This window comes from Budorcas taxicolor, chromosome X (assembly GCF_023091745.1).
Source record: "Budorcas taxicolor isolate Tak-1 chromosome X, Takin1.1, whole genome shotgun sequence".
Taxonomy (NCBI): Eukaryota; Metazoa; Chordata; class Mammalia; order Artiodactyla; family Bovidae; genus Budorcas; species Budorcas taxicolor.
In genome coordinates this window covers 10,164,971-10,225,918 of record NC_068935.1, presented here as the reverse complement: position 1 = coordinate 10,225,918, position 60,948 = coordinate 10,164,971, and the positions used below count along the sequence as shown (strand labels likewise).

The following is a 60,948-nucleotide window of genomic DNA, read 5'->3' as shown; positions in this document are numbered from 1 at the left end:
CAAGATGGCAATGTTTGTATTAGGCCTATGGCTCAAGTGAAACCTCTAGCCACACTGATCAGGCGGAAATGATTCCTCTCCAGTGTTAAACTTGAGCTAAACTAATATGGCCAAGTAAGCACCTGGAATAAAAGGAAATGGCAGGAGTATTTTCTTCTCTTAGGACTCCTCCTACAATGAAGACACTTACACCAAAGTTTCATACACTATGTAAACTTATGTATACTTTACTTATTGGTTACATTTCCGGATGCTATCTCTGATATCTATATTCTATGTAGTTTATGTCAATGTAGCTTATTCTATGTTAGTTTTATGTAAGAAAGAAAGCAGGGCAGGCCAGGACTAATGCTTGTTGAAGTCCTATTGTGTACCAGAGATTTAAAAATAGATCTCACTATTATAGTCTCCTGACAGATAAAGCCAGGAGGAAAAGAAAGCACATTTTTTAAAGACTATATTTTTTTTAAAAGGAAATAGTATAAGGATTTTCTATTATTTTCCCAGCTCCAGGAGGTAATTTGTCTTACAACACAGAAGTGTCAACAGATACCATTTGCAAAGGATTTCCCTTTTATTCCTCACACCTCTGTGGTAAAGTGGGGGATTTTGTCATATCCACTGAGAAGACTGAGGTTCAGAGAGGTGATAACATATACAATTTAGCAGTCATTTCTAGATTTAGAGCAGTGGTTCTCAAACTACCTTGTGTCATCTGTAGGTTGTATAAACACTCATTACTGGGCTTCAACTCTGGTTGAGGGCCAAGATTATTCTAACAAGTTCCTAGGTGATGCTGACGCTGCTGGTCTGGGGATCACAGCTGGAGAACTACTGATGAGAATAATAATAAACAAACAAAAGTGACATTTACCTTTTATGAGTGCCTGGAAAATCCCCATGAGCTGAGAGGACTGTGGAGATACATGGCCCTGAGTCACAGCAAAGGAGACACAGTGTGCAGTGTGCCCAGGCCCATGATTTAGGCCACAGACTCAGAGAGTGGCTGACACTATTTCACTCTCCTAAAGTGTGAGGTGACTAGTCACTGGTCTACAGAACAGGTCGTATAGCATTGTGATTTCACCATTGTGGGGAGCCCTATAGGTGAAGCATTAAGCCCCAAGCTCCCAAGATTTCCATTGATCTTAAGAGCTCTTTTTCAAGCTACTTCTTGTTAAACCCTTAATTCAGACCAAACTATGGGAAATTAGGAGAGGTTAAGTAAATCAAGGAAACTGTCTTATAAATACCTGCTCAGTAAACCAGTAATTCCAGAAACCTAGAATTACTCTCAAGTTTTCTCACTGTGTCCCGATGCTACAAGCTCTGAATACTCTAGTCTTGCTGGGCAACCAATGGTGGCCAGGATAATGCTTTCTATTATTTTTTATAGTGAGTGGTATTACTTTAAAAATTATTTATTTCTTTAATTTAAAAATAATTGCATTTGTTTATTTTGGTTGCAGTGGATCTTCACTGCCCCTTGCAGGGTTTCTCTAGCTGTAGAAAGAGGGGGCTACTTTAGTTGTGGTGCATGGGCTCCTTACTGCGGCGGCTTCTCTTCTCACTGTGGAGCCTCCTCCCGCAGTCTCTAGGGCACTCCAGCTTCCATAGCTGTGGTTCCTGGGCTCCAGAGAACAGGCCCTGTAGTTGTGGTGCATGGGTTTAAGTTGCTCAGAGGCATGTGAGATCTTCCTGGAACTAGAGAGGGAACCCATAACTCCTGCATTGGCAGGTGGATTGTTTACCACTGAGCCACCAGGGAAGCCCAGCTGTATTACTTTTAAAGGATTCTATTACTGAAAAATTTAAAGCAGTCTATGGCAAACAACAACATCCCAGCAAAGTTTGTCTGAAATGGTTAAATACTTGCAAATTATTTAGGGCTAATTCTCATGATATATGAAAGCATTGTCAGGAACCAAAATATAGAGAGATGAGCAAATGATGTTGTGGTAGGCAGCCTGTAAGACGGCTCCAGTGAACCTGAGCCTCCCTTCCTGAGTGGCGCCGGGAAGCTGGGGGACCCCTTCCTGGAGCCCAGAGCCTGTGACCGGAGCACCCTGGGCTTCCTTTGCACATAGCCTGCCTTTGTACTGAGAGGTCCTGGTGGAGGCACTAAGCGGTTCAAGGAAGCCAGACCCTGCCCCACTCCCAGGAAGAGAAAATTTCCACTCCTGCAGCTGGCTTGTGACTCACACTGCCACCCCAACCAGTCAGAGGAGTCTTGAGTATGTGATTTGCCTGAATGTACAGTAGTGAGTTAATCATACAAGTACATCATACACGAAAATGCTCTTGTATTTGAACAGTGAAAAGACCCTTTAAAAAGGTTTGATCTTGCTCTTTTTTTTTTTTTTTTTACCCAGTCTTTTATGGGTTCCTGGCAAGGTGGGCTGTTTCAGAATCCGAACCATGAGTTTCCAAAATACCGTGACCAGATAGTTCAGGACTTACATTTTTTTCCAAAATCAGTGACTGTGTTGGAATATTCATTCAGTTTGTCTGATCCAGACTCCTATAAAGGGTACATTGAAGACCTAAAGCCATATGACTTGGAAAAATGAAAGAATCTCAGTTTGCCCTGATGAAGTGCCTTTTGAACAGAGAAGTCCAGTTTATGTTGCATGTCATGTTTCTTACTGCCTTACTTCAAGCATGCAGTGCTGTGGATGATCCTGAGTTTGGCTATATCAGAGGAAACCCTTGTATTCATGTGAAAATGAGCAGAGTAATTGGATTAAAGCCTCAAAGAGAATCAACTATAGAATATATTTTGAAGGATGAAAACATAGCAACTTTATTAACTTATCTTCCCAATGGAATTATAGAATTAAAATATTTTCCATATTATGAGAAAAAACTGCATGTGAGGCATCTACAGTCATTAGTTGCCATCTAGATTACCTTTGACCCATGCAGTACTGTCAAAAAAGTTACAGTGAAGTGCAAGGCAGATGGATTTTACTCAATGTAAAACATCAGGGTGTTCTTGACAAGTTTTCAGGACGAATTGTGTTCAGAATCAGTGTGCATAGTGATGAGTTAGGGTGTCTCCACAGACTAAATGATGTGTTGTCTGTCTTTATTTTGTATCAGCTGGACCTGCATTCTAGAATTATGAGACCACCTTGGACAAAGGGGGTTGCTACACGACACTGTGGCAACTTCATAATGTGCTTCCAGATCATACTGTTCTATGTCTTTCAAAGTAACTGCCTGTTGCCTCTGCTGCCTGTTGAGCTATATACAGGCAGCCGATAGGGACTGTGAACACCTGATTCTGAACATGCAGAATGGGGGTCTTGTCCAATTTTTATGTGGTTTAATTGCCAAGCATCTAAAGCTTAATGTGCTGTCCTATATAAATATTTTATAGATTTAACACTGGTTAACTTTCATATTTTGATGCCAGCAAAGTTTTAGGAGAGAAAATGGTACCTGATCAACATCAAATCCCTTTATAGTTGCAAGAAATGCAGTGTGTGGAGAAATTTTGTATGTGAGGAGAAAAAAGGAGAATAAAAGTGGACTTGAAAGATTTTCTTGGGATTTTTATAAAATTATTTTTTTCATTCTAAATTAGTCTGTGGATTTTTTTTTATTAAGAGCACAACATTTTTGCTGTAAAATATGTAAAAAATGTAGTGAGGGGATTATTTGTAGTGATGGAACTAAATCTCTTATGTTATTTTAGACCATAGATGAGTCATATCATTTTTAGGTTAACTGGTAAGAATATGCACTTAATTTTTTATGAAAGTAAGTTCATAAGATTTAAATTGTATGATACTTTATGAAATATCTTATTGCTACTTTTACTTAGCAGATTGTGGACTCTAATAAAAAATATAAATTATGAAGAGCCTATTTAATAATGAGCACTGAGATGAGAGCAACTATAAAAAGATCATCATTTTGATTCTGTATTTCATCTCCTTCTATGAACTTTATATGATTATTTCTTCCAGTCTACGTTATTTTCAAAAAGCAAACCTACGTTTTCTATAAAAGTTGAGTTATAATTAATGTATAATGTTATATTAATTTCGGGTGTACCACAACACAGTGATTCAATAGTTTATACATTATGAAGTGATCACCACCATAAGTCCAGTTATCATCAGTCACCATACAAACTTATAACAATATTATTGACTATATTCCCTATGTGTACACTGTTGTTGTTTTAGTCACTCAGTCATGTCCAACTCTTTGTGACCCCACGGACTGGAGCCCAACAGGCTGCTCTGTCCCTGGGATTCTCCAGGCAAGAATACTGGAGTGGGTTGCCATTTCCTCCTCCAATGTGCACATTACATTCATGTAATTTATTTATTTTATAGATATAAGTTTGTATCTCTTAATCCCTTTCACATTGACCCATCCTCTTCCCCTCTGGCTTATGATGTCTGTAGAACTGAAGCAGCATATATCCACTGTTGTTGTTTAGTCACTAAGTCATGTCCAACTCTTTTCAGCCCCATGGACTGTAGCCCACCAAGCTCCTCTGCCCATAGAATTCTGCAGGCAAGAATACTGGAGTGGGTTGCTATTTCCTTCTCCAGGGGATCTTCCTGACCCAGGGACCAAAGCTGAATCTCCTGCATTGCAGGTGGATTCTTTACCACTGAGCCACCAGGGAAGCCCCATATATCCCCCAGTCCAGTACATAGAACCTAGGAAGAAGACATATTAAAGGGCCATGAATGTGAGAAAGAACTAATTGCTTAGGTTAACCATTTTCAAAATAAAACAAGATTTGATAGTGACTGGATAGAGGTGGGCTTCTCTGGTGGCTCAGTGGTAAAGACAATATATATACAGTGAAAAAAAAGATGGCACTCATGAGCCACGCCTCCCAGTTTTCATGCATGTGCATGAGTAATCCCTATACTTGAGTGTGGGGTGGGTTAACAGAGATAAATACTGAAGCCTGGAATCACTGTAAAGCTTTTCCTTTGTGTTTTGAAGCTGCTGGGGCTCTGAGTGCTCTACTCTCCCTAGGGGCTGGTGCTTGATATTCCCCAGTGTATTGCACAATTTCTATTACAATGGACTGTATTATTTATTTGTAAAATATACATAATATTTACCATTATAATCCTTTTAAAGTGCAGTTTAGTGGTATCTAGTACATTTAGATTATTGTACAACCATCATCAGCATCCATCTCCAGAACGCTTTTCATCTTGTTCTGTGCTCATGAAACAATACTCTTCTGTTTCCGTCAGCCTTGGCAGTCACTGTTCTGCTTTCTGTCTCTATGAATTTGAATACTCCAGGTGCCTCATGGAAGTGGACTCATACAGTATTTGGGGGATATATGTGTGTGTGTGTCTTCTTTCATTTGGCATGTATCAGATTTTCAGTTCTTTTTAAGGCTGAATAATATTCCACCATGGGGCCTCCCTGGTGGCTCAGAGGTAAAAGAATCTGCCTGCAACACAAGAGCTACAGGAGACACGAGTTTGATTCCTGGATCAGAATGATCCCCTGGAGGAGGGCATGGCAACCCACTCCAGTATTCTTGCCTGGAGAATCCCATGGACAAAGGAGCCTAGAGGACTACAGTCCATGGGGTCACAAAGAGTTGGACACATCTGAAGCAACTTAGCACACATGCATAAGATTCCACTGTAAGACAGTCATACACTGGTAGGCATTTGAGTTGTTTCTGTTTTTTGGCTACTGCTGTTAAAACCAGAGCTGTATTTAGTTAACAGTAGTTAAAGTGTTAGAACAGATTTTATTCAGAAACTATTGTAATAAGAGTAAAGAGACCTCAGATTATAACTGAGTTCGGTTCTCAGTACAACATGGGGAAATACAGGTGCATAGCCAAGGAGCAGATTGGACAGTCAGTGGATGGAAAACCAAAGCAGAAACATCAGGGATAAGGACTGGGGGCGGGGGCGGTGCGGATTCTGATTAAACCGACCTGACCAGTGTTGTTGCTGAAGGTAGGCCACAGTGATCAGATATTGAGGGTGGGGATTCTTGCTAAATTGACTTAGCAGGATTTTTGCTAAAAATTAGGCTATTCAAAGATGAACTCAAGAGTTCAAAGGTTGTGACCTAGTTGAGACAAAAGTTCAGAGGAACCTGATTAAAATTTGATGAGGAGTAAATCTTGTAGGTGTGAATAATACTGCTATGAACATTAATGCACAAATATTTGTTCAAGTCCCTGCTTTCACTTCTTTTGGGTATATACCTATAAGTGAGATTTCTAGATCATATTGTAATTCTATTTTTCATTTTTTGAGGAATTTCCAAACTGTTACAATAGCTGCACCATTTTACATTCCCACCAGCAATGCACAAAGTTCCAATTTCTTCACGTTCTCACCAACACTTGTTATTTTCTGTTTTAAGAAATGTAATAGCTATACTAATGGGTATGATTTACTATTTAGTTTTAAAATAAACTTTATTTTGAATAATTTTATATTTACATAACTGTATAATTTTAATAATATTTAAAAATGTAAAACAGAATGGTAGGGAAAAAGTAACAGTTTGAGAAAAGTAGAGAGAAAATATTTTCAAACTCTATGGAATTTACATTTCTGGTATGTTAGGTAGACTTACTAATCAACAGACAGGTGAGTCAATGATGTCAACAGAAAATTCACTAAAGAACCAATAATTGTGCCCAGGTTCCTGATGGTGGTTCAGATTGTAAAGAATCTGCCTGCAATGTGGGAGACCGGGGTTTGATCCCTGGGTCGGGAAGATCCCCTGGAGAAGGGAATGGCTACCACTCCAGCATTCTTGCCTGGAGAATTCCATAGACAAAAGAGGCTGGAGGTCTACAGTCCATGGGATCACAAAGAGTTGGACACAACTCTGTTCATTCCTGCATTGCAGGCAGATTCTTTATCATGTAAGCCAGCAGGGAGGCCCCAATAAACATTAGCAAACCATAGAAATCATATTAGTGAAATAGGCAAAATGCAGAAGAATATACATAATTTTGAAGAATATGTGCATTTTAGTATATTTTAATGTAAATATTTGATTGTATGTAATTATGCATGAATAAATTATATACAGAGAAATACACATGAAGAATAGTCATCCGTCTATTTTCAGTGAATATCTTTGGGTCAAGGACTGAGGTTCAGGCAGATGAGACTACAGGATGATTTCAATTTACACATATACATTTTTATACTGTTTGAAATTTATACTCAGGAAAATTTATTAAGATAAAAATTAATAAGGAGCCAAAATATGTAACCCACCTGACAAAAATTATGTACACATAGGTTTTATTTTGGAAATGTGTTCATAACATTCTGGTTTGTTAAGAAAATAGTAGATTAAAGCATCTGATTTGCTAGTATATCTGTGTATGTATTTGTTTCTATGGCTCAAACATCTTCACACATGCAACTTCTCTTACACTCACACAGGAGGTTGATGTCTAGTTTTAGGGCTTAGAGAACTCTAAATGTCTTGTATTCAGAGAGATTGCTGCCAGTGGGTGGTAAATTCTGGAAAGACCTAGCTGAGGCCAAGGCCAAGGCCAAGTCCCTCCATTCTTTCCTCCCCTTCCTCTCAATCTCAAAGCCCAGATATTCAGAATTGCCACTCTGATTCTGATTACTAGGTGGCATCTACCTTCATATTTTTCTGTTTTGTTTTTTAATGAAAAGGCATTTTTTAGAGTAAACAAAATGTTATTTTTAAGTGCTTATTAAGCAGTTCATATTCAAGCAGTTCTTGAAATTGGGCTTGAAAGATTTTTTATATAAAAAGACCAAAAGAATATCAATTTAGTTTCATATATGTGTTATTCATAGATCTAGCAACCTCTCTTGCCCTGCCCCACCCCTGTTTCCATCAAGGTCTGCTGACCTGGCCACACTGTAGAGAGGGTCTCCTGGGTGGAAAGCAGGCAGTTTAAGCCCCCAGTGTATCACAGCATCCACCTGCCTCTCCCCAAGCCACTTCACGTACAGCTGCCCATAGTAGTTTCCCTGAAGTGGACCCTGATATCATTAAACAAACACTCTCAGAAGCAATTTACTACCTACAAAGAGAACTTCAAACTCCCTTCCCCAGCTTACACTCTCCACCCCATGAATCCAGACTAGGTTTCCAGTTTTGTCTCCCAACTGCTCTGTGTTCTGGGAAAACTGCACTGTGGGCTACTCCCTAAAGGACTCCTGTGTTTACTGTGTATCTCTTGAACTGGGTGGGGATTGATTTGAGCAGAACTTGGCTCTAGCACAGTGACAATATACAGGCTTGACGTACTCCTTTTCCTGTTTGGAACCAGTCTGTTGTTCCATGTCCAGTTCCAACAGTTGCTTCCTGACCTGCATATAGATTTCTCAAGAGGCAGGTCAGGTGGTCTGGTATTCCCATCTCTTTCAGAATTTTCCACAGTTTATTGTGATCCACACAGTCAAAGGCTTTGGCATAGTCAATCAAGCAGAAATAGATGTTTTTCTGGAACTCTCTTGCTTTTTCCATGATCCAGCGGATGTTGGCTATTTGATCTCTGGTTCCTCTGCCTTTTCTAAAACCAGCTTGAACATCTGGAAGTTCACGGTTCACATATTGCTGAAACCTGGCTTGGAGAATTTTGAGCATTACTTTACTAGCGTGTGAGATGAGTGCAATTGTGCGGTAGCTTGAGCATTCTTTAGCATTGCCTTTCTTTGGGATTGGAATGAAAACTGACCTTTTCCAGTCTTGTGGCCACTGTTGAGTTTTCCAAATTTGCTGGCATATTGAGTGCAGCAGTTTCACAGCATCATCTTTTAGGATTTGAAATAGCTCAACTGGAATTCCATCACCTCCACTAGCTTTGTTCGTAGTGATGCTTCCTAAGGCCCACTTGACTTCACATTCCAGGATGTCTGGCTCTAGGTGAGTGATCACACCATCGTGATTATCTCAGTTGTGAAGATCTTTTTTTGTGTATTCATCTGTGTATTCTTGCCACCTCTTCTTAATATCTTCTGCTTCTGTTAGGTTCATACCATTTCTGTCCTTTATTGAGCCGATCTTTGCATGAAATCTTCCATTGGTATCTCTAAGACTGGTTCCAAATAGGAAAAGGAGTACATCAAGACTGTATATTGTCACCCTGCTTATTTAACTTCTATGCAGAGTACATCATGAGAAACGCTGGACTGGAGGAAGCACAAGCTGGAATCAAGATTGCCAGGAGAAATATCAATAACCTCACCTATGCAGATGACACCACCCTTGTGTCAGAAAGTGAAGAAGAACTAAAGAGCCTCTTGATGAAAGTGAAAGAGGAAAGTGAAAAAGTTGGCTTAAAACTCAACGTTCAGAAAACTAAGATCATGGCATCTGGTCCCATCATTTCATGGCAAGTAGATGGAGAAACAGTGGAAACAGTGTCAGACTTTATTTTCTTGGGTTCCAAAATCACTGCAGATGGTGATTGCAACCATGAAATTAAAAGATGCTTACTCGTTGGAATGAAAGTTATGACCAACCTAGACAGCGTATTAAAAAGCAGAGACATTACTTTGCCAACAAAGGTCCATCTAGTCAAGGCTATGGTTTTTCCTGTGGTCATGTATGGATGTGAGAGTTGGACTATAAAGAAAGCTGAGCAGCGAAAAATTGATGCTTTTGAAGTGTGGTGTTGGAGAAGACTCTTGAGAGTCCCTTGGACTGCAAGGAGATCCAATCAGTCCATGCTAAAGGAAATCAGTCCTGAATATTCATTGGAAGGACTGTTGTTGAAGCTGAAACTCCAATACTTTGGCCACCTGATGCAAAGAACTGACTCGCTGGAAAAGACCCTGATGCTGGGAAAGATCGAAGGCAAGAGGAGAAGGGGACAACAGAGGATGAGATGGTTGGATGGCATCACTGACTCAATGGATGTGAGTTTGAGTGAACTCCGAGAGTTGGTGATATACAGGGAGGCCTGGTGTGCTGTAGTGCGTGGGGTCTCAAAGAGTCGGACACGACTGAGCAACTGAACTGATCTGGCTCTAGCACCTACATGGCAGCATTACATACTGCGATGAACCCTTTGGGGGAGAATTGCTATCCTCATTTTAAAGATGTGGAAACTGAGTCTTGGGAGAGTGAGAACCAGTCTTGCCTTTGGGAAAGATGTTGGGTTTGGCTTCCTTGGTGGCTCAGACAGTGAAGAATCTGCCCAGAATGCAGGAGACATGGGTTCAATCCCTGGGTTGGAAGATCCCCTGGAGGAGGGCATGGCAACCCACTCCAGTATTCTTGCCTGGAGAATTCCATGGACAGAGGAACCTGGAGGGCTGCAGTCCATGGAGTCACAAAGAAATGGACACAACTGAGCAACTAAAACTTTACAGAAGTAAGATATCGACTGATAGCTTGAAAGTAGTAATGAATGGTATTATTTTGCTGTGTAACAAAGAGGATATGGTGCTCACCGCTAGTAAGTGCCTGTATGACTAAAATTAATTTTATTTCCCCTAGAATTTAAGCGATACTCTTTCAGTAGAACATTTGGATAATACATTAAAACAGAAAGAAAATAGAAATAAACACACCCCAAACCCACACCCTGAAAGGCCCATCCTTTTCTAGGATTTGCTGACATCTAGTGGTAGAGCCAAGAATATTAAGTGACCTTCAAGCTAGACTTCAGCAGTACTTGAATGGAGAACTTCCAGATGTATAAGCTGGGTTTTGAAGAGGCAGAGGAACCAGAGATCAAATTGCCAACCTTCAATGGATTATGGAGAAAGCAAGGGAGTTCCAGAAAAACGTCTACTTCTGTTTCGTTGACTATGAGAAAACCTTTGACTGTGTGGATCAAAACAAACTGGAAAATTCTTAAAGAGATGGGAGTACCAGACCACTTTACCTGTCTCCTGAGAACCTTGTATGCGGGCCAAGAAGTAACAGAACCTGACATGTGACAATGTCCCATGGTTCAAAATTAGGAAAGGAGTATGACAAGGCTATATATTGGTCACCTTGCTTATTTAACTTATATGCAGAGTACATCATACAAAATGCTGGGCTGGATGAGTCACAAGCTGGAATCAAGACTGCTGAGAGAAATATCAACAACCTTAGATATGCATATGATACCACTCTAATGGGATAAAGTGAAGAGGAACTAAAGAACCTCTTGATGAGGGTGAAAGAGGAGAGTAAAAAAGCTGGCTTGAAACTCAACATTAAAAAAACTTAGATCACGGCATCTGGTCCCATCACTTCATGACAAATAGAAGGGGGAAAAGTAGAAGCAGTAATGGTTGCTTGGGCTCCAAAATCACGGAGGACTGCAGCCATGAAATAAAAAGTGCCTGTTCCTTGAAAATAAAGCTATGATTAACCTAGACAGCATATTAAAAAGCAGAGACATCACTTTGCCAACAAAGGTCCATATAGCCAAAGCTATGGCTTTTCCAGTATCATGTACGGATGTGAGTGTTGGACCATAAAGAAGGCCGAGCACAGAAGAACAGATGTTTTCAAACTGTGGTGTTGGAGAAGACTCTTGAGAGTCCCTTGGACTGCAGAAGGTCAAACCAGTCAATCCTAAAGGAAATCAACCCTGAATATTCATTGGAAGGACTGATGCTGAAGCTCCAGTACTTTGGCTATCTGATTTGAAAAGCTGACTCATTGGAAAAGACCATGATGCTGAAAAAGACTGAAGGCAAAAGGAGAAGGAGGTGGCAAAGAATGAGGTTGTAAAATTTTTTTATCTATTTTTTAATTGAAGGATAATTGCTTTACAGAATTTTGTTGTTTTCTGTCGAACATCAACATGAATCAGCCATAGGTGTACATATGTGCCCTCCCTCTTGAACCTCCCTCCCATCTCCCTCCCCATCCCACCCATCTAGGTTGATACAGAGACCCTGTTTGAATTCCATGAGACCTACAGCAAATTCCCATTGGCTATCTATTTTACATATGATTATATAAGTTTCCATGTTACTCTCTCCATACATCTCACCCTCTCCTCCCCTCTCTCTGTGTCCGTAAGTCTGTTCTCTATGTCTGTTTCTCCCTTGCTGCCCTGCAAATAAATTCTTTGGTGCCATCTTTCTAGATCCTGTATACATGCATTAGTATATGATATTTATATTTCTTTCTGACTTTGGAGAAGGGAATGGCAACCCATTCCAGTATTCTTGCCTGGAGAATCCCATGGACAGAGGAGTCTGGCAGGCTACATACAGTCCATGGGGTTGCAAAGAGTTGGACACGACTGAGCGACTAACACACACACTGGCTGCTGGTGATCAGAAGCCCTCTTTGGCTAGCCTTCTGCATTATTCTGCCTGTTCAGGCACTTAGAGGGTTCCCTTGCCTGGGGTCCTTCTCTGTTGTTTGGTGCATCTGGCACATAAAGGGGTCCCCCTGGCTAGGGTCCTACTCTGTTGTTCTGCAAGTCAGGTGCTTGAAGGGCCAGCCTCTCTATTGTTCAGCTGCTGGTGCTGACATGCAGGGAGAGAGAGGCTATGGTGAAGGCTCCCTCCCCCTGCATATGACTCAGTAGTATCACCTTGCTTCCATGGCTGCCTGGCTTTCCTCCACAGACATTTCCCACAACAACCTCCTCCCTCATATCCCCTTGGGCCACCTCCCAGCAGTCAACAGCAGCTCTTGCCCTGGAATTGCTCCACAATCCCTACGCTACAGCTCCCACCCTCTGTGCCTTCTAGGGGACCCACATCCCTGTCTGGGGTATGTATGGCTGCGGCAAGAATTTTCTGTGTGATTCTCACTCCATTTAGGTTATCACAAATCAGCTCTTTAACTTTCAGCCTCAACTGTTTCTTCTCTGACCCAGACAATTCTTCCAAGGTGGGGATTGGACCCCTGCTTCAGTTCCCCCACCCTCCAAGGGCAGATCCAGTCTTACTAACACTCCTATTCCCCCCTCCTCTAGTTTCTCTGACCTACTGAGTCTTGTGTGGTTCTATATATTCTTGCCGGTGGTCAGGTACACCTGCCTGCTCTCAGCTGGTGTTCTGCAAGCACTTCTGTGTCTGAAGGTGTATTCCTGATGTATCCATGGGGAGAGATGTATTCCACGTCCACCTATTCCTCTGCCATCTTAGAAATCCAATGAGTTTTGTAGATAACATCACTGACTCAATGGACATGGATTTAAGCAAACTCTGGGAGATAGTGGAGGAAAGAAGAGTTTGGCGTGATGCAGTCCATGGGGTCACAAAGAGTTGGACATGACTGAGCGAGTGAATAACACTATAAATGAAGATAGGTCAAGATGGGGTAAAAACATTTCCAGGTTTCCTGAATCCAGTCTGGGCTCCTCCCCTGACTTGATATGTACAACTTGCCAATTTTACCACATTGTTCCCACTTTTAGATGATGGAATTTGAGGGATCAAGATCTGACTGTGATACAGCTGCTTGGGAGTAACACGTTCATATCAGTACCAGTTCATCAACTTCTCTTGATTGAGAGGGTAACAGGCAGGAAGGCCAAGGGTCTCCAAACGGAGGAAATAGCCTGCAAGTGTCAGACATTTTTATCTCTCTAAAGCAGCAGGAGGAAACGAACTAGTGATTATCTTTCCCTTCTCTATACAAATTTAAAAAGAAGTTTTTCTTAAGATACTGTGTTGCCATAATGACACCTGATCTCACCTGAAGTGAACTATTCTCAAACCTTGAGTTAACCAATGCATTTTTCTTAAGGAAATGTTTGTCTTAAGCTATGTTAATGTACTATGCATTTACCGCAAACTCTGTCTTCAAGTCGGTTCCCTCTAATGGCTCAGAACCTACTTGACAAACCAGTGTGTTATACTCAGATATTGTTCCCCTAATCTATGTAAATGAAACTATTTGTTTGGTAATCTGCCCTTCTACAAGGTTCAAGTTAATCATTTTATGGCCTGGGATGAATTGTCTGGTGCCAAGATTATCCCAAAATGCATCTTATGGATGAGGGGCCTGGTGCCATCCTGAGTTTTAAGACATTCCTTTCTTTCATTAACAGACTGCTAGTGACTGTATAACATCCAGCTGAAGACTAGCAGAGGGGTACTATTTGTGCCCCCTTCTGATGCCTATGTCAGAAGCTTTCTCTATCTCCTTTATACTTTAATAAAACTTTATTACACAAAAGCTCTGAGCAATCAAGCCTCGTCTCTGGCCCCGGATTGAATCCTTCTCCTCCAGAGACCAAGAATCCTGGTGTCTTTGTGTCGTTCAGCAACAACCTTTCATGATGAGATGAGGAAAGGGAAATGAAAACCCCTACATTGGGATAAGGGCTGAAATGCAGGACTGATATTGAATGGTTGTTGCTGAGCCATGGAGGATGCTGGAATTCTTGTCCTCTGGAGGAGAGGAATTCAATCCAGGGCCAGTGATGAGGCTAGATTGCTCAGAGCTTTTGTGTGATAAAGTTTTACTAAAGTATAAAAGAGATAGACAAAGCTTCTGACATAGATATCAGAAGAGGGCAGAAAAAGTGCCCCCTGCTAGTCTTTAGCCGGATGTTGTATAGCTACTCAGTTCTGTTCAGTCACTCAGTCGTGTCCGACTCTTTGTGACACTGAAGAGCCTAAACTATTCCATCTTGTAAAAAAACTCTGTTTTGTAAAGGTTCCGGGCAAACAGACTTAGACTTTGGATATTGCCTCCCCGCTGCACGAGCCAATCAGCCCTTAGGTTAAACCTCCTGACTTTAAGTTCAAGGATTTGTGATTTACCTTGGAAGTGATGATTTACCTTTGTGAAATAATGATTCACCGTGTAAGTGAAAAAATCCAATCAGAAATCCACACACAACCCTATAGAAGAGGGTAACCAGTCAGTAGTCCTTCAGCCTGAACACACCCTTTGTTACCCTTTCACCTGAATATTCCCTATATAAGCAGTGTAACCCAAAACTCGGAGCTCCCTCCCTATAGCCCCAGCTCGAGCTTGGTAATAAAAACTCTCTTGCTTTTGCATCGGATACAGGCTCCCTGGTGGTCATTGGGAGATTTCGCGACTTGGGCACAACAACACCATGGACCACAGCACCTCAAGCCTCCCTGTCCATCAACAACTCCCAGAGTTTACTCAAACTCATGTCCATTGAGTTGGTGATGCCATCCAACCATCTCATCCTCTGTGTTCCCCTTCTCCTCCTGGCTTCAATCTTTCCCAGCATCAGGGTCTTTTCAAATGAGTCAGCTCTTCACATCAGGTAGCCAAAGTGTTGGAGTTTCAGCTTTAACATCAGTCTTTCCAATGAACACTCAGGACCGAGCTCCTTTGGGATGAACTGATTGGATCTCCTTGCAGTCCAAGGGACTCTCAAGAGTCTTCTCCAACAGCACAGTTCAAAAGCATCAATTTTTTGCCGCTCAGCTTTCTTTATAGTCCAACTCTCACATCCATACATGACTGCTGGAAAAACCATAGCCTTGACTAGACAGACCTTTGTTGGCAAAGTAATGGCTCTGGTTTTTAACATGCTGTCTTGGTTGGTCATAACTTTCCTTCCAAGGAACAGGCGTCATTTCATTTCATGGCTGTAGTCACCATCTGCAGTAATTTTAGAGCTCCCCAAAATAAAGTCAGCCACTGTTTCCCCATCTATTTGCCATGAAATGATGGGATCACGTGCCATGATCTTAGTTTTCTGAATGTTGAGCTTTAAGCCAACTTTTTCACTCTCCTCTTTCACTTTCATCAAGAGGCTCTTTAGTTCTTCACTTTCTGCCATAAGGGTGGTGTCATCTGCATATCTGAGGTTACTGATATTTCTCCTGGCAATCTTGAATCTAGCTTGTACTTCATCCAGCCCAGCATTTCTCATGATGTACTCTGCATATAAGTTAGATAAACAGGGTGACAATATACAGCCTTGATGACCTCCTTATCCTATTTGGAACCAGTCTGTTGTTCCATGTCCAGTTCTAACTGTTGCTTCCTGACCTGAATTCAGATTTCTCAAGAGGCAGGTCAGATGGTCTGGTATTCCTATCTCTTTCAGAATTTTCCACAGTTTGTGGTGATCCACACAGTCAAAGGCTTTGGCATAGTCAATAACGCAGTGAGTGAGTGAAGTCGCTCAGTCGTGTCTGACTCTTGGCGACCCCATGGACTGTAGCTTACCAGGCTCCTCCATCCATGGGATTTTCCAGGCAAGAGTACTGGAGTGGGTTGCCATTGCCTTCTCCAGGAAATCTTCCAGACCCAGGGATTGAACCCAGGTCTCCTGCATTGTAGGCAGATGCTTTACCATCTGAGCCAGATGTTTTTTTGGAACCCTCCTGCTTTTTTGATGATCCAGCAAATGTTGGCAATTTGATCTCTGGTTCCTCTGCCTTTTCTAAATCCAGCTTGAACATCTGGAAGTTCACAGTTCACATATTGTTGAAGCCTGGCTTGGAGGATTTTGAGCATTACTTTACTAGCGTGTGAGATGAGTGTAATTGTGCGGTGGTTTGAGCATTCTTTGGCATTGCCTTTCTTTGGGACTGGAATGAAAACTGACCTTTTCCAGTCCTGTGGCCACTGCTGAGTCTTCCAAATTTGCTGGCATATTGAGTGCAGCACTTTCACAACATCACCTTTCAGGATTTGAAATAGCTCAACTGGAATTCCATCACCTCCACTAGCTTTGTTCGTAGTGATGCTTCCTAAAGCCCACTTGACTTCACATTCCAGGATGTCTGGCTCTAGGTGAGTGATCACACCATCGTGATTATCTGGGTCGTGAAGATCTTTCTTGTACAGTTCTTCTGTGTATTCTTGCCACCTCTTCTTAATATCTTCTGCTTCTGTTATGTCCATAATACTTCTGTCCTTTATTGTGCCCATCTTTGCATGAAATGTTCCCTTGGTATCTCTAATATTAAATCTCCATTCTTTCCCATTCTATTGTTTTCCTCTAATTCTTTGCAGTGATCACTGAGGTAGGCTTTCTTATCTCTCCTTGCTATTCTTTGGAACTCTGCATTCAGATGCTTTTGTCTTTCCTTTTCTCCTCTGGTTTTTGGTTCTCTTTTCACAGCTATTTGTAAGTCCCCCTCAGACAGCCATTTTGCTTTTTTGCATTTCTTTTTCTTGGAGATGGTCTTGATCCCTGTCTCCTGTACAATGTTACCAACCTCTGTCCATAGTTCATCAGGCACTCTGTCTATCAGATCTAGGCCCTTAAATCTATTTCTCTCTTCCACTGTATAATCATAAGGGATTTGATTTAGGTCATACCTGAATGGTCTAGTGGTTTTCCCTACTTTCTTCAATTAAGTCTGAATTTGGCAATAAGGAGTTCATGATCTGAGACACAGTCAGCTCCTGGTCTTGTTTTTGCTGACTGTATAGAGTTTCTCCATCATTGGCTGCAAAGAATGTAATCAGTCTGATTTCGGTGTTAGCCATCTGGTGATGTCCATGTGTAGAGTCTTCTCTTGTGTTGTTCGAAGAGGGTGTTTTCTATGACCAGTGTGTTCTCTTGGCAAAACTCTATTAGCCTTTGCCCTGCTTCATTCTGTACTCCAAGAGCAAATTTGCCTGTTACTCCAGGTGTTTCTTGACTTCCTACTTTTGCATTCAAGTCCCCTATAATGAAAAGGACATCTTTTTTGGGTGTAGTTCTAAAAGGTCTTGTAGGTCTTCACAGAACCATTCAACTTCAGCTTCTTCAGCATTACTGGTCGGGGCATAGGCTTGGATTACTGTGATATTGAATGGTTTGCCTTGAAAATGAACAGAGATCATTCTGTCGTTTTTGAGGTTGCATCCAAGTACTGCATTTCGGACTCTTTTGTTGACTCTGATGACTACTCCATTTCTTCTGAGGGATTCCTGCCCACAGCAGTAGATATAATAGTCATCTGAGTTAAATTCACCCATTCCAGTCCATTTTAGTTTGCTGATTCCTAGAATGTTGATGTTCACTCTTGCCATCTCCTGTTTGACCACTTCCAATTTGCCTTGATTCATGAACCTGACATTCCAGGTTCCTATGCAATATTGATTATAGCATCGGACCTTGCTTCCATCACCAGTCACATCCACAGCTGGGTATTGTTTTTACTTTGGCTCCATCCCTTCATCCTTTCTGGAGTTATTTCTCCACTGATCTCCCGTAGCGTGTTGGGCACCTACTGACCTGGGGAGTTCCTCGTTCAGTATCGTATCATTTTGCCTTTTCATACTGTTCATGGGGTTCTCAAGGCAAGAATACTGAAGTGGTTTGCCATTCCCTTCTCCAGTGGACCACATTCTGTCAGAACTCTCCACCAAGACCCGTCCATCTTGGGTGGCCCCACATGGCATGGCTTATTTTCATTGAGTTAGACAAGGCTGTGGTCCATGTGATTAGATTGGTTAGTTTTCTGTGATTGTGGTTTCAATCTGTCTGCCCTCTGATGCCCTTCAGTGCCTAGTGTCTTACTGGGTTTTCTCTTACCTTGGACGTGGGATATCTCTTCATGGCTGTTTCAGCAAAGTGCAGCCACTGCTCCTTACCTTGGACGTGGGGTATCTCCTCACAGCCGCTGCTACTGACCTTGGACGTAGTATATCTCCTCTCAGCCACTCGCTGCTCCAGAGCCGCGCAGCTACTAGCAGGCTGCTAATTCGAGAAAGGAAATATCTCAAAACTTAGAGACTGGCACCAGGCCCCTCTCCCACAACATGCATTTTGAGATAACATTGGCACAAGGTGAGTTGCTTGGGGCCATAAAATGATTGACTTGAATCTTGAAGAAAGGCAGGTTTTTAAGCAAATATATAGTTTCATTAGCATAGATTAAGAGAATAATTGTATGAGTAAAACACTGGTTTGTTGAGCCATTATAGGTTCTGAATCTCTTAAGTGGAACCGATTTGAAGAAAGACAGAGTCTAGGGTAAATGTATAGTCATTAACATAGCGTAAGAAAAACATTTCCATAAGAAAAACACATTGGTTAGCTCAAGGTTTGAGAAAAGTTAAGTCAGGTGGAATCAGGTGTCATCATGGCAACACAGATTTTTTAAAGAAACCTTTAAATTTTGTATAGAGAAAGAAAATAACCTGACACTTGCAGTTTGTTTCCTCCTGCTGCTTAAAAGAGACGAAAAATGGCTGACACTGGCAACCTATTTCCTCCATTTGGAGATCCCTAGCCTTCTTGCCTGTTACCCTCTCAATACCATTAGGCTTTCAAGGCAAGTATACACAGACAAAAAAGCACAAGCTTGCAAATCACAGATGGGAGTAGGGAATGTAAACAAGGAATCAAGTATCAAATTCAGAAGCACTTAATGTCGGACAGTGTCGTAAAATTATCTATTTTAGATTTTAATAGTGTCTAGGATGAATTTTGTAATCTCTATGGTGACCACTAAAATAACAGTAAAAATGTATCATCAACAAGGTAATAGAGAGGGAAAATAGAATTTAAAAAATATTAAGCATCTTTCTAAACGATAACCCTGTATGTGAGACAGCAAAAGAGACACAAATGTATAGAACAGTCTTTTGGACTCTGTGGGAGAGGGCGAGGGTGGGATGATTTGGGAGAATGGCATTGAAACATATATAATATCATATATGAAATGAATTGCCAGTCCAGGTTCGATGCATGATACTGGATGCTTGGGGCTGAGGGATGGTACGGGGAGGGAGGAAGGAGGGGGTTTCAGGATGGGGAACACAGGTATACCTGTGGCAGATACATGTTGATGTATGGCAAAACCAATACAATATTGTAAAGTAATTAACCTCCAATTAAAATAAATAAATTCATATAAAAAATAAAAGATTAAAAAAATAAAGTGCATTTCCTGAATACTAAAAAATATATATATATATTAAGCAATCCAAAAAAGAGCACTAGAAAAGAGAAAAAGCAATACAAAATAGACAGAAAAAACAATCAAATAATGAGATGGTGATTTAAGCCCAAATATACCACTAATTTATTGGTAAACATGCTAAATATTCCAATCAAAAGACAAAACTTGTTAGTGGATTTTTTAAAAAGTTACGATTTGCTGCTTGGAAGAGATTCACTTTCAGTATCAAGCCACAGAAGGCTGAAAGTGGAAAAAATGGAAAAACCTATAACATGCAAATATTAACAAGAGAAATCTGACATAGCAATGGTGATATCAGATAAAGTAGCTTTTAAAGCAAGGAGCATCAGTAAAGAAAAAAAGGGACATTTAACAGTTGTTAACATTTTATTTTATAAGTATATATATATATATATATATATATATATATATCCATCTAGAGTTTTCCCTGTTTATATATATGTGTGTGTGTGTTTATACACATGTATTTGAATAAAAACCCATAATATACATATCATCCCTTTACCTATTTTTACTTAAAAAATGTATATCATAAATGTATTTCCACTGAAAACTTTTGGTTCTGTTCTAGTTTGTAAAGGCAACACTGTACTCTATGATATGACAGTATCATGACTTCTTTAACCTATTCCCTATTGAATATTCAAGCTGTTTAGCATTATAAATAACACTGCAATGAGCATCTTTATGAATATATGTTTGTGCGTTTGTTTTATCATTTTGGCAGAATGCTGTTCCAGAAATTAAATTCTTGGATTCCAAGGTATACACATTTTAAAAGCGTTCTAATATACATTCAACAAACTTCACTAGTGTATGCTCCCGACAATTATGTAAGTGCTGGCAAAGGTTAAAAAAACAAAACTGAAGCAACATAAAAAGACCATGAAAAGGGAAAACTTTAAGTAAATTAGGTTAAATTTATGTAATAAGGCTGACAAAAAGATTGAGGTCTGCATATCCTGATGGGAAGATACTTAGGGCATGTCACTATTTGCTTATTTTCTGTTAAACTATGTGTTTATTTGTCACTGCATGCAAATTCCACAAGAATACATTCTAGTCCAACATTCAAACCCAGAAAAAGCATTAGTACCACTTTAATGCCACTGTCCTCATCAAAGCACAGTTACCTCCCCAGTTTATAAACTTTTTAAAATGCTTTTCTACACATTACACATACATGTCTTATTAAAATATATAAATGGGTCTCTTCAGTAAGTGGTGCTGGAAAAACTGGACAGCTACATGTAAAAGAATGAAATGAGAACATTCTCTAACAACATATACAAAGATAAACTCCAAATGATTTAAAGACCTAGAGGTCTGCATATCCTGATGGGAAGATACTTAGGGCATGTCACTATTTGCTTATTTTCTATTAAACTATGTGTTTATTTGTCACTGCATGCAAATTCCACAAGAATACATTCTAGTCCAACATTCAAACCCAGAAAAAGCATTAGTACCACTTTAATGCCACTGTCCTCATCAAAGCACAGTTACCTCCCCAGTTTATAAACTTTTTAAAATGCTTTTCTACACATTACACATACATGTCTTATTAAAATATATAAATGGGTCTCTTCAGTAAGTGGTGCTGGAAAAACTGGACAGCTACATGTAAAAGAATGAAATGAGAACATTCTCTAACAACATATACAAAGATAAACTCCAAATGATTTAAAGACCTAAATGTAAGACTGGATGCTATCAAATTCCTACAGGAAAGCATAAGCAGGGCACTCTTTGACATAAATCACAGCAATATCTTTGGGGATCTGTCTCCTGGAGTAATGGAAATAAAAACAAAAATAAACAAATGAGACCTAACTGAACTTAAAAGCTCTTGACAGTAAAGGAAACCACTGACAAAATGGAGACAGCCTACAGAATGGGAGAAAATACTTGCAAATGAAGTGACCATCAAGGGATCGATCTCCAGAGTATACAATGGTTCTTGCAGCTCAATATCAAAAAACAAACAACCCAATCACAAAATGGGAGGAAGATCTAAACAGACATTTCTCCAAAGAAGTCCTTTTGGGTGGCCAAAAGGCACATGAAAAAATGCTCAACATCACTAATTGTTCAGTTCAGTTGCTCAGTCATGTCTGACTCTTTGTGACCCCATGGACTGCAGCACACCGGGCTTCTCTATCACCAACTCCTGGACCTTACTCAAACTCATGTTCATGGAGTTGGTGATGCCATCAAACCATCTCATCCTTTGTTGTCCCCTTTTCCTCCTGCCTTCAATCGTTCTCAGCATCAGTCTTTTCCAATGAGTCAGTTCTTTGCATCAGGTGGCCGAAATATTGGTGTTTCAGCTTCAGCATCAGTCCTTCCAATGAATATTCAGGACTGATTTCCCTTAGGATTGACTAGTTGGATCTCCTTGCAGTCCGAGGACCCTCAAGAGTCTTCTCCAACACCACAGTTCAAAAGCATCAATTCTTCGGTGCTCAGCTTTCTGCATAGTCCAACTCTCACATACATACATGACTACTGGAAAAACCATAGCCTTGACTAGACAGACCTTTGTTGGCAAAGTAATGTCTCTGGTTTTTAATATGCTGTCTCGGTTGGTCATAACTTTCCTTCCAAGGAGCAAGCGTCTTTTAATTTCATGGCTGCAGTCACCATCTGCAGTGATTTTGGAGTCCAAAAAAAAAAAAAAGTCTGTCACTGTTTCCATTGTTTCCCCATCTATTTGCCATGAAGTGATGGGACTGGATGCCATGATCTTAGTTTTTTGAATGTTGAGCTTTTAGCCAACTTTTCACTTTCCTCTTTCACTTTCATTAAGAGGCTCTTTAGTTCTTCACTTTCTGCCATAAGGGTGGTGTCATCTGCATATCTGAGGTTATTGGTATTTCTCCCGGCAGTCTTGATTCCAACTTCTGCGTCATCCAGACAGAGTAATGATGTACTCTGCACAGAAGTTAAATAAGCAGGGTGACAACATACAGCCTCGATGTATTCCTTTCTTGATTTGGAACCAGTCTGTTGTTCCATGTCTAGTTCTAAATGTTGCTTCCTGACCTGCATACAGATTTCTCAGGAGGCAGTTCAGATGGTCTGGTATTCCCATCTCTTTAAGAGTTTTCCACAGTTTGTTGTGATCCACAGAGTCAAAGGCTTTGGCATAGTCACTAATGCAGTAGTAGATGTTTTTCTGGAGCTCTCTTGTTTTTTCGATTATCCAACAGATGCTGGCAAGAGAAATGCAAATCAAAGGTACAATTAGGTATCATCTCACACTGATCAGAATGGCCATCATCAAAAAAATCTATAAATAATAAAATACTGGAGAGGGTGTGGATAAAAGGGAAACCTCCCACAACTGTTGGTGGGAAAGTAAATTCATACAACCATTATGGAGAACAGTATGGAGGTTCCTTATAAACTAAAAATAGAGCTACCATGGGATCTTACAATCCCACTTCTGGGCATCTATCCAGAGAAAAATCATAATTTGAAAATTTAATGCACCCCAATATTCATTGCAGCACTATTTACAATAGTTAGGACATGGAAGCAACCTAAATGTCCATTGACAGAGGAATGGATAAGAAGATGTGGTACATATCTACAATGGACTATTAGCCATAAAATAGAATGAAATAACATCATTTGCAGAACATGGATGGACCAGAGATTATCATACCAAGTGAAGTAAGTCAGACAGAGAAAACAAATCTATGATACTGCTTATATGCAAAATCTAAAAAAATGATATTTATCAACAAAACAAAAATAGATGGACTTCCTTGACAGTCCAGCAGTTAAGATTCCATGCTTCCAATGCAGGAGGCATGAGTTTGATCCCTATTCAGGGAACTGAGATCCCACATGCCGTGTGGCATGGCCAAAAAATAAAACACAACAAAAACATATATTAAAAAAACATAGAGTAGTTACAGATGTAGGAAACAAACTTATGGTTACCAGGGGGAAAGAGGGGAGAGGGATAAATTGGCAGATTGGGGTTGATATATATACCATACTATATATAAAATAGATAACTAATAAGGATGTATTATATAGCACAGGGAACTCTTCTCAATACTCTGTAATGATGTACATGGGGAAAGAATTCCAAAGAGAGTGGATATATGTGTATGGATGACTGATTCACTTTGCTGTACAGGAGAAACTAACACAACCTTGTAAATCAACTATATTTCAATAATTTTTTCAAAGTCTACAAATAATAAATGTTGGAGACAGTGTAGAGAAAAAGGAACCCTCCTACAATATTGGTTGGAATGTAAGTTAGTGCAGCCACTATGGACGTTGATGCTACGGGGAGGGAGGAGGGAGGGGGGTTCAGGATGGGGAAGACGTGTATACCTGTGGCGGATTCATGTTGATGTATGGCAAAACCAATACAATATTGTAAAGTAATTAACCTCCAATTAAAATAAAGAAATTTATATGGGGAGGGAGGTGGGAGGGGGGTTCATGTTTGGGAATGCATGTACACCCGTGGTGGATTTATGTCAATGTATGGCAAAACCAATACAGTATTGTAAAGTAAAATAAAGCAAAAATAAAAATTAAAAAAAATTTTTTTAATTTAAAAAACTAGAAATAGAATCAACATATGATCGAGCAGTTCCACTCCTGGGCATATACCTGGAAAAAATCTATAATTCAAAAAGATATATGCACCCTAATATTCAGATCAGCACTATTTACAACAGCCAAGGCATGGCAGCAACAGAAGTGTCCATCGACAGATGAATGGACAAGAAGATGTGGTACACAATGCAAAAGTAAAAAAAAAGAGAGAAATACTGCCATTTGCAGCAATATGGATGGACCCAGAGATTATCCTACTAAGTGAAGTAAATCAGATAAAGACAAATATCATATGATATCACTTATATGTGGAATCTTTAAAAAATGGTATGAATGAACTCATTTACAAAACAGACTCACAGATATAGAAAACAAACTTATGGTTACCAAAGGGATATAAAGGGATAAATTAGGAGTTTGGGATTAAAACATGCATACTACTACTTATAAAATGGCTTCCCATGTGGCTCAGTGGTAAAGAATCTGCCTGCCAAGCAGGAAATGAGCGTTTGATCCCTAGGTTGGGAAGATCCCCTGAAGACAGAAATAGCAACCCACTCCAGTGTTCTTGCCTAGAGAATCCCATGGACAGAGAAGCCTGGTGGGCTACAGTCCATGGGGTCACAAAAGAGTCAGACATGACTTAGTGATTAAGCAGCTACAACAATATATGAAATAGATAACAATCATACCTTCTGTATAGCACAGGGAACTATACTCAATATCTTATAATAACCAACAATGGGAAAGAATCTAAAAAAGAACATATATATCTCAATTTGCTATACACCTGAAACTAACACAACGTTGTAAATCAACTGTATTTCAATTAAAAAATATTTATATATTTGGGATCATATTTAAAATGCTGTTTCACAATTCCCTTTTTTTGTGTGCATGTGCCATGAGGCTTGGATCCTAGTTTCCTGACCAGGAATTGAACCCACACCATAACAGTGAATGCACAGATTTCTAATCACTGGACTGCCAAGGAATTCCCCGATTTCTTTTTTTTCCACTTAAAATTATATCTCAGAGAGCTTATACATATAATGTATATGAACCAGTACATATAATGTTGCTTTATTCTTTTTAACTGCTGCATACTCTTCCATAGCTTGTTTACATTGTTGCTTATTTACTTTCACCTTCATCCCTACATTGATGTACATGAAATTGTTCTGAGTCTGGAGCTAATAAAAATAAGGTAACAATGAACAACCTGGTATGTACAGCTTTGCCCACAGGTGGTCTTGCTTTAGGATCAGTTCAGTTCAGTCGCTCAGTCGTGTCCGACTCTTTGTGACCCCATGAATCGCAGCACGCCAGGCCTCCCTGTCCATCACCATCTCCCAGAGTTCACTCAGACTCACGTCCATCAAGTCCGTGATGCCATCCAGCCATCTCATCCTCGGTCGTCCCCTTCTCCTCCTGCCTCCAATCCCTCCCAGCATCAGAGTCTTTTCCAATGAGTCAACTCTTCGCATGAGGTGGCCAAAGTACTGGAGCTTCAGCTTTAGCATCATTCCTTCCAAAGAAATCCCAGGGTTGATCTCCTTCAGAATGGACTGGTTGGATCTCCTTGCAGTCCAAGGGACTCTCAAGATCCTTCTCCAATATTCTACTACAAAAAAAAAAAAAAAAAAGTTCAACTCCAGAAAGACTAGGCCGTTTACACTCCCCTCAATCACATGACAGAACCACTTTCTCCATGTTCTCGTGCACACTGTAAATTAGTAATTAGTGGCAATATAGGATGTTTAAAAAAGTAAGAGATGATTCTTGTAACTCACATTTTATATGTAGTAGTATGCATGTTTTAGTCCCAAACTCCTAATTTATCCCTCTACACCCCTTTGATAACCATGTTTGTTTTCTATATCTGTGAGTCTATTTTGTAAATGAGTTCATTTGTACCATTTTTTTTGTTCCACACTTAAGCAATATCATAGATTGTTTTTCTCTGTGTTACTTACTTCACTCAGTATGATAACCTCTAGGTCCATCCATGTTACTGCAAATGACATTATTTCATCCTATTATGTGGCTGAGTAATATTCCATTGTAGATATGTACCACATCTTCTTTGTCTATTCATTTGCCTATGGACATTTAGGATGCTTTCATCCTGAATGAATAGTCCTGGCTATTGTAAACAGCACTGCAATGAACATTGGGGTGCATTTTTCTTTCAGTACATGCTTGGGACTAGAATTTCTGGGTCATATTTAGAATCCCCATGGACAGAGGAGCCTGGAGGGCTTACTCCATGGGGTCGTGAAGAGTCAGATATGACTGAGCGACTAAGCACACACACACTGGCTCTGTTTTTTAGTTTTCTTTAAGAAATCCATGCCCACCCTCTCCACCATTTATTGTTTGTAGATGTTTTTGATGGTGGCCATTCTGACCACTGTGAGATGATACCTCATTGTAGCTTTGATTTGCATTTCTCTAACAATTAGTGACGTTGAGCATCTTTTCATGTGCCTTTTGGCCATCCAAAAGGACTTCTTTGGAGAAATGTCTATTTAGATCTTCTTGTGATTGGGTTTTTTTTTTTTTTTTTTTGACATGGAGCTACAAGTATGATTTGTATACTTTGGAGATTAATCCTTTGTTGGTCACTTCATTTGCAAGTATTTTCTCCCATTCTGTAGGCTGTCTCCATTTTGTCAGTGGTTTCCTTTACTGTCAAGAGCTTTTAAGTTCAGTTAGGTCTCATTTGTTTATTTTTGTTTTTGTTTCCATTACTCCAGGAGACAGATCCCCAAAAGACATTGCTGTGATTTATGTCAAAGAGTGCCCTGCTTACGCTTTCCTGCAGGAGTTTTATAGCATCCGGTCTTACATTTACGTCTTTAAATCATTTTGAGTTTATTTTTGTGCATGTTGTTAGAGAATGTTCTCATTTCATTCTTTTACATGTAGCTATCCAGTTTTTCCAGCACCACTCACTGAATAAATCCATTTACATATTTTAATAAGACATGTATGTGTAATATGTAGAAAAGCATTTTATCATTTTATTTATTTTTTACTTTACAATATTGTATTGCTTTTGCCATACATCAACATGAATCCGCCACGGGTGTACACTTAAAAAGTTTATAAACTGGGGAGGTAACTGTGCTTTGATGAGGACAGTAGCATTAAATCAGTACTAATGCTTTTTCTGGGTTTGAATGTTGGACTAGAATGTATTCTTGTGGAATTTGCATGCAGTGACAAATAAACACATAGTTTAACAGAAAATAAGCAAATAGTGACATGCCCTAAGTATCTTCCCATCAGGATATGCAGACCTCAATCTTTTTGTCAGCCTTATTACATAAATTTAACCTAATTTACTTAAAGTTTTCCCTTTTCATGGTCTTTTTATGTTGCTTCAGTTTTGTTTTTTTTTTTAACCTTTGCCAGCACTTACATAATTGTCGGGAGCATACACTAGTGAAGTTTGTTGAATGTATATTAGAACGCTTTTAAAATGTGTATACCTTGGAATCCAAGAATTTAATTTCTGGAACAGCATTCTGCCAAAATGATAAAACAAATGCACAAACATATATTCATAAAAATGCTCATTGCAGTGTTATTTATAATGCTAAACAGCTTGAATATTCAATAGAGAATAGGTTAAAGAAGTCATGATACTGTCATAGAGTACAGTGTTGCCTTCACAAACTAGAACAGAACCAAAAGTTTTCAGTGGAAATACATTTATGATATATATTTTTTAAGTAAAAATAGGTAAAGGGAAGATATGTATGAATTTTTTATTCAAATACATGTATATAAATGAACAGGGAAAACTCTAGATGGATATATATACTTATAAAATAAAATGTTAACAGCTGTGAAATGTCTCTTTTTGTCTTTACTGATGCTCCTTGCTTTAAAATATACTTTATTTGATGTTGCCATTGCAAGATTTTTCTTGTTAATATTTTTGTGGTATATCTTTTTCCATTTTTTCACTTTCAGCCTCTGTGGCTTGATATTGAAGATGAATCTTTTCTAAACAGCATATAGTTATTTTTAAAAAATCCAGTCTGACAAGTTTTGTCTTTTGATTGGAATGTTTAGGCTGTTTACCAGTAAATTAGAGGTATATTTCCACTTAAATCTATAATCTTATTATTTGATTATTTGTTCTGCCTATTTTGTATTGCTCTTCCTCTTTTCTCTTGCTTAGTAATTTTTAAATTCTGTTTTCCCTCTCTTATTACCTTGTTAATTATACTTTTTTCACTGTAATTTTAGTGGTCACTCTAGAGATTACAAAATTCATTAAAGTCTAAATATAGATAACTTTACCACACTGTCCGACATAAAGCAGTTCTAAATTTAATACTTGATTCCTTTCTTGTGTTCCCTACTCCCATTGTGATTTTGAAGCTTGTGCTTTTTTGTCTGTGTATACTTGCCTAGAAAGCCTAATGATATCAGTTCTACATTTCAGCCCTTTTTAATAACATAGGGGTTTTTATTGATGAACTTTTTATGTTTCATTTTTTAACCTGCAAGAGATACCCTATTGTATGTATCTTTTCTGAAACTGTGTTAGTATCAGGCTGGCTAAACTCCTAAGAATTGCTTAAAGAATCTATGGGATATCAGATTTTGCCAAATTGCTCTCCATAAAAAGGCTGCGTCACAGAATCTGTATCCAACAGAGTGTGGAAGTGTCCATTTTCCCATAAACCAGTCAACAAAATTATCAAATGTCTAAATTTTGATACTCTTAGCTGAAATAGGGCAACACATAGTGGTTTGGATTTGCATTTCTTTGAAGTTGAGTCTTTTTTTTTCCTATGTTTATCGGTTACTGGTATTTCTTTTCTGCAAACAAATCCATTCGAGTCTTTGGCACACTTTTTATTGGGTTGTCATGTTATTAATGATCAGTAAGAGTTTTTAGATTATTGCAAATGAACTGTTTGACATTATGCTCCTGGGTTTTTTGTTTCTCTGTTTTTTAAAATTTTTCATAAGTTTTAAATGTCTTTATAATGAATTTCTAAATGTTTTCCTCTGATGGAGAGCATAAATTGGTCACAGTCGAATGAGTTCTGAAAACCCATTAGTGGGTCTAAGGCACTCTGGGCATCCTAGTTCACCTCCTGAAAAGGCCTCCCCTACACAGGGGCCCCTCACCCAGGGAGCTTCCTTCTGGGGTGTCAGATTTCAATGTTCTAAGAGACAGGTTGCCTGAAGAGTTTATATTTAGTGTAGCACTCCCCAGCCCAGACAGCTGGATGTCTGGGGAGTAAATTCTGCAGACTTTGTCCCTACCTTATGGGATTATTTTGAGGGGCTTGTATAGATGGTACAATGAAATTGTAACAGAAGGCAGAGGGTGAAAAAAACCTCTTTTTTCCTGGCATCACTGTTTGGGATCCTGTGAACTGTGCCTTTTGTGAGAGAAAAAGGACATGGATTTCAAGGGTATTGCCCATAGACCTTTACCTTGGCCACAGGCCCTACCCATTATCTCTACTGGAAGGTGCTGAACAGTGTATATTCCTGCTACTCGGGGACCTACAGTGCATGAAAGGCAGATAGTGGAGCTATCTCACCACTGTCATGGTCTAATGAAAATCCACCTGTTGAGCCTCATTTCCATTAGTGGGATAGCACAGTTGGTCCTTTCCTGGGTGTGATGAGACTCATTTGATTACAGGCTTATGCAAAATCCCAATAAAACTCCTTGAATGGAAAACAGGTTAATCTGGGAAGTCACTGTTTTTTCAGGCACTCCTGGGTTCATCAACCAGGAGTCATCTATGAAGTTCTCAGAAACCTGATGGAAGATCATCAATGAAGCTAGAATTTCAAAAAGTTGTAAACCATTTGTGCAAAACTGCTAAGATTGGACAGCTGAATGTCCTTCCAAAGACGAATTTATAGGTCCTATTGAAAACCTACTGGTTTCGTTTAGGAAAACTTTATATTTAAAATGTTAATAATCACTAGTCTGTTTTCAAAGCTATAAAATAGTTTACAGCAACTAGAAAGCATTCTTAATGCGGCATAAATGAATGAGTCTTTTGTTATTTTTACAACCTAATTTGTAAATGTCAAAAGAAAATGGCTTGACGCCATTTCCTCATTACAAAAACAATGAATGTGACGTAAAAACGGGAAAAAAAGGGGCACAACAAAAGAAAGTTAAACCTCTCCTTGCGCTCTCTACTCCCCTTCCTGACACCCCTTCCCTGGCCCATGTAGGTGTGGCAACTACCGTAGGGCAACTGTCTTAGAGACAGTCCTCAGAGAAGCTGCAGAAAAGGCCGGAGCCAAGGCCTGGAGGTGGAAGGGGGGATGCAGACCCTCCCTGGTAACGAGAGAAAGGCAAACTCCAACCGCAGGGAGATGATGCCACTTGTGGGCTCTCAGATTGGAGGGAAACGAGCTGAGTGACGGGGCCTCGCGCACAGCTGGGTGGAGGGGGAGACGGTGCGTGCGGAGGTGGAGGGGAGGGTCCTGTTGAACTCCCCACCAGCCCCTGGGAGGGGGGATCGGAGGGTGAGCTCGGCGGTGACGCGGGGCCCTCACGTGACCGCGAGCTGCAGAGCGACGCAGCCTTCGGTGCAGGCGTCACTCCTGTCTGGGTACCAGCTCCCCGCTTCCCTGCGCACGGCGGGCTGGCATCGGGCCCCGCGGCAAGCGGAGCAGGTAAGGGCCCCGCGCACAGAAGCCAGAGCGGCAGCGGACTGCCAACCCGGGAGCTGGCCTGGGGATGGGGGAGAAAGCGGCTCAAGTTCCCGGAACCTTCGCTCGATTCTCCCAAGCCCTGCACCTCCTGCCTAAGTCTGTGCTGGGGAATCCTGGGCTTTGACAGGGCGGATGGTGGGGGGAGTGTCTCAAGAGGGAAATGCAGAGATTGAGATGTTCCTTCTTCTCTGACTCTAATCACTCATCGCACACGTCCGCTCCGCTTCCTGCTAGTTTCAGTGGAAGGGACACGCCGCCACGGTGGCGTTTGCAGAGAAAATGGTGGGCCTTAGTGACTGGACGGCGGGGTTGGTGCGGGTGGCGTCTCGCAAGGTGCGCAGGGATGTTTGATAACCGGGTTCCTGAATCCAGAAAAGCGAGCATTGGGATCTGCGTCCTGGATGCTAGTCCAAGCGCTCAGTGCCTTTCCTCTCTCCTGTCTGACGACAGTGATTCGTGGGGCAGTGTTTGTGGCGAGGCGAGGGAAGAAGAAGAGCAAACTGCACAGGATCTGCGGAGGTTAGTGTGGGTACGGACACTCGCTGTGAACCGTTGAAGTGCTATACGAATATTCTCTATGACAGGAACTTAGGCGCCGCTATCTGGATGGTATATAGGGTGGCTCTATAGGGGACTTTCTCTAAACTGTGTTTACTTACCAATCTTACCAAGCTTGGGCTTTTTAACTTAAAGTGTATGTTGAAGACCAATAAAGACAGCAACTTTTCTATGGATGCTTTTTTTTTGCACCTCAGATAATACTGCAAAAATACAAATTGCTGTCTCAAAGAACTACTTTTTTTTTTTTTTTGGAGATAACCTTTGCGGGGCAGGGATGGAGATTTTGCAGAAGCAAAAGCCCCCGACCCCAACACACATCCTGTCTCTTTTGTTGGAGCCTGCTAGAGATGGGTTTAAGGAGAAGTAAATGGCAGTAGGCTGTCATTCTAGAGTATAGGATCTAGGGGCCTCCATCTGTCTCCCTGTTTTCCAGTTTTCCAGATTCTTCCACTTGTTGGCACAGGTGAAGGAAATGATAGACTGGGGAGAAGCCCTAGAATCCTACAGGTGGTTTTAGAATGATTCACCTCTGTTGCTCCCCTTTTACCTGCCTCCCTTTTCTACCCTGCCTGTTTCAGTGCTGGAGAAGCCCTAGGTTTTGTTTGCCAGAGAACGGGTGTCTAAATCCAGATTGTTATTGTTTGGCCACCAAGTCATGTCTGACTCTTCTGCAACCCCATGGGCTGTAGCCAGCCAGACTCCTCAGTCCATGGGATTTCCCAAGCTAGAATACTGGAGTGGATTGCCATTTCCTTCTCCAGGGGATCTTCCTGACCCAGGGATTGAACCTAAGTCTCCTGCATTGACAGGCATTGGCAGGCAGATACTTTACCACTGAGCCACCAAGCCACCAGGGAAGCCCAGTAAGGTGGGTACTGGGACCCATGTTTTAGATGCTGAAATGTCATAAGTACTCACCATTTACCTTTCCTTTTTTCTCTGTTTGTTCCTAGGTCTTCTCATAGGGCAACAGTAGGGCTCTTTAGCACTGAAAGCAAAGGAAAGTGGGAGACTGGCCTGGAACTGTGGAGGTTGGTGTGAAGATGGACAATGCATAGGGTTAACAAGAGAGGGTGGGCATATAAGATGGCTGAGACTTGAGAGAGTGTCAGTGGAGGGTTCTTCCACTTCTGCACTCGGCCAGATTTCCCCCGTGCTGCCATCCTCCCTGCTGATATCAGTGCAGGAAATGGTAGGAACATTGGGGTAAGGGTGGGATACAGTGGGACTGAGAGAAGACTTGAGAGGATGGATCATATTAGCAAATTGGACATGGGCTTTCACAAGGCAGGGATTGGAGTCAGGGATCAGGGTACTTGTCCATTCTGTGAAAGATCTGATCTCTAGTACCTGTTTGTTTACTTGTCTACAGCTGGGTCTACAGGTCTGAAAGGCTTGAGATCACTGGAAGCAAGGAAATAAGGAGGAAATTATTCCTGATCAGTATATGCTGGTAAGAGGATGGGGATTGCCCAGGTAGACATCTAAGGTGGGTTGTTGGAGGTGAGTGTCTATCTGAAGGTATCCAGTGTCCAGTCTGGAGGATACTTAGCCTTCCCCTTTTCCAGGCACTCTCCTCACCATCCCTTCACTTACCCCACACCTTCACCTTTATTGTGATAACAGGAAATGGGGTGAATTGAAGAGGATAGAGAGAGGTTTGTTAATAATATATGTCATGGTAAACAAAATCTTCACTCCTGTCTGTTTCTCCATCTGTCTGTCTGTCTCTAGGTCCACAGATCTCATGAGTTTATAGATCTCCTTTAGGATATACCTCCAATCAAGAGAAGGAAAGAGGAGGGAACTGCCTTGATCATTACAGGTTGGTATGAGGGTGGGGACTTGTGGGAGTGGTGACCAGAGTAGGTCTAGTAAAAATCAGGGTGTGAGGGCTTCAGTCTACCATCCGTAGTCAGTGCTACCACCATCCTTTCCACTGTTCATTTGATGTAAGAAAACGTGTATGAAAGTATCCTGAGGGAAATTGTTGGGCACTGGGAAAGATGGAGAGGAGATAAAATAAAAGGGATGGAAAGAGAATTTGCTAATTATCTTCTTCTCCCATAAAGCACATCATTTTTACACTTTCCTATTCTGTGTATCTGTCTGTGTGATGCACAGAATTAGAAGAGAAACTTTAGCCAGTTTCCTTCCTCCACTTCTAGGTCCATCTCCAGTGGCAGCTCTGGTGGCCTTTGAGTGGCTGAAGACCAGCACCCTTGCAGGGTTACATGCAGACCTACTACCCTCTTTTCCCAGTCTAATTGAGCCCTTTTGTATCTTGTTCTTGCCTTCATCAAGGGTGATTACATGGGTCGCATTCAGGAAGTGGGCTTGGTGACTGCAGGACTGATGTTCTGGGCTGGTGCCTGCTACTGCATTTACAGATTAACCAAGGGAAGAGCCCAGAGTGTGAGGCGACTTACCAGAAATGGGTCCAAAGTCAAGATGGAGACTGTGGCTGGGATACAAAAGCAGACCTTGGCCATGTGTGAAGCCATGGTTGGGACAGAGATTGAGACTAGACCCAAGCCCAAGACCGGAGCAGAAGCTGGAGCAAGAGATAGGTCTGGAGCTGAAGTAGAGACTAAGGTCACTGCTACAGACAGAAGCAAAGCCTATTCTCAAGCCAAGGCAATGGCTGAGGCAGAGACAGAGACCCAATCTGAGGCCAAAACGGTGACTGGAACAGTGATAATAACAGAGGCAGTGATTCTGACTGACGCCAAAGTCAGTGAAGTGGCCATGAGAGAGGCAGTGACCCAAACTGACTCTGGGTCTGGGCAACTAATCAAGAAAGAGGCAGTGACCCAGACCAAAGCTAAAGCTTGGGCACTTGCTACTAAGGTAGAGACCAAGAAAGAAGCAATGACCCAGACCAAAGCAGAAGCTCATATATTGGCCGAAAAAGAGATAGAAATGAACAGAGTGGTGGTGACACAGAATGAGGCCTTGGCAGTAATCAGGGAAGTGACCAAGACGGGCACCATAAACAAGATCAGAAGTGTGGCTGACACCAAGGCAAGAGCCCTGGAAGAGACTGTGAGTGTGGCTAAGACTCTGTCTGAGGTCTGGTCTGGTACCTCAGTTGATGCTCAGGGAAATCCTAATTTTGTGTCCGAGGCAGAAGCTGGAGCAGTCATGAAGCCCTGTTCACTGTCTCAGGCTGTGGCCGAGATCCAGATTGACAGTGTTCTTGGTACTGAGGTGGAGGCCAAGGGGAATTGCAAAACCATGTCTCAGGCAGGGTCTTTGGCAGATATGAGGGCTTCTGCTCAGCCTCAAGTTGTAGCCAAGGCCCAGGCTGAGGCCATGCTTGGGGTGGCAGTTGATGTAGGGGGTAATACCAAGGCCATGTGTGAAGCAGGGGTTGGGGCAGATACAAGTGTTTCTCCACAATCTCAGACTGTGACCAAGAAACAGGCTGAGACACTGTCTGGTGCCAGGGTTGATGACAGGGCAAATACCAGTGTCATATCTAGGGCAATGATGGGAGCTGACATGGCGGCTGCCACACAGCCTCTAGTTGTAGCCGATACTCAGGTTGAATTTGTGCCTGATGCCTGGGTTAACGGTAGAGGCGGTCCCTATGCTGTATCCATGGTGAGGGCTGGAACAGACACTGAGTCCCATATGCAGCCTCAGCCTATGATCCGTGTCCAGGCTGATGCTGTGCCTGATGACAGGGTTAAGGCTCAAGGCAATGCCAACACCAAGTCTAAAGAAGAAGCTGGGACAGACAGAAAGGCACAGTCTCAGACTTCCACCAAGAGCCAGGCTGAGGCTCTACCTACCACCAGACGTAAAGCTAGGAGCAAAGCCAAAGGCAAGAGTAAGGCAGGGCTTGGAATAGAGATGAAAACCTGTGCACAGCCTCAAGCTGGGGTCAGGGCCCAAGCTGATGCTTCCCCTGATTCCAGAATTGTTGGCAAGGATGATCCTGATGCTATTTCTGGGGCAGGGGCTAAGGCAGAACTGAGGGCCTCTGGTGAACCTCAGGATATGGCCATTTCCCAGAGCGAGGTCTTACCTGGTGCCCAGAATAAGGTCCAGGACAATCCCAATGCTGTTTCTAAGGCAGAGACTGGGTCAGATACAAAGAGCTCTGCTCAGTCCCAGGCTGTGGCCAGTTCCCAGGGGGAAGCCTTGCCTGGTGTCAAGAAGAAGGCTCTGGGCAGTGCCAGTGCTGTGTCTAAGACAGGGGCTGGTCCAGATGCAAAGGGCTCGGCCCAGCCTCCGACTGATGCAGTAGGCCCTGCCCAGCTCCAGGCTGTGGCCAGTTCCCAGGGTGAGGCTTTGTGTAGTGTCAAAAATAAGGCTCGGGGCAATGCCACTGCTGTGTCTAAAGCAGGGACTGGACAGGATACAAAGAGCTCTGCCCAGCCCCAGGCTGTGGCCAGTACCCAGGGTGAGGCCTTGCCTGGTGTCAAGAAGAAGGCTCGGGGCAATGCTGGTGCTGCGTCTAAGGCAGGGGCTGGGCCAGATACCACAGGGCCTACTCAGCCCCAAGCTGTGGTCAGTTCTCAGAGTGAAGCCTCACCTGGTACTAAGAATAAGGTCCGGGGCAATCCCAATGCTGCGTCTAAGGCAGGGGCTGGGTCAGATGCAAAGGCCTCTGCTCAGACTCCAACAGATACAACAGGCCCTGCTCAGCCCCAGGCTGTGGGCAATTCCCGGGGTGAAGCCTTGCCTGTTACTAAGAATAAGGCCCAGGGAAATCCCAATTCCATGTCTACAGCAGGAACTGGGCCAGATGCAACGTGTTCTGCCCAGCCTCAAACAGATACAACAAACACTGCCCAGCCCCAAGGTATGGTCACTTCTCAGGGTGAGGTCTTGCCTGGTGCCAAGAATAACGGCAGGGGTAATCCCAACAATTTGTGCAAGGCAGAGGCTGGAGCAGACCCCGTGGGCTCTGCTCAGCCCCAAGCTGAGTCTGATTCCCCAGGTGAATCCTTGCCTGGTGCCAGAAGTAAGGTCTGGGGCAATCCCAGTACTGTGTCTAAGGTAGACTCTGGACCAGATACCAAAGGCTGTGTTCAACCACAAGCTGCAGCCAGTTCCCAGGGTGAGACCTCGTGTGGTACTAAGAAGAAGGCTCGGGATAGTGCCAGTGCTGCATCCAAGGCAGGGTCTAAGCCAGACACCAAGGGCTGTGTTCAGCCCCAGGCTACAGCCAGTTCCCAGGGCGAAACCTCGTGTGGTACTAAGAAGAAGGCTCGGGGCAGTGCCAGTGCTGCGTCTAAGGCAGGTGCTGGGCCAGCTACAATGGACTCTCTGCAGCTGCAAACAGATACAACAGGCTCTGCCCCATCCCAGGCTGTGGCCAGTTCCCAGGGAGAGGCCTTGCTTGGTGCCAGGAGTAAGGTCAGGGGCAATCGCATCACTGAGTCTAAGGGAGAGGCTGGAGCAGGTATGGTGGGCTCTGGCCAGCATCAATCTTTAGCCCATTCCCAGAGCAAGACCTCGTTGGGGGCAAAGGACAAGGCTAAGGATAAGTGTGAGTCAGAAGCCGCAGGAGATGTCTCTGTAAAGCCCAAGGCTAAGGCCACGCCTACTTCAGAGAGTGAAGGTGGGGCAGGCCCTCAGGCCTGCACAAAGTCTCAGTCTAAGGTCCACGACTACTACTGGAATGGGATTGGCGTTGAGGACTGGGTTGCTTCAGAGCGATGGATCAAATTTAGGTTTCAGGCTAGGGATGGATACTGGGAGAATAGCACGTCCTGGGCTGATGATGAAAATGAAGCCAATACTGAGTCCTGGAGTGTGGCTAAGAGTGAGAATGAGGTTGGTGTTCAGTCCTGGGCTGGAGCTGGGGACCAGGCCAGTGGAGGGTTCTGGGCTGGGAGTCATGCCAGTCAACAGTCCTGGCCTGGGGGACAGGCCAATGGAGGTTACTGGGTAGAGGCTACGGACAGGGCTGTTGGAGGGTCCTGGACTGTAGCTGAGAACCAGGCCAGTGGGACTTCTTGGGCTGGCACTGGGAACCAGGCTGTTGTGGTGCCCTGGACTGGAGCTCAGGTGAGTGACACTGCCTGGGCTGGGGGCCAGACCAGCGGGGTATCTTGGACTGGGGGAGAGGCCATTGGAGTATCCTGGGCTGTGGTTGAGAACCAGGCCAGTGGAGCATCCTGGACTGGGGCGGAGGCACAGGCTGGTGGAAGGTCCCAGGATGGGGCTGGGATTCAGGCCAATGGAGCCTCCTGGGCCCAGGCTACAAGTGGGAATGTGCTTAACATTGGGTACTGGGCTGTGGCTGTGGACCAGACTACTGGAGGTTCCTGGATTCTGACTAGTGACCTCTCTGGTGGTGCAACCTGGGTTGGGACTAGTGATCTGGCCAAGCCTAGACTTGAGGTTCAGGCCAGTGAAAATGTGTCCTGGACTGGGACTGGGCTGGGGCCTGAAAACCAGTCCAGTGGAAAGGCCTGGGCTGTCACTGCCAACCAAGCCAGTGGAGGGTCTGGGCTAGCGTCTGTGGATCAGTCCAGTGGTGTGTCCTGGGTTACAACTGGAGAACAGGCCAGTGGAGGGGCTAGGCCAGGGATTGTAGGCCAGTCCAGTGTTGGGTCCTGGTCTGGCACTGGGAACCAGGCCAGTGAAGGATTATTGGTTGGGACTGTGGAGCAGGCCAGTGGGGGTTCCTGGACTGGGACTGGTGATCAGTCTCATGGTGGGTCCAAGCCGGGATTTGAGGATGGACTTCATGTCAGTGAAGAAGGTTCTTTGGCCCGTGCTGGTGGTCAGGCTGATGGACAGTCTCGGTTGGGACCTGAGGAGCAGCCCAGTGGAGGGTCCTGGGCTAATTCTGGGGACCAAGCCAGTGGAGGGTTCTTGGTTGGAGCTGCAGACCAGGCCAATGAAGGGTCCTGGGTTGGACCTGGGCATCAGGCTGGTAGTGAGGCAAAGCCTAGGTATGAGGATCAGGCCAAATCTGGAAGAGTATCTTGGGCTGACAGTGCAGGTCAGGCTAGTGGAGGGTCTATACTGGGGCCAAGGGACCAGCCTGTTGGAGATTCCTGGGCTGCTATTGGAGACCAAGCCAGTGGAGGATCCAGGCCTGTGCCAGAGAATCAGTCCAGTGGATGGTTCTATGCTTGCAGTGGGAGTCAGGCCCATGCAGGAGGGTCCTGGGGTGGGGCTGGTGACCAGGTGGTTAGAAGGCCTGTGCTCGAGCCCATGAACCAGTCCAGTGGTGGGTCCTGGGCTGATACTGGGAGTCGAGCCAGTGGAGGGTCTTGGGCTGGGGCTGGGGCTGGGGCTCAGGCTGGTAGCTGTTCCAAACCTGGATTTGAGGATCAGGCCAGTGGTGGAGTGTTCTGGTCCAGTGCTCAGGACCAGGCCATTGGAGGGTCTAGTCCAGGGCTTGCAGACCAGGCCAGTGGTGGGTCCTGGACTGGCACTGGGAGTCAGGCCAGTGAAAGGTCCTGGATTGTGACTGGGGATCAAGGCAGTAGCTGTTCCAAATCTGGATTTGAGGATCAGGCCAGTGGAGGAGGCTCCTGGGTTGGCACTGAGGGTCAGGCTTGTGGAAAATCCTGGACTGGAGCTAAGCCTGCGAATGAGGCCAGAAGAACATCTAGCATGGGGCCTGAAGATCAGGCAAGTGGAGGGTCGTGGATGAGCCCTGGAGATCAGCACAGTAGAAATTCTCAGGTAAGAGCTGGGGTAGAGGCCAGGGAGGGATCCTGGTTTGGAGCTGGGAGTGAGGCTAGCACAGGGTCTTGGTTCTGGAGAGGGGAAGAAGTTTGTATTGTATCTAGTCCTGGGAATAAAAACGAAGCCAGTATTAAATCCAACTCAGTAGTTGGGAAAGAAGCCATCATTGGTTCCAGATTTGGGGCCGAGAACAAGGCCAATGTTGGGTCCTGGATGAAATCTGATGAGGCTGTCTATATGGATTCCTGTTTGGGAGCTGAGGCTGGAGCTGTGGCTGGAGCTGAGGCCAGGCAGGAGTCTTGGTTGTGGGATGGAGATGTAGCCACTACAGGGTCTAGGCTTGGAGCTAGGGCAGAGGCTAGTGGGCGGTCCTGGACTTTGGCTGGAGATGTAGATGAGGATGAGCTAAGTAGAGCATCCAGCCCTGATATTGAGGAGATCAGTTTAAGGTCCTTGTTTTGGGCTGACAGTGAGAACAGTAATGCAGTCAGATCCAAGTGTGAGAAAGATGTCAGTTTTGAGCGTGGGGCTAGACATAAGGTCAGCAACAAGGACAAGGTGGAGGCTGCTGGTGGAGTCGATGTAAAATCTTGTTCCTGGGATGGTAAAAGAAACAGAAGTGAGGATAAATCTGTGTCTAAGACTAAAGCCAAAAAGACAGCTGAGTCAAGAGTCTCATGTCCGTCCATGGTCCCTGGGGCAGGAATGGGGTCATGGGCAGGAGCCATGATCTGGACAGAAATGAAATTTCCATACCAAAATGAGTCTTGCTTCCCACCTGAAGATGAACTCAGAAAGCAGATTAGGTCTGGGGAGAAAACTCAGCCCTGGGTTTGCCGTTGTAAACGTGAAAATAACGTGGATCCACGAGAGCTCGAAAAACTCATTTGCATGATTGAGATGACTGAAGATCCTTCTATTCATGAAATAGCCAATAATGCTCTATATAACAGTCGTGATTACCCATTTTCCCATGAAATAATTCGTAATGCAGGTAGAATCTCAATTATTGAAGGCTTGCTTAATAATCCCTACCCCAGTGTTAGGCAGAAGGCTTTAAATGCACTGAATAACATCTCAGTGGCTGCTGAAAACCATAGGAAGGTTAAAACCTACTTAAATCAAGTATGTGAAGACACCATCACCTATCCCTTGAATTCAAATGTGCAGCTGGCTGGACTGAGATTGATAAAGCACCTGACTATTATCAGTGAGTATCAGCATATGGTTACAAATTACATTTCAGAGTTTCTTCGTTTGTTAACTGTGGGAAGTGGAGAAACTAAAGACCATATTTTGGGAATGCTTTTAAATTTCTCTAAAAATCCCTCTATGACAAAGGACTTGCTCATTGCCAATGCACCAGCATCACTGATTAATATCTTTAGCAAGAAAGAGACAAAGGAGAATATTCTTAATGCTCTTTCACTATTTGAAAATATAAATTACCATTTTAAAAGAAGAGCAAAAGTATTTACCCAAGACAAGTTCAGTAAAAATTCCCTTTATTTCATATTCCAACGACCTAAAGCATGTGCCAAGAAACTTCGCATCTTAGCGGCAGAATACAATGACCCTGAGGTGAAAGAAAGAGTTGAGCTGTTTTTAAGTAAACTATGATTAGTTGTAATTTTCCAAACAAATTTGAGTAATATTTTGGTTTTGCAGCTTGGAAGTAATGCACATTGTAAATCGCATTATAATTTCTAAAGTGATGTTGCTTATGATGGTCGATAGCTGGACCATTTTATGAACACCAAATGAATTCAATCTTGTACTGAAAATACATGTGTTGATTTTTACCTTGTCTGGATTGAGATATTTTTGGTATGCTTCATGAGCAGAAACTGAACTGATTCTTCATAAGTAATCTTTGGTCCTTTGTGTGGACTTACGTTTATACATTTGAGACTTTATTTTTATGTCATCAATAAAGTTGTGTGTTTTAAGCAGAAAAAATAGCCATATCTTTGTCCTTGAACCTATGATCTATTTGGAGAGGCAAGATGTATGGAAACACAAAGGTACCAGCAGCATGTTAGAGCCTCTGGTCTTGGTCAGCTGTTTCATATTAGTGCTTAAAGGCAACAGAAACTTCCGTAGGCGACAGTGTTCAGGGAAACATTTACAGAGGAGGGGGCACTTAAGTAGGCTGGGCATGAAGGCTGGGCTCAAAACAGGGCAGAAGGGCATTGGAGAAGGGAGGAGTGATGGGAAGAAATGCATGGAGGTGGTAATTTTGCTCCACAGAGGAGGCTGGCCTGCCTGGAATACAAAGTGTGGGGAGGGGGTGATGGGAAATACGGTCTAACAGTTGGGGTGAGTGCCATGCATGGAGGGATTTCTAGACTGAGTTCAGTTCAGTTCACTCACTCAGTCGTGTCGGACTCTTTGCGACCCCATGAATCGCAGCATGCCAGGCCTACCTGTCCATCACCATCTCCCAGAGTTCACTCAGACTCACGTCCATCGAGTCTGTGATGCCATCCAGCCATCTCATCCTCGGTCGTCCCCTTCTCCTGCCCCCAATCCCTCCCAGCATCAGAGTCTTTTCCAATGAGTCAACTCTTCGCATGAGGTGGCCAAAGTACTGGAGCTTCAGCTTTAGCATCATTCCTTCCAAAGAAATCCCAGGGTTGATCTCCTTCAGAATGGACTGGTTGGATCTCCTTGCAGTCCAAGGGACTCTCAAGAGTCTTCTCCAACACCGCAGTTCAAAAGCATCAATTCTTCAGTGCCCAGCCTTCTTCACAGTCCAACTCTCACATCCATACGTGACCACAGGAAAAACCATAGCCTTGACTAGACGGACCTTAGTTGGCAAAGTAATGTCTCTGCTTTTGAATATACTATCTAGGTTGGTCATAACTTTTCTTCCAAGGAGTAAGCGTCTTTTAATTTCATGGCTGCAGTCACCATCTGCAGTGATTTTGGAGCCCAGAAAAATAAAGTCTGACACTGTTTCTACTGTTTCCCCATCTATTTCCCATGAAGTGATGGGACAGGATGCCCTGATCTTCGTTTTCTGAATGTTGAGCTTTAAGCCAACTTTTTCACTCTCCTCTTTCACTTTCATCAAGAGGCTTTTTAGCTCCTCTTCACTTTCTGCCATAAGGGTGGTGTCATCTGCATATCTGAGGTTATTGATATTTCTCCCAGCAATCTTGATTCCAGCTTGTGTTTCTTCCAGTCCAGCGTTTCTCATGATGTACTCTGCATATAAATTAAATAAGCAGGGTGACAATATACAGCCTTGACGTACTCCTTTTCCTATTTGGAACCAGTCTGTTGTTCCATGTCCAGTTCTAACTGTTGCTTCTTGACCTGCATACAGATTTCTCAAGAGGCAGGTTAGGTGGTCTGGTATTCCCATCTCTTTCAGAATTTTCCACAGTTTATTGTGATCCATACAGTCAAAGGCTTTGGCATAATCAATAAAGCAGAAATAGATGTTTTTCTGGAACTCTCTTGCTTTTTCCATGGTCCAGCGGATGTTGGCAATTTGATCTCTGGTTCCTCTGCCTTTTCTAAAACCAGCTTGAACATCAGGAATTTCACGGTTCACGTATTGCTGAAGTCTGGCTTGGAGAATTTTGAACGTTACTTTACTAGCATGTGAGATGAGTGCAATTGTGTGGTAGTTTGAGCATTCTTTGGCATTGCCTTTCTTTGGAATTGGAATGAAAACTGACCTTTTCCAGTCCTGTGGCCACTGCTGAGTTTTCCAAACTTGCTGGCATATTGAGTGCAGCAGTTTCACAGCATCATCTTTCAGGATTTGAAACAGCTCAACTGGAATTCCATCACCTCCACTAGCTTTGTTTGTAGTGATGCTTTCTAAGGCCCGCTTGAGTTCACATTCCAAGATGTCTGGCTCTAGATTAGTGATCACATCATCATGATTATCTGGGTCATGAAGATCTTTTTTGTACAGTTCTTCTGTGTATTCTTGCCACCTCTTCTTTTTTTTTTTCACTAATTAAATACTTTATTGAATAAATATAATACCAAACAAAATGCGTTCAAATGCTAAAAAAAAATCAACTTTAAAGGCCTTTCTATTCAGGCTAATGACAAACACAATAAAGGCAGATATGCTAGTTTAACATAATTGGCTGATTTTATACAGCACTTATATCTTTTAGTCCACAAGTATATTATTAAATGATAGAGAACATCTAATACAACCATTTCTACAGAATAAATTTCTAAGAAAGAAAGATTTTACAGACCCCATCTTTTATACCCACCCCAACAGTCTAACTCTAAAGAGGATAAAGCCAATGACTTTCCTCACAAGAGCTCACGACTAACGTCGCTTTGCTATCAAAATCTGTATTTCTGATCCGTTATGAGCATTGAGACAAGATTCAAATATTCCCAAAGAAAGAAGCACAATGCACGTTGTGATCGCCTATTCAGCAACAGCGAGCACTGCATTCAAAACTATCTCATCCCAGGAATTAAATAAGGTCGGCCACATTCATTGGCATTTCCTCCACTGTAGTATTGTAGAAAGTCTCAATGTCACGAAGAATCCTCTTGTCTTCTTCAGTAACAAAGTTTATAGCCACACCTTTCCTCCCAAATCGATCCCCTCTGCCAATTCTGTGAATATAATTTTCACGATTGGTAGGTAGATCATAGTTTATAACCAATGACACTTGTTGCACATCAATTCCATGAGCCAACAAGTCAGTAGTGATCAGAACACGGCTTGACCCTGATCGAAATTCCCTCATGATAACATCTCTTTCTTTCTGGTCCATGTCACCATGCAGGGCAGAAACTGTGAAGTCCCTGGCATGCATTTTCTCTGTGAGCCAGTCCACCTTGCGCCTTGTATTGAGGAAAATAACAGCCTGTGTAATTGTCAGTGTCTCGTACAAGTCACAAAGTGTATCCAACTTCCATTCCTCTCTTTCAACATTAATATAAAACTTCTTGATTCCTTCAAGGGTCAATTCTTCCTTCTTCACCAAAATTCGAATTGGATCTCTCATGAATTTTTTGGTCACTTCCAACACATCCTTTGGCATTGTGGCAGAAAGCAACACCACCTGAATACTAGTATTTAATTTTTGGAAAATCTCATAGATTTGATCCTTAAACCCTCGGCTCAGCATTTCATCTGCTTCATCCAAAATGAACATTTTGATCCATTTTGGAGAGAGATATCTTCTGTTTAACATATCAAACACTCTCCCTGGTGTTCCAACAACAATATGTGGTGCTTCAGCCTGCAGTTTTTGCATTTCATTTCTAACATTTGTTCCACCAATGCAGGCATGACAAGTTGCTCCCATATAATCTCCAAGTGCCAGAATTACCTTTTGGATCTTTAATACATGGAATAATAGCTCTCTGCTGAATAGCTGATGGCTTCTCAAAACCATAACCATAGATGCCCCGAAGAAGAGACTCCTTTAAGTTCATATCATCAAAGTTATCAACAATCTCATTCCAGTTGCTCTCGATGACACCATCGGGGTCCATTCCCTCTGGGCCGCCACGTTCTCTGTTATAATCCGCGGAGCCACCAGACATGATCCGAAGAACCACTCAGTGCCGGACTGAAAAGGCCACCTCTTCTTAATATCTTCTGCTTCTGTTAGGTCCAGACCATTTCTGTCCTTTATCGACCCCATCTTTGCGTGAAATGTTCCCTTGGTATCTCTAATTTTCTTGACGAGATCTCTAGTCTTTCCCATTCTGTTCTTTTCCTCTATTTCTTTGCATTGATCGCTGAAGAAGGCTTTCTTATCTCTTCTTGCTATTCTTTGGAATTCTGCGTTCAGATGCTTTTATCTTTTCTTTTCTCCTTGGCTTTTCGCCTCTCTTCTTTTCAGAGCTATTTGTAAGGCCTCCCCAGACAGCCGTTTTGCTTTTTTGCATTTCTTTTCCATGGGGATGATCTTGATCCCTGTCTCCTGTACAATGTCACGAACCTCAGTCCATAGTTCATCAGGCACTCTATCTATCAGATCTAGTCCCTTAAATCTATTTCTCACTTCCACTGTATAATCATAAGGGATTTGATTTAGGTCATACCTGAATGGTCTTGCAGTTTTCCCTACTTTCTTCAATTTAAGTCTGAATTTGGCAATAAGGAGTTCATGATCTGAGCCACAGTCAACTCCTGCTCTTGTTTTTGTTGACTGTATAGAGCTTCTCCATCTTTGGCTGCAAAGAATATAATCAATCTGATTTCGGTGTTGACCATCTGGTGATGTCCATGTGTAGAGTCTTTTCTTGTGTTGTTGGAAGAGGGTGTTTGCTATGACCAGTGCATTTTCTTGGCAGAACTCTATTAGCCTTTGCCCTGCTTCATTCTGTACTCCAAGGCCAAATTTGCCTGTTACTCCAGGTGTTTCTTGACTTCCTACTTTTGCATTCCAGTCCCCTATAATGAAAAGGACATCTTTTTTGGGTGTTAGTTCTAAAAGATCTTGTAGATCTTCATAAAACTGTTCAACTTCAGTTTCTTCAGTGTTACTGGTTGGGGGATAGACTTGGATAACTGTGATATTGAATGGTTTGCCTTGGAGATGAACAGAGATCATTCTGTTGTTTTTGAGATTGCATCCAAGTACTGCATTTCGGATTCTTTTGTTGACCATGATAGCTACTCCATGTCTTCTGAGGGATTCCTGCCTGCAGTAGTAGATGGAATGGTCATCTGAGTTAAATTCACCCATTCCAGTCCATTTTAGTTTGCTGATTCCTAGAATGTCGACGTTCACTCTTGCCATCTAGACTGAGGTGTCTATATAATTACTCCACCCACCCCTGGGAGACACCAAGCCTTTCGTGGCCAGAGGAATGACAGGATGAAAGGGAAATTATGTGACTGGCGTGTGCAGAATGGGTCAGAGTTGGGGTGGGGACAGGGGTAGCCACTGGATGAATATTGAAGCATCACTTAAGGAAGTTACCACTATAGTTCAGGCATACATGCTAGAGGTGTGAAATTTCACTGGTGCCCATGGGAGTGGTAAAGGGAGGAAGGAAGTGAGAGATGCTTTGAGTGAAGAAGTGCTGCAACCTATCCTGGGAGCATACAGAAAGGGAAAATTTTATTGTAGGGTCCTGAGGGCATTTGATAGGAAAACGTCCTCTTTTTTGTCCAACTCTGGTATTTATGGGAGTGAATACAGTAATTATTATTTTGATTTTATGAGAAAATATAATAGAAGAAGGGCCTCCCTGGTGGCTCAGTGGTAAAAAAATCCACCTGCCAATGCAGGAGACACAGGAGATATGGGTTTAATCCCTGGGTCGAGAAGATCCCCTGGAAGAGAGCATGGCGACCCACCCCAGTATTCTTGCTGGGAAAATCCCATGGACAGAGGAGCCTGGTGGGCTACAGTTCATGGGGTCTCAAAGAGTCAGACACGACCGAAGCGAGTGAGCACACAGAGCATAATAGAAGAAAGAATGCTTTTTAGTGCTTCTATCAACTTTCTTCTACGAGGTTAGTTGGGGCAGGGCCTTTATGGAACCATCGAGGTGGCTGTTGACATCCATACTGGAGATCTACCTCCCTTCCATCCCAAAGTGTGCTGAAGTGTGGGAGGAGGGGCACCTTCAAACTGTGCTAGTGGGACCATGCTTGGTACAAGACCCATCTGGATACATGTTTCAGAAGCTTTCAAGATGGGCATGCTCTTTGACCCAGTAATTCCATTTATACTAATTTATCCTTAGGAGATAATCAAATCATTGTCTTGTACAAGGCTGTGCATCTTTGCACTGTTTTGAAGAGTGAAAAATTGTGAATGACCCAAGTGTCTTGAAATAGGCACTTGGCTAAGAAATTAAGGTATGTCTACACATTGAAACATTATTCAACTCTTGAAAGTGATGTAGGCAACTACACTTACTTACATGGGAAAAATTCTGTGTATATATATGTGTGTGTGTGTATATATATATCTATATAATGGAGAAAATAGGCTGCAAAAGCATATTCTATAACTTTTATGAAGAAAGAGCATATACTTAAATTACCTCTATGTGTATAATTTGGTGTGTATATTCTGAGAATATGGATAGTTCCCTATGAGTGTAAGATTAGTGGATAATTTTACCTGTTTTCACTTTTATGTATTTTCTTGTATTAATGTAAACCAGAACTTTTGCATAATTTGCCAAGAGGGAAATGGATGAATTCAGGCTAAGCAGGCCTGTCAATGGCATTTTGGGGAACTAGAGCAAAAGTATAAATAGAGGTTCACATACTCATCTCTAAGTATTTGGAAGGTATAAATTAAAAATTTAAAATAAACATTGCTTAAGTAAGGTTGTAAATATAAGTGTAAATATTTGAAATTTTAAATTTCATTAACTGTTTTGAAAGTAAAGCTCTTCTCAATTCTAGCATTTGATGGTCACCAACTTTCCAGTGGAAAAAATGATGTCACACTTGCACTGAATTCTGCAGTCTGCTACTCTAATCCTCCTTTAGGAATAAAGAGTTTATTATTTCAGTTGCTTGCAGTGTTTCCAGCACACAGTCCTCAGCTGTCAACTCTTCAGGAATTGCCTCAGCTAGAAAGCCACCTCCCCCAAGGTCATACCTTCTTTCTGGGGGACTTCACATTCAATGACTGATCTACATGGCCTTCTTGCCCCAAATGAGACAGCTTAACTTCTCCCTCTGTCCAATCCTTCTTCTTTATTTTCCTTTTTACAGGTTTTGATCCTAAGAACATGCCTTAATAAAAACCCTTCATCCTGAATCCTATCTCTGAGTCCGCCCTCCAGGAAGCCAAACTACAACAGTTGGTACAAGAAGAGGTTCAGAAAAGCATACACTGAGATGAAATTTTGGAGATGGATTGCCTGCTGCCTGGCTGGAAATGGGGATTCCATCATTTGTGGGGTAGATAGGCATGTGGAACCTCTAGTGGAGGAGCTGTTAGAGCTTTTGCTGGTAGTGAACTGGAATGGCATTGGTGGAAGGGAATGCATTATTAACTGGTGCTGTGTGGTAGATGTTTGAGAAATTTGTGAGGAATATTAAATATAAAGAAGGCCAGAAAATTGAGTGGTTATTGATATTCCAAGATCAGAGCCCTTGTTAGGAGGGACTATGACCCTGACACATGGAATGAGGACGTCTGGATTGATATCCCTAGATGTCTTACTTCCTCTGCTTTCCCTGAGCCCCTTGAGCATTCAGAAGTGTCCCGGTCCTTCCTTTTAAGGGTTAGTGCTTCACCTTGCTTGAATATGCAGAGCCCTTTCCCAGGTAAGATAATGTGTATTTTCTGCAGAATCTGCCCCCACCTCCCATCTTGGTCACTGGGTCTATGTCTAGGGTTAAATCAAAACGTTACTGCATTGGTGATGTGCTGGGCCTAATAAGGAAGGAAAGGGAATACCTCAGGAAGGAGCTGCAGGACCTAGACAGCATGCCGGACTTAGCAGGTACTGAGGGAGTAAGCATGGGACTGAATTCTGAGGGTCTTGATCAGGGCAGCTAGAATACAAAATTGAATAAGGGAGAATGAATTGATTTGAGAGTCCTTTCCCAAAATACAGGAATTAACACCCTGGAAAAGACCCTAGGAGATGAATATGAGCTCACTACTAGAATGACTCCTCAAAGAATGGAAAAAAGAAAAAAAAAAAAGCCCCGCTTTAAGTGAGATGTAAATGCCAGAGTTGCAATAGTAAATGGTGGGAGGTGGTTGGTTAACATCACTGACTCAATGGACATGAACTTGGGCAAACTCCGGGAGATAGTGAGGGACAGGGAGGCCTGGCGTGCTGCAGTCCATGGAGTCATAAAAAGTCAGACATGACTTAGCAACAGAACAACAACAACATCAATGGTGGGAGAAGGCTCAGGGAAGCAGGAATACAATAAAGTCAGAAATGCCTCCAGAGGACTATGTGCTGCAAGAATTTGCTAAAGCGATAAGGAATGCACTGGTTAAAGGGGTACCAGTTCAGTGGTGGCTTGCTCCTGCAGATCAGGGTCAGAGTAGGAGAGGGTGTTACAGGACAAAACTCACTGATGGAAACGGTGATGCACCTGAAACAATAGAGGCGAGATGACTGTACTCAACTGTCAGAAGTCAGGTGGCTGCAGATACCATAATGCACCACTGGGTCAGCGTAATAGGGAAGCCTGATCTGCAGAAAGCTTTGGAAAGGATTACCAGAACAAACACAGTGCTCCCAGTGGATCGATAATTGATGTTATTCAGTCACTCAGTCATGTCTGACTCTTTGCGACCCCATGGACCACAGCATGGCCGGCTCCTCTGTCCTCCACCATCTCCCAAAGTTTGCTCAAACTCATGTCCATTGAGTCAGTGATGCTACCCAACCATCTCATCCTCTGCCACCTCCTTCTCTTGACCTCAATCTTTCCCAGCATCAGGGTCTTTTCTAATGAGTCGGCTTTTCGAGTCAGGTGGCCAAAGTATAGGAGCTGCAGCTTCAGCATCAGTCCTTCCAATGAATATTCAGAACTGATTTCCTTTAGGATTGACTGGTTTGATCTCCTAGCAGTCCAAGAGACTCTCAAGAGTCTTCTCCAGCATCACAATTCTAAAGCATCAATTCTTCGGTGCTCAGCCTTCTTTATGGTCCAACTCTCACATCCATACATGACTATTGAAAAAAACATACCTTTGGCTATACAGACCTTTGTCTACAAAATGATGTCTCTACTTTTTAACACACTGTCTAGGTTTATCATAGCTTTCCTTCCAAGAAACAAGTGTCTTTTGATTTCATGGCTACAGTCTGCAGTGGTTTTGGAACCCAAGAAAATAAAATCTGTCACTGCTTCCACTTTTTCCTCTTCTATTTACCATGAAGTGGGTGCCATGGTCTTAGTTTTTTCAATGTTCAGATTCAAGCCAGCTTTTTCACTCTCCTTTCACCCTCATCAAGAGGCTCTTTAGTTCCTCTTCACTTTCTACCATTAGAGTGGTATCATCTGCATATCTGAGGTTGTTGAGATGGTTAAGACAGTTAATAGAATGTGGTGGTCAATATAATACATTACTCTAGGAAAAAAGCATCTGACAATTTTTATTCAATCCATGCAATTAAAAAAAAAAAGAGAGATGCTCAGGAGTCTGAAGGAATGTGCCTCAATAAGAATTACACTCCTCCTTGCTCAGCTTTGGCCCTAAGTCAGTTTTTGATCCAGAGTGCACTGTTTAAAGGAGTGGGGTACCCAGTCCTGGGCATCCCAGTTCTTCCCTTTCATCCAGTCCTTCCCTCTACTAAGGTAACTGTGTGCTGGGGAAAGAGGAATATCCAAACATTTTGAGGGCTGATGGACTCTGGCTGTGACTTACTATTGATATCCAGAGAACCAACGTGTCATCATGCCTCACCTCGTTAGAGCAGGGGCAGATGGGAGCCAGAAATTAGATATGCTCTTGGTCTCTGTTGGGTTTACAGTAGCTCCACTGGGTCCACAGAATCACTCAACGGTTATTTTCTTGGTTTCTGAATATGTAATTGGAATAGACATTACGATAGTTGGTACAAGCCCCATATTGGTTCCCTGGCATGTGGCATGAACACTCAGTTGCTTCACTCATATCCAGTTCTTTGTGACTCTATGGACCGTAGCCAGCCAGGCTCCCCTGTCCATGGGATTCTCCAGGCAAGAACACTGGAGTGGGTTTCCATGCCCTCCTCCAGGAGGTCTTCCCAACCTGGGGATTGAACCCATGTCTCCTGTGTCCCCTGCAGGGCAGGTGAATTCTTTATCCACTGAGCCACCTGGTAAGCCCCTTCTTAGCATGTGGAGTCAGAGCTATTTGTAGACGAGGTCAAGTGGAAGCTTTGAAATTTCCTTCCTCTTCCTTGGCAAAGACAGTAAATGAAAGCAGAGATAGCATCTTTGACAAGATTGCAGAAGTCAGTGCCACCTTTAAAGACCTAAAGAGTGCTGGGTGTGGTACCCATCGTGTCTCCATTAAATCAGTTTGGGCCCCTGCAAAATGTGGACAGAGTCCAGTAAATGACTGTAGACCACTGCAAACTCAACCAAGGAGTGGCACAAGTGCAGCTGTCATGTCAGATACAGTATCTTTGCTAGAGCAGAATAATATGGCCTTAGGTACCTAGTAATCAGGTATTGGTTTGGAAAATTACTTTTCCTATCCCTATCAGAATGGAACATCTTAAAAGTTCACATTCACCTAGATGGCAACAGTATACATTTATAGTTTATCCTCAAGACTCTACTAACTCCCTGTCCTCTGTCATTACATAATTTGAAGAGATCTGGACCACCTGAATATAATACTGTTAATAGCCCACTATTTTGATGATATCATGTTAATTGGACCAAATGGCCAAGAAATGGCTAGCACACTGGAGGCTAAGACGTGTACTCCGGAGGATGGGAAGTAAACCTTACAAAGATCCAGAGCCTGGCTACATTAGGTGCAGTTTTTAGATGCTGAATGGTCTGGGGCATCCCATGGAGTAGGAAACTCAACATCTTGTAGGCTTTACTGGATTCTGGAAGCAGCACATTTACATCTGGAATTTACTATTTTGACCCATATATTGGGTGACATGAAAAGCTGCCAACTTTGAGTGGGGCCTAGAGCAAAAAAAGAGCCTATAGCAGGTCCAGGGGTTTCAAGCAGCCGCCACTTGGACCATGTGAAAAATAAATTCTAAGGTGTTAGAATATAATCAATCTGATTTCAGTATTGACCATCTGGCGATGCCCATGTGTAGTCTTCTCTTGTGTTGTTGGAAGAGGGTGTTTGCTATGACCAGTGCATTGCCTTGGCAAAACTCTATTAGCCTTTGCCCTGCTTGATTCTGTTCTCCAAGGCCAAATTTGCCTGTTGCTCCAGGTGTTTTTTTACTTCCTTCTTTTGCATTCCAGTCCCCTATAATGAAAAGGACATCTTTTTTGGGTGTTTGTTCTAGAAGGTCTTGTAGGTCTTCATAGAACTGTTCAACTTCAGCTTCTTCAGCATTACTGGTTGGGGATAGACTTGGATTACTGTGATATTGAATGGTTTGCCTTGGAAATGAACAGAGATCATTCTGTCATTTTTGAGATTGTATCCAAGTACTACATTCGGGATGCCTTGTTGATTGTGATGGCTACTCCATTTCTTCTGAGGGATTCCTGCCCACAGTAGTAGATACAATGGTCATCTGAGTTAAATTCACCCATTCCAGTCCATTTTAGTTTGCTGATTCCTAGAATGTCGATGTTCACTCTTGCCATCTCCTGTTTGACCACTTCCAATTTGCCCTGATTCATGGACCTAACATTCCAGGTTCCTATGCAATATTGCTCTTAACAGCATCGGACCTTGCTTCTATCACCAGTCACATCCACAGCTGGGTATTGTTTTTGCTTTGGCTCCATCCCTTCATTCTTTCTGGAGTTATTTCTCCAGTGATTTCCAGTAGCATATTGGGCACCTAATGACCTGGGGAGTTCCTCTTTCAGTGTCCTATCATTTTGCCTTTTCATACTGTTCATGGGGTTCTCAAGGCAAGAATACTGAAGTGGTTTGCCATTCCCTTCTCCAGTGAACCCCCTTTCATCAGAACTCTCCACCATGACCTCTCCGTCTTGGGTGGGCGTACACAGCATGGTTCATAGTTTCATTGAGTTAGACAAGGCTGTGGTCCATGTGATCAGATTGGTTAGTTTTCTGTGATTGTGGCTTTCATTCTAACAGAAGCAGAAGATATTAAGAAGAGGTGGCAAGAACACACAGAAGAACTGTACAAAAAAGATCTTCATGACCCAGATAATCACGATGGTGTGATCACTCACCTAGAGCCAGACATCCTTGAATGCGAAGTTAAGTGGGCCTTAGGAAACATCACTACAAACAAAGCTAGTGGAGGTGATGGAATTCCAGCTGAGCTGTTTCAAATCCTAAAAGATGAAAGTGCTGCACTCAATATGTCAGCAAATTTGGAAAACTCAGCAGTGGGCACAGGACTGGAAAAGGTCAGTTTTCATTCCAATCCCAAAGAAAGGCAATGCCAAAGAATGCTCAAACTACCACACAATTGCACTCATCTCACACACTAGTAATGCTCAAAATCCTCCAAGCCAGGCTTCAACAATATGTGAACCGTGAACTTCCAGATGTTCAAGCTGGATTTAGAAAAGTCAGAGGAACCAGAAATCAAATTGCCAACATCTGCTGGATCATGGAAAAAGCAAGAGAGTTCCAGAAAAACATCTATTTCTGCTTTATTGACTATGCCAAAGCCTTTGACTGTGTGGATCACAACAAACTGGAAATTTCTGAAAGAGATGGCAATACCAGACCATCTGACCTGCCTCCTAAGAAATCTGTATGCAAGTCAAGAAGCAACAATTAGAACTGGACATGGAACAACAGACTGGTTCCAAATATGAAAAGGAGTAAGACAAGACTGTATATTGTCACCCTGCTTATTTAGCTTATATGCAGAGTACACCATGAGAAATGCTGGGCTGGAGGAAGCACAAGCTGGAATCAAGATTGCTGGGAGAAATATCAATAACCTCATATATACAGATGGCACCACCCTTATGGCAGAAAGTGAAGAAGAACTAAAGGGCCTCTGGATGAAAGTGAAAGAGGAGAGTGAAGAAGTTGGCTTAAAACTCAACATGCAGAAAACTAAGATCATGACATCTGGTCCCATCACTTCACAGCAAATAGATGGGGAAGCAATGGAAACAGTGACAGACTTCACTTTTTTTTTGCTCCAAAATCACTGCGTGACCACAGCCATGAAATTAAAAGACACTTCCTCCTTAGAAGAAAAGTCATGACCAAACTAGACATCATATTAAAATGCAGAGACGTTACTTTGCCAACAAAGGTCTGTCTAGTCAAAACTTTGCTTTTTCCAGTAGTCATGTATGGATGTGAGAGTTGGATTATAAAGAAAGCTGAGTGCCTAAGAATTGATGCTTTTGAACTGTGGTGTTAGAGAAGACTCTTGAGAGTCCCTTGGACTGCAAGGAGATCCAACCAGTCCATCCTAAAGGAAATCCATCCTAAATCTTCATTGGAAGGACTGATGCTGTGAAGAACTGACTCATTTGAAAAGACCCTGATGCTGGGAAAGATCGAAGGCAGGAGGAGAAGGGGATGACAGAGGATGAGATGGTTGAATGGCATCACTGACTCAATGGACATGAGTTGAAGAAAACTCTGGGAGTTGGTGATGGACAGGGAAGCCTCGTGTACTGCAGTTCATGGGGTTGCAAAGAGTCAGACATGACTGAGCGGCTGAACTGAAGGATTAGAAGTGTCTGTGTTGGCAGAAGATACCATGTGGAGTTTTTGGTAAGCTCTGATGGGAAGGTCACAACTTATACCAGAACTCAGATTCTGCAACAAAGTCATGCCACATGCAGTGGAGAATATACTCAAAAGTATATTTCAAAAGTATTAAAAAAAAAAAACAGCTCCTGATATGCTATTGTATCCTGATAGAGATGGAATACCCAGCCATAGGACATCAAGTGACCATACAGCCAGAATTGCTCATCATGAACTGAGTTCTGTCTGATCCTCCAAGGTATAAGCATGGGCAGGCCCAGTAACAAGATGGCAGTTTTACAGACAAGCAGGAAGGGAGTGTTTAAGCACCTTGTATTGCTGACCTTGCTCACAGTGCCAGTTGTTTTGCTGTATCTCACTGTGGGCACTGTTCACTGAACTCATGGTAGGCAAGGTGTGAGCTAAGAGGCTGGAAGAAAATGCAAGTAGCCATAAGAACTGCAGACCATTTCTTCTCTTCTGCCTGGCACAGCAGCCGTAGCAGCAGACATAACGCAACATAACCACACACATCCATGACCAAGCGAGTACCTTGTGACATGCATGGACGGTGCTATAAGTGATCTCAGCTGTTACATAATCATTATCTACAAAACGTGGGGCAAGAGCGAGAGGCTGTGGGATGAGAGAGCCTGACCACACCATTTTGGCAAATTTGCTCTTTCCCTGCACACCTGCACAATCAACTAGAGCAGCCCCTCCATGATATCGACCACTGCTGCACTAGCATCTTTCACTCACCTTGTACCTGTGGCCTCATAGGGAATCTTTTTTGACAAGCTGACTGAGAAGAAAATACCCAAGCATTATTTATAGATTGGTGGGCTTGGTGTGTGAGTATCAACAAGGAAAGCAATTCCAGCCTGAAAAAGTAATGATGATCAGGAATGAGGGTCTGGATCATATCACCAGGCAATCCACCAAGACCCTAAGAGTGATTGGGATCTGTATATGGAAGAACAAGGTGGTCATTTGCAGCTTTGAGACCAACTGCAATGTGGGAGTATAGTTTGCCGTGAGTTTCCCCTAGGAAGAGAGACCCACCAGACCCCTGGAAGAGCTGATCCTGGATCTTATATAAAGCAGATCTGGGAGGCACAAGGAGTGGACTCTGGTGGACGCTGCAATGCCCTGCCCAGAGTTTCCTTTAGCAATAAAGACCTTACTACTTCAGTTGTTAGGAATGCTGCCATCAGAGAGCCCTTGGCTGCTAGCCCCATTCAGGCATTGCATCAGCTGAGAATTGTCTTGTTCAAGATCACACTGTATTCTCAGCATGTCCCACATGCTAGTGGCTCATTGATGCTGTGTATAAAGACCTGGTCTTCTTGCCTCACTTGAGATGGCCTTTAAATTTCATCCTATCTTCAGAATTCCTTATAGGATATGCTGAGGCATTGTATCAATAGTGCACTGACATTTGACTTTTTCCTATCTTCAGAATTCCTCATAGGATATGCTGAGGCATTGTATCAATAGTGCACTGACATTTGACTTTTTCCTCTTTTCATTCCTTCTCATTTTCTCCCTTTTCTTTCTTAAATGTTTATCCCAGGAGCTCTCACCAATAAACCTATACTAATCTTTGCCTTAGAATCAGTTTCCTGGGGATCCAATCTGTGACAGTGATTCATGCATCTCTCTCTCTCTTTTCATACATCCCCAAATCAAGAGTAATATCTGTTGTTTAATACTGTGAAATATTCTTTAGCCTCTATATGCAACAGTTGCAAACAGTGCATTCATTTTTATTACATTTTTATGTAGATTTTTATTACATTCATTTTTGCAACCACAAACCAGAAAATAAATACAAGCCAGAAAATGGACACAATTGGGATATGAAAGTTTGTAAGCAAAAACCTATGGAATTCATATATCTGAGAAGAAGGCTCTGATAAGTTAGCTTGTTTTTTCTTTCTTAGGTGGTTCACTGCTAAAATCTTCCCTGTAATCCGAAATAACGTCTGTCTCTTATGTCAGCAGTGGCACAACCCACAAATCTTCTTGGCATTTGGACACAGTTGCCTATTGTTTAGAGGAGACAGGGAAACAGATGTGGAGAAGCATTTTCCTGAAGCCTGAAAGTGTTAGTCAAAGCACAGATGTTTGGGCTTATAAGCTGCACTGTACCACCGATGAGCACCAGATCCCATGTGACACAGGCACCCACATGTTCTTTAATAAGTGTGTGTGTGTGATATGCAAGACCATGGAAAGCATGGGGTTCTTAGGGGGCGCTTGTGTCTAGCTCTTGGGGTACCACTGAGGCTAAGATAGAAATGGGTAACATTCCTAGATGTTTTGGAAAATTAAGTAGTCTTATAGCCAGTTTTAACCCACTCCAATATTCTTGCCTGGTGAATCCCATGGACAGAGGGGCCTGGTGGGCTACAGTACATAGGGTTGCACAGAGTCAGACTGGGTGGTTAAACAACAGAAATTTATTTCTCACAGTTCTGGAGCCTGGGATGTCCAAGATTAGGTGCTGGCAAATTTAGTTTCCATGAGAGCTTTCCTCCTGGCTTGTGGATAGCTACCCTCTCACTTTGACCTCTCATAGCCTTTTCTTGGTGCATGTGTGTGGAAAGCAAGTGAGCTTTCTCATATCCCTTCTTATAAGGACACTAATCTTGTAGATTAAGGGATCCATCCTTATGGACTCATCTGTTGTTCAGTCACCAGGTTGTGTCCGACTCTTCAGGACCTCATGGACTGTAGCATGCCAGGCTTCTCTGTCCCTCACCATCTCCCAGAGTTTACCCAAATTCATGTTCAGTGAATTGATGATGCCATCCAATCATCTCATCCTCTGTTGCCCTCTTCTCCTTCTGACTTCAATCTTTACCAACATCAGGGTCTTTTCCAATGAGCCGACTGTTCGCATCAGGTGACAAAAGTATTGGAGCTTCAATTTAGAGGACCCATTTCCAAATACAGCCACACTGGGGGTAAGGCTTTCAAAGTCTACATTTTGGGGAGACACACATTCAGCCCATAAAAGTCCTTGAGTTTTTTTTTGTACAGAATTGGAGTCTTATTCTACGTTCAGTTTCAGAACCTGGTTTTATTAAATGTAATTTTTCTAGTTGTACCACAAGCAACAATGTTTCAGCGAGTTTATATATTTTGCCTATAGCTAATTCAGCCAAGGACTACTAGCTCAGATGTTCTCTGATTACTCCTGAAAGGGAGTATGCCTTGGGCATTCACACGTCCTTCCATATTGCCATGAATGACTGGGATTGTTTTTATTTTTTATAATGATTGTATTTATTTGGGTTTGGCTGTGCCGAGTCTTTGTTGCTCTGTGGGTTTTCTCTAGTTGTGGGGAGCAGCGGCTACTCTCTAGTTGCAGTGCATGGGCTTCTCCTGGTGGTAGCTTCTCTTGTTGCTGAGCATGCGCTCTAGGGCACAGGCTTCCTACAGTTGTGGCACATGGGCTCAATGGGTGCGGTTCCCAGGCTCTAGAGCACAAGCTCAAAAATTGTGGCTTATGGGATTTATTGCTCCACAGCATGTGGGATCTTCCTGAATCAGAGATCAAACCCGTGTCTCCTGCATTGGCAGGCGGATGCTTTACCACTGTGCTTTACCAGGAAAACCCTGTGATTTTATTTTTAACCTTGGCTTTTCAGGATTTGTCCCTGGGTCACAGTAACTTGGGGTTGCAAAGAGTCAGACACGACTTGGCAACTGAACAACAGAGTAAACTATCGTTCAGTCAGTGTTTGGTCAGAGGTTGTGTTTAAGCTCCTTGTGTCTGTAAGACTTTTGCCAGGTGTTTAGGGGTCTGTGTATAGCTAAGTGAATCCTTTTTCAATGGAAAGAAAAGAAGGCACAATGTAAGAGCTGTGAGTTAAGTTTTATTCAGTGTTTTACTGAGGACTGTATCCCAGGAAATAGTCTCTCTGTAGCTCTGAGAGGTCAGCTCTGAAGAGGTAGGCACAGAAGCCAGGATATATATGATTTTGACTAAGTTATGACCAACCTAGACAGCATATTCAAAGCAGAGACATTACTTTGCCAAAAAAGGTCCGTCTAGTCAAGGCTATAGTTTTTCCAGTAGTCATGTATGGATGTGAGAGTTGGACTGTGAAGAAAGCTGAGCGCCTAAGAACTGATGCTTTCGAACTGTGGTGTTGGAGAAGACTCTTGAGAGTCCCTTGGACTGCAAGGAGATCCAACCAGTCCATCCTAAAGGAGATCAGTCCTGGGTGTTCATTGGAAGGACTGATGTTGAAGCTGAAACTCCAATACTTTGGCCACCTGATGCAAACAGCTGATTCATTTGAAAAGACCCTGATGTGATTCGTTTCATATATGATATTATACATGTTTCAATGCCATTCTCCCAAATCATCCCACCCTCTCCCTCTCCCACAGAGTCCAAAAGACTGTTCTATACATCTGTGTCTCTTTTGCTGTCTCGCATACAGGGCTATCATTACCATCTTTCTAAATTCCATATATATGCATTAGTGTAAATGAATTGCCAGTCCAGGTTCGATGCATGATACTGGATGCTTGGGGCTGGTGCACTGGGACGACCCAGAGAGATGGTACAGGGAAGGAGGAGGGAGGGGGTTCAGGATGGGGAACACGTGTATACCTGTGGCAGATTCATGTTGATGTATGGCAAAACCAATACAATATTGTAAAGTAATTAACCTCCAATTAAAATAAATAAATTTATATTTTTAAAAAAGAGAAAAGACCCTGATGCTGGGAAAGATTGAGGGCAGGAGGAGAAGGGGATGACAGAGGATAAGATGGTTGGATGGCATCACTGACTCAATGGACATGAGTTTGGGTAGGCTCTGGGAGTTGTTGATGGACAGGGAGGCCTGGCGTGCTGCAGTTCATGGGGTCGCAAAGAGTCGAACACGACTGAGCCACTGAACTGAACTGAACTGAGGGAATATGTACAGTCAAGCATACATTTCAGTAAAAGCTTACTGCTAATCATGAGGGCTTCCCTGGTGGCTCAGATGGTAAACTATCTGTCTGCAATGTGGGAGACCTGGGTTCGATCCTTGGGTTGGGAAGATCCCCTGGAGATGGCAACCCGCTCCAGTACTCTTGCCTGGAAAAGTCCATGAACGGAGGAGCCTGGTAGGCTACAGTCCATGGGATCACAAAGAGTCAGACAAGACTGAGCAACTTCACTGGAGAGTCATGAGGAACAGGTATCTCAGTTAATGATTTTAATTTTTTTTAATGTATGAGAAGATATAAGAATCTGGGTTGATTCAACATGTTCCATGATATCTAGCTATCTCGGGGGCCTGTTTTTCCAAAGTACAGGGTGCCTCATCCTGTTTTTCATCCTGAATTCTTTCCAGGGTGTACTGTTGGTCAGCAATGGCAGTGACTTATGACTTAAACCTTGTAGAAACAAATAATGGGCAACAAATTCTTTGTTTTTCTTTGTTTTATACCCTTCAAGCCTGTTCCACGCCTTCCTCTGATTCTAAGTGGATGCAGCCTAGCATATGCACACAGTCTTCCTGACCTCCACAATTGTGGGTGATTCCAGGAGGGCTCTGATTGGTTGTCTTTCCCTGGTTTCTCTTCAGTAAGCTTGTGACTGTTCTGACATTTTCCTTGTGTTAGTGCTGCCAGCGTCTTCTTAATTATCCTCCACCACAGTCTCCATTGTTTTTGACAATGTTTATAAGCATGGAATTTTCTACTACCTTTTGCACCCCTTCCCAGCATCATCTCACAGAGCAGGAGTGTCACTCAAGTAAAAGCAGGTCCCTGCCTTCAGCTCTCCTGCAGTGATTCAGGCTCTTCCCAGGAGAAAAGACAGGCTTTGAGGATGAAGAATTGTACAGCTCTGCCTGAGGGCATTGACTTCGCTTTGTCTCAGGGACAGCCCTGAGTGCTTGACACTGACCAGGTGTTGCTGGTCCACAGTGCTTTCAATTCTGTGGTAAAGGGAACAAGGCTCTGGTTTTAGTTTGTTTCTGGGAATACCCCCTCTTGATCTTTTTCTGCTAATCAACCAGCATTTGGGAGTTGATGGACTCAAAATAGAATGAATCTCATTGTTGTGTACAACTGAAAACTCCCTTCCTCTCCAGAATAAGCCCATTTGTTTTGTATTTATGGAGGTTTACCCCATTGGAGTGGGGAAGAAATCCTACCTGATTTGTGAACTGGTTCATTGTTTCTTCGGATGCTAAGGTTTGCTTTTAGAGGTGCCATTTGTATTTTATCTTTCTGTTTTTAAAGGATGGTAAAAGTTTCATCTGTTCCTAAGGAAAAGTCTTCTGGAGCACATTCTGGAAAAATGGTCTGATTACAGC

At 42.7% G+C, this 60,948-nt stretch overlaps 2 protein-coding genes and 1 pseudogene across 2 annotated transcripts; 2 read left to right on the top strand and 1 right to left on the bottom strand.

Moving 5' to 3' along the window:
- The first annotated feature begins 2,378 nt into the window (after window positions 1-2,378).
- On the top strand, window positions 2,379-31,451 carry LOC128070117 (sodium/potassium-transporting ATPase subunit beta-3-like; annotated as a pseudogene).
- Window positions 31,452-33,974: 2,523 nt separating this feature from the next.
- On the top strand, window positions 33,975-40,943 carry ARMCX4 (armadillo repeat containing X-linked 4). Its single transcript, XM_052663869.1, has one exon. The coding sequence runs from the start codon at window positions 33,975-33,977 to the stop codon at window positions 40,941-40,943; it is 6,969 nt and encodes a 2,322-aa protein (XP_052519829.1).
- Window positions 40,944-43,562: 2,619 nt separating this feature from the next.
- Window positions 43,563-44,882, bottom strand: LOC128069965 (eukaryotic initiation factor 4A-II-like). The gene is given in 2 exon segments (XM_052663244.1): window positions 43,563-44,650; window positions 44,652-44,882. Coding segments are annotated over 2 exon segments (1,083 nt in total). The 5' UTR covers window positions 44,871-44,882; the 3' UTR covers window positions 43,563-43,786.
- Between the last annotated feature and the right edge of the window lie 16,066 nt (window positions 44,883-60,948).

Coding starts and splice junctions, on each gene's coding strand:
- ARMCX4 (XM_052663869.1), top strand. CDS start 33,975: ATGGGTCGCATTCAGGAAGTGGGCTTGGTGACTGCAGGACTGATGTTC.